This window comes from Camelus ferus, chromosome 10 (assembly GCF_009834535.1).
Source record: "Camelus ferus isolate YT-003-E chromosome 10, BCGSAC_Cfer_1.0, whole genome shotgun sequence".
NCBI lineage: Eukaryota > Metazoa > Chordata > Mammalia > Artiodactyla > Camelidae > Camelus > Camelus ferus.
The window spans coordinates 52,613,710-52,670,337 of NC_045705.1; the positions used below are offsets into that span (position 1 = coordinate 52,613,710).

Genomic DNA, 56,628 nt, shown 5'->3' on the forward strand with positions numbered 1-56,628 from the left:
CACCTGTAGCCTGTAGACTATTTCAAGTTACCTGGGTCCTTCATCCCCTCTTTCAAGAGTTCATTACCTAAACTCCAGTATGGCCCCGGAAGCTCCAGGCTGCATGTTCTGAGAGGAAATCTAAGGAAATGAATACAACCACGGGGACACAGGAGAGCAGATTCCCTTGGGCTGGGCTTCCAGCGGCTCCACCAGATCTGAGACCTAGTTCCTTTAATTAAACTCAAAACTTCCTCGAAGCAGAGCCTCAAACCTGCCCTGCTGGTCAATGCCTTCGGTTGGCCAGGGCAGTAAATCAATGCAAGAACACACCTTCTGGAAATTATTTCTCACCCTGCTCCTCACCCACTGTGAAAAAAGCTAGAACTGACCTACCTATGACTGCAACGAACAAGCAAAGTTCTCCCAAGTCTTCTAAAGTTTGGCCTAGGGATTAACACAATTCTGGGGAATGCTTTGAATTTTAGACTCATTCGGTTATTCCACAGTCATTTACTGAGGACATTCTATTTTCTGTGTGCTGAGTGAGAGAAGTGGTAAAATGCTTTAAATATGTCCGAGCCACAGACCCTGCTCTCTAGTTGCTCAGGATGCAGTAGGGGAGATTAAGCATGAACTCGATAACAGTAATAGAAGGGAGAAAGTGCTGCGTGCCATAAGAGAGAGAGCCAAGGACTAGTCATCACTTGTACTTGAATGGGGCTTTCTGAAGTCAGTTTCCCTAGATGATCTCATTTGATGCTCGGCAAACCTGCGGAGGACAGATGCCGTTTTTCTCATTCAGCATCCTTTCTCCCTTCTGGCAAAGGGACCCTGACTTCTCAGTGAAGAACCTGCACCCACCCACTCTTCCCGTGTGCTGCTGCCAGGGTTGCACCCCTGGGTCTGAGGCAGAACAAGTCTCCTGGGCCCCAGGCAATCCAAGCACCAGGTTCTCCTAGCCATAGTGACCACCTTGGGGATGGGAATGTGACCCACTGAGAGCAATGCGAATTTAGCTGGGACTTCTGAGAAAGGGGTTCTCAAGTTTGTCTGCTGGACTTGAAGCACAAAGGCTGTGGGTTCTGGGACTGCTGCCAGCCATCTTGCCACTCTGAACCTGAGCCTGAAGGTGACAGAGCAAAAGGCAGAGCTGAGAGAAGGAGAGATACAGACTCTTGACCAGATCGTCTGAGCTTTGAATTCACCCATGCCTGAAGCCATCTCTGTCCCTAGACTTTTCACCTACATAAACCAATCAATGCTCTTTTGTCAGAAGCCAATTTGGTTTGGGTTTTTCTGTCACTCAAAACAAAAACAGTCCAAAAAAAAAGTGGAATCATGAAAAGCAGTCACACTGGTATGTATAAAATAGATCAACACAGCACAGCACAGGGAAATATATTCGATATCTTGTAGTAGCTTATGGTGAAAAAGAATATGAAAACGAATATATGTATATTCATATATGACCGAAGCATTGTGCTGTACACCAGAAATTGACACATCATAAACTGATTATACTTCAATAAAAAATAATGCAAAAGGAAAAAAAAGCAGTCACAAATGAGGTTTGAAATAATAAATAGATGTTGCTGTAAACTGCTAAGTATATGGTCATTTAATAAGCACTGTATGAAACTAATAAAGCATTCCATTCATTCATTAACTACTTGGGGAAAAAAAACCAAAATAGTCATAAACAACATGGTCCTACTGTATAGCACAGGGAACTATATTCAATGGCTTGTCATAACCTATAATTAAAAAGAATATGAAAAAGAGTAGATTTATATATATAGTATAACTAACTATATAACTGTGCTGTACACCAAAAACTAACACAACATTGTAAATCAATTATACTTCAATTTTAAAAAGTCATAAAAGAAACTTTAACTCTATGGGATAGATATTTGATCTCTGCTTTATATATGAAAAATTGAAGTTCAGGCAGGTTAAAAAAACGATAGCTAAGGAGTAGCAGAACTAGGTTCTCATATCAATTCAAAAATTTAGTCCTTTGCATCACAGCTGCCTCCCTTAGTAACAGAAAACCAGAGGAAGCACAGAAAACTTTAGACCAGGAAGATTAGCCAGGCTTCACAGGAGCACCGGTTGAGCTGGACTTTGGGAGACAGGCTGGATTTGGCCTGCAGTGATGGCAAAAGAATTATGGGTAAAGGGCTCATCACAGGCAAGGTCATGGAGGTGAGAAAGCTCAGGGGTAAATGGAGAACCACAAACACTCTGGTTTGTCAAAAGCACGGGCTACATAAGAAGGGTAACAGGAAATAGAGTTAGGAACATAGGGTCAGAATGTTCGGGGAACTTGAACTTTATCCTGAAGGTCAGAAATTCCCAAGCCCCACTGTATTGAAGACTGGCTTCAACTGACTGGAGCTCAGTTTGGCTAGCTTAGTTATACTAAATCTTGGGGATGAGGTTTATTAACACAAAAAAAAGAGGATTTAAAAGGCCCAGTGAGGAGAAAGAGTCAAATTCTTGGCTTTGAGTTCCAAAATAGTGTCTTGAAACCAAGGCAAGCTGACGGAACTGAAGCAGGACTCACCACTCGCACGAAGAGGAATGCTGGATAGTTTTTTCTTAAGATGTACCTGAGACTGAGGAAGGGAAATTCCCAGGTGCCAGAAATCAAAAGGGAACCCAAAGTCAGCATGGTAAGCAGAATGCAAAGCTGAGAAAAAATAGGCCTTAGGGATTACGGCTGGGTTTAGGGGGTTTTTGTTTAGTATTGGGTTTGTTTTTGTTTTTGGGGGGTTTTTTAAGTAATGGGATTTTAATGGGGCCGTGGCAACAGAAAATGAGGCCTTGAGCCCTGACAAGACCTGGAGTTGAAGCAAAAGTCCTACCTTCTCCCTACAGAAGGACAGAAGAACTCTGCTTACCAGCCTGGAGAAGGAGCAGGGAAGTTTGCCACTAGCCTGGGCCACAGGCAGAAAAAGAATCATCGATGACAAACTGGAACCCAGGCCTGTTTCTGCACTGGTTTGGGACCTGAACACACATTACCCATCAGGTGTGGGTCACATAATATTGAGAAAAATACAAACAAATTCATACCTAGACATCATGGTTTAAAAAAAATCAAATATAAGAAACAAAAATCTTAAAAGCAAACTGTGGAAAAAGACAAGTAACTACAAAAAGACTAACAGACTTTAGCAAGTCAATCATCAGCAACAGTAAATGCTGGAAGACAAAGGAATGTCTTAAGATTGCTGATCTATTGAGCTGCAGAGGACAAGGAGAATGAGAATCAGGAGAATGCTGGGTAGCCAAGCAAACAGTGATGTTTTAAGAACGAAACAGTTATATCAGAAGCTGCCAATGGCTAAGTACAATTAGGACAGGGAAATATCCACTGGGTTTGGCAGCCTGGGGGTCATCAGTGCCTTTGACTTAGCAGTTTCAGATGAGGGCTGGAGGATAGAAAGCAGGTGTGAGGAGATTGAAGTCAACACAAGGAAGTGAGTTTTTATATCCAAAAGATCCCTTTAATTGAAAAATACATAGCCTGCCATGACATTAACAAAAATGATTTTTAAAAGGTATAGATGGACCCTTACATATATCCACAAGCCAGAAATAAAATAGAATCACAGTAAGATCAGTGGGGCTGATGTCTCAGGCTCGTGGGGCTCTAAGTCTAGAAGCTGGACATTGGCAGCTGGGTGAGCGTTCAGCTCTGAAACTCACAGCTTGATACCAGAGGCTGCTGTGGGCACCACTGCTTGTGAAAACAAGTTGAAGAAAACAGCTGTCAATCTGTGGACTCTGGCTTTGTTAGAGCCTGGGAAGGTGAGGACACCTTGCTGGCAGAAATTGTCAGGTTGTCTACTGGCCCTTGACTAGATCCACCATATTCCTAATATCTGGGGATGGAGGATTGTGACCCAAAGCCCTGGCTCCAGGTGGAGGCCAGAGGGTTGTATCCTGAGAAGGGATGAGAGGAAAGTCAGAAAGAGAGAAATCAAACAAAAACAAATCTTTTCTCATACAAAAAGAGCCTGCAAACCGTAATTCCAATTCATATGAGAGAACCTCCTTGGTGAGAAAGATAGCCCTTGAAATTAACCATCAGATCAGAAATTTTCTCAAATTTCCACTGGAAAGTTGAGAAATTTTCCACTGGAAATTTATAAAAGCATATAAAAAGACTTTACAATAAATGTTGAAAATGTTCAGAGATGAATGCATGCCTTCCATTTCAAAAGGAAATTATTAAGCGAAAATAAACTGAAATGAAGCAATATGAACAATAACCAATTAGAAATCCTTGAAATGAAAAATACCCTAATTGACATCTAAAAGGCCATAACGGGAGAAACTCTAGATTTGAAAATGCTCAAAGAGTAAATTAGAGAATTCGAAGAGAGAACTGAGGGACTCAGCCACAAAACAGAATGAGATAAACAGAAACAAACAGTATTAACAACATGGAGAACAGATTTCAAGGTTTAAATATCTATATAATAGGAGTTCCAGAGAAAGAGAATCAAAAGAAATGGCGGGAAGAGCAATATTTGAAAAGAAAAATTCTGTTGTTGTTTTTTTTCCAGAATTGAACAAAAAGCTTTAGGAATGAAAGAAATTTAGATTCAGTCAAATTATTATCCAAGGGTATTAGGGGAGGTGAATCTCAGCATATAAAAACAGAAATCCTTACCATTCACAGGTGAAGGACCTACTTCTGGATTTTGACTCTAACATGTACATTTGATTACATTTTAACATCTCTGAAATCATGATGCATGTTACAATCAACTGGCAATTTTTAGTTTTAGTTTTGTTTTCCCTTTTAAAATAAAAGTAGATCTTTATTTGCTTAGTTTCTATGTCCTTATCCGAATGTATCTTCAAATGTTCCATCAGCTATGTAAATCTCCTCTTAAGTGCACTTATTACCTTTAAGCATGCTATCTATCCCATCTACTTAAAATCTCTCTGGAACTTTCTGACTTGTTCCAGTATGAGCTTGTTGTCCTCCAAGCCTGCACCATCATCGTCATCTTGGATTCTCCACTCACCATCCGTTTTGGGATTTCTTTTACCTCTCTTGTGATGAAGACTTGAGCTCCTAGTTCCCATTCTTCCTCCCTTTTGGTTTATCCTCTTGTTTTAGTGGAGCAAATTCTCCTGTTGTGTCCCCAAAGTGCACTGGAAGTGACATTTTGGGAGACTTTGCACGTCTGAAAAATCTTTTTTCTACCCTTACTTGATAGCTTGGTAGGGTTAGAATTCAAAGTTGAAAATAATTTTTTCCTTAATATTTTGAAGGCATTTTTCAATTGCCTCCTAGCTTTCCATAAGAAAGGTGAGAATTCAGATGTCTTCTGTTCTGTGAGGCTTTGTAGAAAACTGTTTTCTCTTTGAAAGATTTTAGGAACATCCCCTTGTCCACACTGTTCTGAAATTTCTCCACGGAGTACTGGTTTTATTCACTCTGCCAGACTTTTAGTGGACTCTTTCAAACTTTATGATGGGACCTTCATTCCAACTCCAAGTCTTTCCAAGTCCAAAGCCTCATCTCCTATTGCCATAATATTAAAAACTCGTCCCTTATGCTGTACACCAGAAATTGACACAACATTGTAAGCTGACTATATGTCAATAAATATATATATCAAAAAAAAAAAAATCCTTAGCACCTGAGACCTATCCTGTCCCAGCTTCAAATTCTGATCACCATACTAGCTTTGGTCTCCTTTTTTGGTTTCTGCCACCTAGAATTTCCCTTTCTTGCTTTTAAGCCACCTTGGTTATATCATCTTGTCCCCAAGCCTTAAATACGACCTGAACATGACAACTTGAAAACTATATTATATATCCAAACAGACTGCTCCAAACCTGCATATTCAACTGCTCCTTGATATCTAATTTGTATATAGCCAATAGAAATCTCGAACTTAAAATTCCAAATCAGAACTCCTGACAATCCCCCTAGCCCTGCCCCTCCCTCAGTCCTCTGCTCAGTAAAGGGCATTCTTCCAGATGCTCAGTCTGAAAACCTCAGAGTTATCCTTGACTCTTCTCTGTCTTACTCCTGCATACAATGCCATCAGCAAATCCTCTCAACTCTACCTGCAAAACATATCCAGAAACCAGGAAATACTTACCATCTCCATTGCTAATCCCTTGGTCCAAACCTCCATCATGTCTTGCCTCAATTCTTAAAATAGCTTTTAATTCAGTGGTGTTGGTCTACCACTTTGGTACCCCTGCCCCCTAGGGAACTCCAGCTACTGTATTCATGTCCTTGAATGGTTCCTCCCCTCAAATCTGAGTTGGCGCTGTTCCCGCTTTAAGTAAGAGGATGTGCAGCACTGGTACTTGCCAGCGATGAGCCTAAGCCTTTAAAGAAGGCCTGGAAGCCTTTACTTCTACACTTTTGGAAGCCCTGTGCTACCATGTAAGAACTCTGGCTCCCCTGTTGGAGGGCCCACATGAAGAGGGAGAGGCTATAAGACCACCTAGAGGTGAACCAAGTCATCCAGCCAACAGCAAGGGCCAAGCTGCCAGACCCATGACCCCAGTGTTGCTGTTGCAGCCAGACCCCGCCTGTCTGTGAACACATGTGAGTGAAGGAGCCCTATGGGACGTTCTAAGCCCAGCAGAAATTGCTAGCCCTGCTGTGCTTTGTCCGAATTCCTGACCCACAGAACCAAGAATAATAATAAAAGTTTGTTGTTTAAGCCTCTAAGTTGGATAGTTTATTTTGCCCCATATATAATCTAAACTCTAGCGTCCCTGCCTCCCACTTCACACACCACCCCTTCAGCCTATTCTCCACACAACAGCCGGGAGATCCTTTTAAAATCTAGGAGAGATCATGTCACTCCTCTGCTCAGAATCCTCCAGGGCCTCTCATCTCACTCAGAGTGAAAACAAAATCTTTACAATGGCCTACAAGGTCTCAGAGGATGGCAAACTAAGGCCAGTGGGTGAAATCCTTATACTGCAGAGGAAAGAAGACTTCACACTTTTTAAAAATTGAAGTATAGTCAGTTACATGTCAATTTCTGGTGTTCCGCATAATGTTTCAGTCATACATATACATACATACATATATTCATTTTCATATTTTTTCACTATAGATTACTACAAGATAATGAATATAGTTCCCTGTGCTATATAGAAGTAATTTGGTTTTTTTAAGCTATTTTATATATAGTAGTTAATATTTGCAAATCTCCAACTCCCAATTTATCCCTTCCCACTCCCTTTCCCTCCAGTAACCATGTTTGTTTATTATGTCTAAGTCTATTTCTGTTTTGTAGATAAGTTCATTAGTGTCTTCTTTTTATTTTTCTTTTGGATTCCACATATGAGTGATAAAGGCTGTTTAAAAATTAAGAAGAAAAGGAAGACATGTGACAGAGACTTTGTGTGACCTGCAAAGCTTCAAATATTTACTGTCTGGCTCTTTACAGAGAAGTTTGCCAAACTCCGCCCTACACAGTCTGGTCCCTTGGTGATCCTTAGTCATTCCCTTTGCTCACCAAGCACCAGGCCAACTGGCCTTCTGGTCATTCCTTGCAGTTTCCTGCAGTTACTCCACCAGCCAGGCATGCTCACGCCCTGAGGCTCCTGCTCCTGCTCTTTTCTCTGCCTGGAATGTTCTTCCCTCCAGATATTTGCCCCACTAACTCCTCTTCATCTGTCAGGTCTTTACTCCAATAACCTTCTCAGTGGGGTCTTATCTAGACCACATTACTTAAAATTACAACCCTCCTGTATACATTCCCTAACTGTCTCGGCTTTTTCTTTTTTTTTTTTTAACTTTTTTTTTGAAGTGCAGTCAGTTTTATTTTTTCATATACCACATATTGCTAATAAACATTTTTTACATTTTGTTGCTGTTGTTTATTCTCTATATTCTCCAACTAGAATGTAAACTCCACATGGAAGGGAACCTTTGCTTTTTCACTGATGTATTCTCAGTGCCTAACACTATTCCAGGTGCATTGTAGGTGCTCAGAATGTCCTTATGAGTCATGAAAACCATCACTTTCCTCTGTTTTCTGCACAGCACTTGTCACTAGCTCTAGATGCCATATTGAGGGGTTTGTCCTTAAACTCATGAGATTGGGGACCACAGAACAACACTCAACAGATAAGCATCCAATGTAATATTTAGTCAGTAAACAGACACTGGCCACTGATCCTTTAAAAGAGTGAATGGGAAGTGAGGAGGTGGAAACACAGGAAGTTGACAACTTTCTCAAGAATTTTTGCTGTGAATGAGAGTGAAGAAATGGGATGGGGGCCGGGAGAGCACATAAGATTGAGGAGGGTTAAAAATGGGGATACAGGAATAAGCAGGTTGACTCAAACATAGCACAGGAGAAAGGAGGGGATAAAGGAGCAGAGTTCTCCAAGAGGTGAGAGCAATGGGAGGCAGAGCATAGAAGGAGAGGCTGGCTAGTGATGGGCAGAGATCTCTCTTTCTACAGAACAGAAGGGAAGAAAGAACCACCCCCGGCAGAGTTAGAACCTCATTAGTGGGAAGATGAGGAAGTTCCAATCTTCTGGTTTCTACTTCCTCAGTGAAGTGTGGGAGGTGAGGTTATCTGCTAGAACTAAGGGGTGAGCAGGATATTGGAGGTTTGAGAAGAGAGGACAGACAAGGTGTGGGGCAAGTCAGAGACCCTACAAGGGAAATGCAAAAGGACCACCAGGCAGTAGTGGAGGGCCCACTTGGAGTCTAATCAAAATTTAAATAAAACCAGTCAGCCCAGGCAGTGACTTCTCTTGAGCAACATCCAGTTACTTGGTTTCAGGGGCAGAAGACAGAGTTGAGTTGGATCAGGGTGACTGTCGCAAAGCAGTGGTTCTCAGTATGTGGTCCCCAGACTAGTAGCACCAGAATCACTGAAAACTGGGAAGAAATGTCAAGTCTCAGGCCTCACTGCAGACCTCCTGAATCAGAAAGTCTGCGGGTAGGGCCCAGCAGTCTGTGTTTTAACAAGCCCTGCGGGGGGCCTGATGCTGTGCCCAGTCAAGTTTGAGCAGCGCTGCAATAAAGGGAAAGAGCAGGAGCTGGGAATAACTGTATCGGCAGACTAGAGAGTCTAAACTGGAAAACAGAGGAAGTAAAGGCACAAGGGACTGACCGATAGTGATAAATTGGCGGGTAGGGGGGTCAATGTCTTAGAATATTATGTAAAGAACTATAGCATGGCGTATTCATTTTCATGGCTGCTGTAACAAAGCACCACAAACTAAGTGGCTGGAAACAACACTCACTGACTATCTCATAGTTCTGTAGGTCAGAAGTACAAGGTACAATGTGGCTCAACTGGGTCCTCTGTTCAGGGTTTCATAAAGGCTGAAATCAGTGTGTTGGGTGGACTGAATTCCTTTCGGGAGAGTCTAGGGATAAATCCCCTGAGATGATTCAGGTTGTTAACCAAAGTTCCTGGAGGTAGAAGGTATGGATGGCGAAGTAGAAAAACCTGAGCTCACCTCCTCCCACAGGCACACAACTATCTACAAGAACAACCTGAAGACTAGCAGAAAAGAGCCTGCATAGTTAAAGACAAAAGAAGGAACTACAATGACATGGGTAGGAGGGATGGAAACATAGTATAGTCAAGACACATTCCCCCAGGGAGGTGACCCACAAACAAGGGGACCATCACAACCGCAGGAGTTCTCCCTAAGGAGTGAGGGGTCTGAGCCATGCATCATCCCAGAGGTGCTGCACCAGGAAGATAAGCCCCTAGAATATCTGGCCTTGAAGGCCATTAGGGCTTGCGTTCAGAGAGCCAGAGGGCTGTAGGAAAGAGACTCCACTTTTAAAGAGCATGTGCAAAATCTCACACGCTTTAATTCCCAGGGCAGAGGCTGTAATTTTAAAGGATTCTGGGTCAGACACACTTGCCGATCTTGGAGGGCCTCCTGGAAAGGCAGGAGGCAATTCAGATCCCCTAGGGACATAGATGCTAGAAGCAACCTATTTTGGGAACTTGTTCTACCACCAGGACACTGATGCAAGTGACATTTTGGAGTACTCCCTCTAGCTTATTAGCTATGGGGGCTTACTCACCCACCAGCTGGTCAGCACCAGTCCTGGGACCTCCAGACCTCACAGCCTGCCCCACCAGGACCTGGTCTTCCAATCAGCAGGCCAGCACCATCCTCAGGCTTCCCAGGCTATCCAACCATCCGCACAAGGACCCATTCCCTCCCACCAGTGGGCTGACACAGCCCACACAGGGGGCACCCCTGGAGCATATAGCTCTGGTGACCACAGAGGCGTATGCTGCTGGGCCCCATAAGCCATCTCCTACATAAGGCTACTTCTCCAAGATCAGGAAAGTAACCATCCTACCGAATACATAGAAATAAACACAGAGAATTAGGCCAAATGAGGAGACAGGAATATGTTCCAAATGAAGGAACATGACAAATTCTCAGAAAAAGATCTAAGTGATGTGGAGATAAGCAATCTGGGTAGAAAAAGAATTCAAGGTAATGATCATAAAGATGCTCAGGAGAAGGGATGACATGATGAGAAATTAAAAAAGAGTTAGAAAATATAAAAAAGAAACAAACAGAACTGAAGAATACAATAACTGAAGTAAAAAATACACTAGAAGGGCGAGGGCGGAGGCGGCCCCGGCGGCCCCGGCAGGCGCTAGGGGAGCGGGGCGGGCGGCCGGGCGGCCTCGGCCCCCCGGTAATCGCATCTCTTCCCGGCGTCTCATCCGCAGAGGGAGCAGTATGTCCGCGGAAGTCCCCGAAGGAGCCTCCGCGGAGGAGCAGAAGGAAATGGAAGATAAAGTGACTAGTCCAGAGAAAGCTGAAGAAGCAAAATTAAAAGCAAGATATCCTCATCTGGGGCAAAAGCCTGGAGGTTCAGATTTTTTAAGGAAACGGTTGCAGAAAGGGCAAAAATATTTTGATTCTGGGGATTACAACATGGCTAAAGCAAAAATGAAGAACAAGCAGCTTCCTACTGCAGCCCCGGATAAGACAGAGGTCACTGGTGACCACATTCCCACTCCACAGGACCTTCCTCAGCGGAAACCATCTCTTGTTACTAGCAAGCTGGCTGGCTGATTAAAAGAGCTGAACTGCATGAATCTTCTAATTCCTGTTATTTCTCCTTACTATGTTACTTCTCTGCTTTTTATTTCCTTTCATTCACTAAGTCATTTGAGACTGACGGCTTTGCAGGTAGCGGTAGTGTGTGCTGCTATTGTAAAGTAATACACATGTGTAGGGTTTTTCATTAGTTTAACAGTGCACTGATGAAAAGAACATGTTAGAGCAACATAAAGTAATCAATCTACTTGAAAGTAATTGTATATATTACCTAACTCCTAGTGTAGGGCTGGTTCCAACAAGTAACAAGCAAGTTTTACAATTTTAATGTTTTGGCTTTCTTTAATTCATCTTAATTACAGCTTTGTATGTTACTCTTATTTAATATAACCTCTATTGTATTGATTTCTTCTGTATTTTTCCTTTGGATTTTGTAAAACAGAAGTTTAAGACCACAAGTTAGAAGAAAGGTCACATATTTCAAACACATAGATGGGGCTCCGAAAGATTTGTATCCTGTGCTTGAACTTGAATGGCCTTAAATCTGTTTCAGCTTTAACAATAGAATTTTACTTGGGCAATATTTGCCCATTCTGGTGTAACTATGTGACTCTCGTGCTTAACAGCTGCCGTTGAAGCTAACATTCTTATTCAGCTCTGTAGTGTTAGGATACCTTTTGTTGTTGAAGATGTGAATGAAGTGTGCATGTGCATTGACTGTTGAATTCACTTTTGTGCCATTTTTGTAAATGTAATAGTTTTGCACAACCTCTCACAAATGTCTCTATTAATTTCACATATTAAAAAGTAGATGATGTGCCAACCAGAAGCACAAGAGTTCCTACACAAAACTCTGTATCTCATTAGAGCTTTTGTATAGAAAGTAGTTTACAGTCATGGGGTCATAGAATACCAAACTGAAATCTCTGCTCAGTCTGCCGCAGACGTAAGCTTTTCCATGCGTCACTAATAATCCATGACATCCAGTGGCCTTGTGTAAATACGACATGTTGCTTAGGCATATCTTTTGTCCTATGCAGAACACTTCATTTTGACTTCTATGAAAATTATAATTCATGTAATTTATATAAACTTTTTTAATATAGAAACTTTTTACTTCCACAGTCAATTTTGGGGACACTAGAATAAAATACTTTGCCTCCTGTGGCCCCTTCCTCCTTTTTTTCCTGGCTTCTTTGACTCACATTGTGTTGGGCTGTGCTGTTCGGTCTATTCAGAAGCATACACTGTCTGTTATCTTTACTCTTGAAGCCTGCTCTGCTGAATGCTGTATTTTCTACAACAGTAATGATATTTTCCTTAATAATTTCCCAGTTGTTAATTAACTACTCTTAATCCTGAATTATTACTAATATTTGACAATTGTTTAAATAAAAGGAACTTTATAATGAAACAAATACTTGAGAAGACTGGCCCAGGAACCTATGTCAGGATGAGCTGGATTTTAAGTAATTATAATGAGCTAAGTGAATTAGGCTTGTGACAATTAGAGTAATTTACATGATAGGTGGAACATATGATAAATATTTAGGTGTTTTGCTTCTACAGATGTCAGTTTAATAAAATGTAATTTTAATTTTATTTGTAAAGAACTTGTGGTAACTCTAGTTAGTAAGAACTTTAACTAACAGACTTTACTGGGACAAATTTACTGTTCTTTTAGGAGTAGTGCATCATACATACTGCAGCATGATGATAAGAATCCACAGCCTGAGATGATAGTATTTTTTCTTCATCTTTAACTTGGGCAGGGCCCCCCCCTCCTATTTTGGATCCAGGCATCTTTTCTGGATCTTTGCTCCATTTGTACACCTGCTTTCCTGTGACCCCAAATCGCCGTAGATGATGCCTTGCGCGTACATAGCGCCTGCACTTCCAGGCTGCCTGGTGCTCTGTGGAGCTTGCTGATTATCTTCCTGCTCCATCAGCTTAAAAGACAGAAAACAACAAAATCAGTAATATGCTAATTTGTTACAAGGATTGGTTATAAATAGATTTGTAATGGGAGTAGGGATATTCCAAAGTATGTTTAATCATTGTAGGACTGATTTTAAGAATTACAAAATACCCCAAAGTAGAATTTCTGTAATGTTTAGTGGGTTTTTTTGTTTTTTTGTTTGTTTTTTTAATGACTTTGCAAGCTATCACCATTAAATTCACATACACACCGAAGAAGATTAATCTGAAAGATGAGACCATGTTATTCTTGATTATGGTAGGATTCCTGCTGTGTTTCATGACAAGTGCTGTAATCTCTGCCCTTGTTTTAGTTTGTAAAATACAATGCTAATATTTAACCTACCTCAAAATTTGTTGAGGATCTGTGAAATACTGAGTAAGTGCCCAAAATAAAATACTGTCACTGTCTTTTTATTAAAAAAAAAAAAATACACTAGAAGGAATCAATAGTAGATGAGATGATACAGAGAAATGAATCAGCCAACTGGAAGAGTAGTAGAAATCACCCAAGCTGAACAGAAAAAAGAATTTTTAAAACTGAGGATAGTTTAAGAGATCTCTGAGACAATATCTAGTGGACTAGCATTTGCATTTAGGGGTCCTGGAAGGAGAAGAGAGAAAGAAAGGCGCAGAGAACTTATTTGAAGAAACAATAGCTGAAAATTTTCCTACCCTAGGGAAGAAAACAGACATCCAAGTCCAGGAGGCACAAACAGTCCCACACAAGATGAACCCAAAGAGGTCCACACCAAGACACATTATAACTAAAATGGCAAAAATTAAAGATCAAGGGAGAATCTTAAAAGCAGCAAGAGAAAAGCGACTAGTTACATACAAAAGCACTCCCATAAGCCTGTAATAACCTATTATGAAAAAGAATATTTTCATCACCAAATCACTATGTTGTGCCCCCAGAAACTTACAGAACATTGTAAATCAACTATACTTCAATTTTCTAAAATTTAATTTAATTTAATTTTTAAAAAGAAATCCCAGGCTGACTTTTCAGAAGAAACTGCAGGCCAGAAGGTTGCTGCCTGACATATTCAAAGTGGTGAGAAGCAGAAACTACAACCAAGAATACTCTACCCGGCAGGGCCATCATTCAGATTTGAAGGCGGGATAAAGAGTTTTACAGGCAAGTAAAAGCTAAGAGTTAAGTACCACTAAACTGGCTTTACAAGAAATGTAAAAGGGATTTTGCTAAGTGGAAAAGAAAAGACCACAACCGGAATTATGAAAATTATGAAAGGAAAAATCCCATTGGTAAAGGCAAACACACAACAAAGGCAGTAGATCAACCACTTATAAAGCAAGTAGGAAGGTTAAAAGACAAAAGTAGTAAAACCACCTATATCCACAATAAGTAATGAAAGGATACACAAAACAAAAAGACTGTAAAATATGATGTCAAAAACATTAAACAATGGGAGGGGGCTGGGGCTGGTGCCGGGCTGTTAGAATGTGTTCAAACTTAGATTATCCATTCAAAATAATCATAGATTGTTATCTATAAACCTCATGGAAACCACAAACCAAAAACCTTTAATAGATACACACACACACACACAAGAGAAAGGAATTGAAATATAACACTAAAGATAGTCATCTAATCACAAGGGAAGAGAGTGAGAGAAGAAAGGAATAAAAAGAAACCACAAAAAGAATCAGAAAACAATTAACAAAATGACAATAGGGACATACTTGTCAATAATTACTTTAAATGTAAATGGGCTATAAGCTCCAATCAAAAGACACAGAGTGGATGAATGGATAAAAACACAAGATCCATATATATACTGCCTACAAGAGACTCACTTTGGCTATAAAGACAGACACAAACTGAAAGTGAGGTGAGTGAGGTTTCAAACTATACTACAAAGCTATAGTCTTCAAAACAGTGTGGTACTGGCACAAAAAACAGACACAGAGATCAATGGAACAGAATAGAGAGCCAGAGATGAACCTACACTGATGTGGGCAATTAACCTATGACAAAGGAGGCAAAGAGTATACAGTGGGGGAAAACAGCCTTTTTAGTAAGTGGTGCTGAGAAAACTGGACAGCTACATGCAAAAGTATCAAACTGGACTACTCTCTCACACCATGCACAAAAACAGATTCAAAATGAATTAAAGATTAAAATGTAAGAACTGAAACTTTCATAAAACTCTGAGAGGAAAGCATAGCCAATACATTCTTTCATATAAATGATAGCAGTATTTTTCAATATATCTCTCCAGGCAAGGGAAACAAAAGCAAAAATAAACAAATGAGACTATATCAAACTAAAAAGCTTGTGCACAGTGAAGAAAACTATCAACAAAATGAAAAGACAAGCCTCCTGAATGGGAGAAGATATTTGCAAATGATATATCCTATAAGGGGTTAATATCCAAAATATACAAAGAACTCCCACAACTCAATATTTTTAAAAAACCCAATTAAAAAATGGGCAGAGTGGGGTGAGAGTAGAGCTCAACTGGTAGAGTGCATGCTTAGCATGTACAGGGTCCTGGGTTCAATTCCCAGTAATTCCTCTAAAAACAGATAAATAAGTAAACCTAATTACCTCCCCCTCAAAAAAAAAAAAAAAAAAAAAGATTAAAAAAAATGGGCAAAGGACCTGAGCAGACATTTTCCCAAAGAAGACATACAGATGGCCAAAAAACACATGTAAAGATGCTCAACATGACTGATCATGGAAATACAAGTCAAAACCACAATGGGGATGGGGTATGGGTATAGCTCAGTGGGTGAGCATGTGCGTAGCATGCACGAAGTCCTAGGTTCAATCCCCTGTACCTCCATAAAGCGCGTACACACACACACACACACACACACACACAATTAGATGTCACTTCATACCTGTCAGAATGGCCATTGTCAAAAAGACAACAAACAAGAAGTGTTGCTGAGGATATTGAGAAAAAAGAAACTTTGTACACTGGTGGTGGGAATAACAACTGGGGCAGCCCTCTGGAAAATAGTATGAAATTTCCTCAAAAAATTAAAAATAGAACTACCATACAATGTAGAAATTCCATTTCTGGGTATTTTTTCAAAGAAGACAAAAACACTAATTTGAAAAGATATATGCAACCCTATGTTCACTGCAGCATTATTTACAATAGGCAATATAATGGAACAACTTGAGTGCCCATTGATAGATAAGTGGATTAATAAGATGTGATAGATAGATAGATAGATAGATGATAGTCAACTTGGAGGTAGAATTCACATGAGATACGTTTGCCATAGGGAAACACAACATGCTTATTGAAATTGAAATATGAAGACTGGACGATTAATTTGATAATATGCTGGGTTTGCCAATATTTTTATGGGGTAGACATTTCTCTTAAATCGAACGAGTCAAATCTCCAGCTCCAAGGTTTTAACAAATTATACTTCAAGCCCATGAGAAAAAAAAAGAATTTTATTTTTAAATTATATTGTTAACCCCTGAACAATGTGGGGTTTAGAGGCACCAACCCCCACCCACATAGTCAAAAATCGCATATAATTTTAATTCCCCCAAAACTTAACTACTCATAGCCTACTGTTGAAAGAGCCTTACCTATAACATAAATGGCTGATTAACACATATTGTGTATGTTATATGAATTATATGTTGTATTCTTACAATAAAGTAAGCTAGAGAAAAGAACGTGTTATTTGAAAGATCATAAGGAAGAGAAAACACATTTACAGTACTGTACTGTATTTATCCATATCATAAATTGACATTCCCTGTTAACAGATGAATCATCTGTCAGTACTTTCATCAGTATTGTCTTATATGATACAAAACACTGTAGATGTTGTATTACTAGCACCAGACATGAAAAATGAAAAGATCATGTGAAAATCACATTTATTTACAAGTATGACAATTCATGCACTGATAACAAAGAAACAGCAGTATGACTGCTTTACAGTAGCCAGTGTAATTGATACAATTGCTTCACAATAGCCCAGCCTATACACTAATGAATGAATCATTATAAAATTTTTATGGTATATAGTATTACAGTCATTCATAACATAGTATTGGAAGCATTGCTACATTTAAAAAAAAAAAACACTTATCCAGAATGATAGGCTGATACCCAGTTTCTCCAATTATGAGAGAGAGATATACTGTATAGCAATGCAATTCTTGGAAAGCAAAATTATAAAACAGTAAGAAAACTAACACATTATTAACTTTATGTTAAATATCACTCGCTTGATGCTGGTGGAAGGAGAGGCTATCCTCTTCAATACCAGTCTTGCACACGATGTTCTACACGATGACTACGCAGGGGATGATGATGATGACACAAAAACATCTCATACGGTTCTTGCAGTGCAGTTGCTCAATTTTCATACAAAGACGCTCGCACACATACACAACAGATAAGTTTATTAATTGTACAGCATGATGATTAGTTACTATTCATTAAGTGGAAGTGGACCATCATAAAGGCTTTCATTCTCGTCATCTTTACTCTGAGTAGGCTGAGGAGGAGGAGGAAGAAGAGAGGTTGGTCTTGCTGTCTCAGGGGTGGCAGAGGAGGAAGAGGTAGAGGAGGTGGAAGGGAGGCAGGAGAGGCAGGCACACTCCGTGTTACTTTAGGACAATACAACGTAATTCTGTCTGATGTTTTTGCTTTTTCATGTCTCTAAAAATGTTTCTATATGGTACTAATCCTTCTTTCAGCATCCGCTTTAGTTTCAGTGCCCATGTCATACATAGAAGGGTCTATGGCATAAAAGAAGCCAAAAGCAGTCTAATTCATCGGAACACTTCTGCCAGATTCCCTAGTGTCAGTTTGTTTCGGCACTGCTGCTTCTTCCTCACCATCTGACACTGGTTCAGAAGCATGCATCTCCATCAAATCATCTTCTGTTCATTCCTCTCATGTGGTGTCTTGAATTCCTTGAATTTCTCCCAGATTCATATCTTGAAACCCTTCCCTCTCCCTCCTTTTTTGTCATATCCACAATCTCTTTCATGATTTCCTGGTTTGGCTCTGTCATAAATCCTGTGAAGTCATGTACAACATCTGGACACAGTTTTCTCCAGCCAGAACTTATTTGTCTGGGACTTGATGGCCACAGCATTTTTTTAGAACAATGATGGCCTCTTCAATGGTATAACCTTTCCAGACTTTCATGATGTTCTCTCTGTTGGGGTTCTCTTCCATAGCACTGACAATTCTTTCCAGAGTACCATGTGTAAAGAGACTTAAGGGTCCATATGACCCCTTGATCTAGAGGCTGAATGAGAGACATTGTATTTGGGGGCAAGGAGGCCACTTGGATGCCTTCGGTGTTGAAGTCATGGGGTTCTGGGTGGCCAGGGGCAGTGTCCAATATCAAAAGAACTTTAAGGCAATCCCTTACTGGCAAGATACTTCTTCACTTCAGAGACAAAGCAACAAAGGAACCAATCCAGAAAAAGGGTTCTCGTTCAGACCTTCTTGTTGTACAACCAAAAGACTGACAGCTGGTGTTTATGTTTTCCCTTCAAGGCTCAGGGGTTAGCAGTGCTATAGATAAGGATGGTCCTGGTCATAAACCCCACTGCATTTGTGCAAAACAGGAGAGTTAGCCTAGCCCTTCCTGCCTTAAATTCTGGTGCTCACTTCCTTCCTTACTAATAAATGTCCTTTGTGGCTTTTTTTTTCCAGAATAGGGCACTTTTGTCTGCACTAAAACCTATTCAGGTGGCTATGCTTTCTCCTCAATGATTTTCTTTATAGCATCTGGGAACTTGTCTCCTGCCTCTGGTTGACAGAAGCTACTTCTCCTGTTGTTAAATTTTTTAAGCCAAACTTCTTTCTAAAATTATCCAACCATTCTTTACTGGCATAAATTCTTTAGCCGTGGATCCTTCATATTCCTTTTGCTTTAAGTTGTCATGTAACGCCACATTTTCTTGAATCTTATCTGAGTTTATAGGTATGCCTTTTTTAAAAATTGAGATATAGTCAGTTTACAATGTTGTGTCAATTTCTGGTGTATAGCACAATGCTTCAGTCATACATGGATATACATATATTCAGTTTCATATTCTTTTTCACTGTAAGCTACTACAAGATATTGAATATATTTCCCTGTGCTATATAGTATAAACTTGTTTATCTCTTTTATATATACCAGTCACTATCTGCAAATCTCAAACTCCCAGTTTATCCCTTCCTGCCCCTCTCCCTCTGGCAACCACAAGTCTGTATTCTATGTCTATGAGTCTCTTTCTGTTTTATATATATGTTCATTTGTCTTCTTTTTTTTTTTAAGATTCCACACATGAGTAATATCATATGGTATTTTTCTTTCTCTTTCTGGCTTACTTCACTTAGAATGACATTCTCCAGGGATACCCATGTTGCTGCAAATGGCATTATTTTATCGTTTTTTATGGCTGAGTAGTATTCCATTGTAAAAATATACCATAACTTCTTTATATAGTCATCTGTTGATGGACATTTAGGTTGTTTCCATGTCTTGGCTATTGTAAATAGTGCTGCTATGAACACTGGGGTGCAGGTGTCTTTCTGAATTAAGGTTCCCTTGGGATATATGCTCAGAAGTGGGACTGCTGGGTCATATGGTAAGTCTATTTTCAGTCTTTTGAGGAATCTCCATACTGTTTTCCACAATGGCTGCACCAAACTGCATTCCCACCAACAATGCCGGAGGGTTCCCTTTTCTCCACACCCTCTCCAGCATTTATCATTTGTGGACTTTTGAATGATGGCCAGGTATGCCTTTCTTACAGCAATTCTGGACCCATTTAAAAGCTGCACTTTCAGTACAAGATAAAAAGGAATTTCACAAAAAGTGCAAGGTTTTCGCTTCTGCTGGAGTAGCTGCAGCGATGGGCTTCACAAATTTCCTTTTCTTTTTTTTTTTTAAACAACTGTCCTTATGCTGAGTTCATTTGTCTTTAAATCATGGGCAACCACAGCTGCAGATCTCAATCTACAGTACACATCAAGCAATTCAGCTTTTTCTTGTAATGTCATGATTTTTCTCTGCTTCTTGGGAGCATTTCCGGCATCACTAATGGCACTTCGTATGGGTCCTATGAGGTTACTCAAGGTTTATAGCGTTGCACTAAATGTGATGAAAAATATGTGAGAACCATAAGAGATGACATTTTACTGAGATATGTTATTTACTGGAGCGACGAACTGCTCATGGGGAGATGATTAGCTTCACACGGCATTTTAAGCAAGTATAACACGTGAGCTCACTGCAGTCACAACAGGATGTGGCTACAAAATTATTACAGTAGTATAGTATTACTACAGTTAATTTTATGCAGTTATGATTTAATACTGCATCTTTACATTTATTCACATTTCTTTGCACTGTGAATGGTGTCATGTATGGCCTGCATTTCTGCACCTAAATTCTGAGAAGTTTTAACTTTTTATAACAGATTTGTGTAAATTTTATGGTGGTATATGATAAAACAGACTAGAGTCTACATATATTTTATGCATTCATGACAAACCTAACTTTTAAAAAATATTTCAATATTTCTAGGCTGTGTGGTTTGAGAATTTTTTCAAATTGTTGCAAATCTCCAAAAATTTTTCCAATGTATTTATTGAAAAAATCTGCAATTTTCAGTTCAAACCCATGTTGTTCAAAGGTCAGCTGTATTTGCAAGGCATATTAAAATTAATATTTTTATGTTCCCAATTCTTTCTGAGTTTATTGGGTTAAATAGGGTGCCTCTGTTGAAAAAATAAAAGATATAAGTAATATTAATTTGTTATGTTTTAGAAAAGCTTTGCTTGGTATGCTTCCCAGAAATTGAAAAGTGAACAATTCTAACTGGGTAACAACGCTTTTGAAAGTTAGGTAATTTCCAACTCTTCTGCTTTCAACAAAACTGAAAATTAAGTTGTCAGGTGACAGATTAAAAAAAATTTTTATAATAGATTGTTATGTGATTTTTGGCATTTAATTCTGAAGGGGCTCAAATAATAGGGATAGTCTGCAATATCAAAACTCCTTCCATTCTCATGTTCTTATTTATGTGAGCAAGGTAATATTTAACCATCAATACATGGACTAAGAAAAACATAGGCCCACCCATCTCATTAAGAAAGACATTTTTCCTCTCCTCTTGCCCAGATCACATTCCCATTAGGTCCCTCTATTGCCCGGCCCCACTTTCCTCAAGTGGGATGGAGTCCCGGGCAAAAGGCGTTCCCTATACCAGACTGGGCTAGCCAGGAGTGGGAAATAGCTGTAAAGAGGGCCGGACCTGGGAGGGAGCTCCAAGGGCCAGAGGTCTGAGCTCCCAGCGTTTCCCAGAATAGAGCTGCAACCCTACCAGTGGGAGGTGATTATCCCTGCCCTGGAAGGCAAGAATATCATCATACAGCTGCCCACGGGCGCCAGGAAGACCGGGGCGGCTGCTTATGTGGCCAAGAGGCATCTAGAGAAAAAAAATTAAGAAAAAAAGATGTTTCTTGTAGTAACCTATAATGAAAACGAATATGAAAACAAATATATGTATGTATATGTATCACCGAGGCATTATGCTGTACACCAGAAATTGACACAACACTGTAAACTGACGATATTTCAATAAAAAAAAAGAATGCAAAAAAAAGAAAAAAGACATTTTTACTAAAAAAACTTTTTCACTAAAAAAACTTTTTCATGTTTAATAATTATTTATAATTTATAACACATTTATATTGCTCTGCTCAATTTTAGGTACTACTAATAATTATAATGCTAATTCAGTTCAGAAGAAATTTAACATCTATAATCTGAAGATCGCAGGAAATATTTTTAAAATTTCAATTCATATATATTTTTTGTTGCAGAAAAGAATAATAAGGTAATCAATAAAATACTTTCAAGGCTAAAAATATGTTATATCAGGATAAAATTCCATGGGGAGAAGCCCAATGGATTTTACAAGTTCAAGGAGAAGAAGATGAAAGATAAAATTCCAACTTTAAAGAAGATCTTAGGGAGGATATAGCTCAATGGTAGAGCGCATGCTTTATATGCACGAAGTCCTAGGTTCAATTCCCAGCACTTCCATTAAAAAAAATAATACTACTAATAATAAAGATCTTAGAATGAAATAATGCCAGAAGAAATAATGCCATTTGCAGCAACATGGATGGACCTGGAGATTATTATCATACTAAGTGAAGTCAGTCAGACAGAGAAAGACAAATACCATATAACATCACATATGTGGCATCTAAAAAAATGACACAAATTAACTTATTTACAAACAGAAACAGACTCACAGACATAGAAAAGAAACTTATGGTTACCATGGGGGAAAGGAGATGGAGAGATAAATTGGGAGAGAGAAATTCTCACGGAGAAAGTGAGCTGAGCAAAATCTTAGGAACGTGAGGGAATGAGACAAGGAGGGCAGCTGAGAGAAGTGCATTCTAAGTACAGGGAACTGAGGCAGGAGTGTGTCTGGCATGTTTGAGGACCAACACGGAGACCTGTGTTGCTGGAGCAAAGTGAACCATGAAGAGAACAGTAGGAGACAGAGCTGCACTCCTCTGGGTCAGATCACACGGGGCCTTGCGGGTTATTGTAAAGACTTTTGCTGGAGGGTTTTGAGCAGAGGAGGGACTTGCTCCGACATGTTTTAAAAGAATCCCTCTGGCTCCTGTGTTCAGAAGAGACTTCTGGACCTGAGGGTGGGTGTAGAAGCAGAGGAAATTACAGGAGGCTAATGCAGTAACCCAGGCAAGAAATAAGTAAGAGTGGCTCTGACCAGGAGGGGAGCAGTGCAGGTGGTGAGAAGTGTTTGGATTAGATTCTGGATATATTCTGAAGGCAGAGCCAACAGGAATTCCTGACAGATTGGATGTGCAAGAGGAGAGAAAAAGTAAAGTATGACTCCCAGGCTTTAGTCTGAGCAATGGAAGAATGGTACCCTCATCAGCTGAGACAGGGGAGGCTGGGTGGAGCAGTTTAGGGGGTAAGATCAGATGTTTGGGTGTGGACACGTTGACTCTGGGTTGTCTTTAATTTTTACTTTTTTGTTTTTCTCTTTTTGCAATATTTTTTATTGTGTATAGTTGATTTACAATGTTATATTAGTTTCTGGTGTAGGTTGTCTTTTAGACTTTTAAGTGGAGATGTCAAGTAGACAGCTGGATAAATGACTGGGGAGAGAGGTCTGGGCTGGAGCTGATGCCTTCTCATGCTCCAGATATCATGAGCTCACAAACAGCTCCAAAATCATCTCTGACTTCCTCCCTAAGCTGCAAGCTCTGATATTTAACTGCGTACTTGACTTGATCATTTAGCTTTCTAACAGACAATTCAAATTTAATATGTCCAAAACTAAGTTCCTAATTCCTGTCTCCCTCTACAAAACACAAACAAATGAACAAACAAAACTCCAAAAAATGGCCATTCCATTCTTCCTAAAATATTAGGTCATCACTGACTCTTCCTTTCAAACTTCACATTCAAACCATCATCAGATCCTGCTGGATGCATCCTCAGGCTCTCTGTACCACCTTTACCACTGTACCCTGTTCCAAAGCACCATATCATCTCTTATCTGGATTATTGTAACAGTCTCTGAACTCTGACAGTGTTCTGCACAACAACCAAATTGAGTCTTTTAAAAGGTAAATAAGAGCATCTCATTCCTCTGGCCAAAACCCTCTAACAGCTCCGTATCACAGGACAGGGTACAATCCAGTTCTCTAATCACATCCCCTTTCATCCTTCCCACTCACTCCACTGCCATCACACTGGCGTCCTCCAACATGCCAAGCACACTGCTCTGCCGTGGGGCCTTTACACGTTTGTTTCTTCTGCCTAGGAAATCCTTTCCCTAGATCTGCAAAAGGACTGCCCCTTCACCTACTTCATACCTCTGTTCAAATGTTACCAACAAAGTGTGCCCTGACTACTCTACAAAAAAGAGTACACCCCATCTCCCTCACCTGGCTTCATTTCTCTCTGTTGCACTTAGCATTATCTGACAATATAATATATAATACTTAATATATATGTTTATTGTCTGTCTCCCCTAACTAGAATGTGAGCTCCATAGTGACACAGACTTTGTTTTGTTCACTTCTCTATCCTCAGTGCTTGGCTGGCATGTAGTAGACATTCAGTAAATATTTGCTGGAAAAAGGAAGGAAGGAAAGAAGGATGAAAGGAAGGAAGGAAGGCTTCTCTGGAGCATTAAGGGTTCATCATAATACCAGAAACTGGCTGGAGAAAAAAGACTCCAGCATGAACCCTCTGACCACAAGTTCATGGCATAACAATACACCCATACATATCAATAACCTGAAACCCACTCAAATGTACAACAAAGGGAGAGGATGACATGTATCTTGTGGGGTGGAGAAGTATACAGCCATCAAAAACACTAATTATGAAGACAGTAAAATGTTTATGATATGTTAAGGAAAAGTAGATTGTGAAACAGAACAGCTTGTATAATTACCATACTGCTATAATCACAGCAATGCAAAGTGTGTGCACCTAGGAGAGCTGATATTTAAAGCAAAGTTAAATTATTGTGTTAGCCTGTTAGTGGGATTAGGGGTGGTTTTGTAATCTTTTTTTTTTTTCTTCACGATAAAAAAAAAAAAAAAAATCTTGTATTCTTTTTTCCTTAAAAGGAACACGTTTTAACTCCCTGGGCACACTGCTGAGGAAAATCCCAGCCCAGTGAAGTCAGCACCCAAGTTCCCCTGAGACTCCTCATGCGCGGCAGAGAGGTCCTGGGCCAGGCCTGTGCCCAGGGCTGCCCCAGAAGCTGAAAACCAGTTGTAAGTGAGGCATAGACCGTTTGCATGACTAACCTGGGGAAAAAACCTACCAGAGAGTTATTTCTATTTAAGTGCAGAGAAATGCAGAAGTAAATCTACTTGACCCTAATTTGGCTTTAAAACGAAACCAACTGTGCCCCTGGAGGTTTTGGGGTGGGGGGTTCTGTAAAGAGAGAGAGTTTAAGTCCAGCCTCTTATGACCTTCATTCGAGAACCAAACCCTTCCACGTGCGTCCAGATTCTTGAGCATCGCGTCACGTGAGGTGGCGCAGGGTGGGAGGGAGGGGGCGGTGTTCGGTGTTAGTGCCAAGGGTTCTGAATCTAGAAACCCATGAATGTTAACTTTGGACCAGCTTTTCTTAAACAAAGGTTATGAACATTGGTAATTCTAAAAGCTACGTAACTTCTTACCAGAAAAAAGGCACATCAGCACCCAAATTGGAAACAATTTCAGTGTTGTCATGGACCCTAAATCTTAGACAATTCTGCTTGGCCCTGTACTCCCAGATTAAGAACCCCCAGATTAAAAACAGTATTTTACATACAGCGTATACAACGTAAACGCTGTTTTTCATCTATTGATAGGTTTGTTATGAATAAATATGAATTAACTTAAAACAAACACTGAATTCAGAGACTTAGTATATTCTTCAAACAGTAAACGCCCGTGCAGGAGCACGTTAAAAGGCGTCCCCTATCCCCGCAGCAAGGCTGTCTCCCCAGTGTCTCTTCCAAGAGACTGGGTCCTGCTGCCTGTCGCCGCCCCAGGGCCCAGGCGTTGGAGGGAGCGGAGCTCCAGACTGGGGAGCCGGCTCTGGCTTTTTCGGGTTTTTTTCACGGAAATGATGCAGCCGCTGTTGACTCACCTATGTTCAAGTTTTATTCTCCAATTATCACTGGGTTTTCCGGACGTGGACTGTCAGCCCATGTCTAAAGAGTAACCAGCGCGGGACCGAGCGCGTGGCGCAGCCCCCGACGTCGCTCCGGGTGAGCGGCCCTGGGTGGAGCCCTGAGGGGCCCGGGTGCAAGCGGCCCTCAACGACGCCGCGAGCGGCGGAATGTCCTGCCCGCGAGCGCCCCCGCCTGGGCACGCCGAGCGGTCTGGCTTGGAGTGCGGAGCGCACCGCCTTCCTGCCCCAGGGGCGTGCCGTGCGCCGTGGCGGCGGCGGCGGCGGCGGCGGCCTCCCCGTGGGGCTTCCGCTCCCGACAAGCCTCGGACTGGGCTGCTCTAGGCCCGAGGCCGTGCGGTCAACAGTGAGCTCCTTGTTAGGAGTAGCTACAGTCAGTGATGTGCTCTGAAGGACTGGGGGGGGGGGGGGGGGGGAACCGGCCGGGGAAGTGGGGGTAAATACGCTGACCTAGCGAGCAGCTTCTGAGTGATCTGGAAAGTCAGCGCTCAGAACTTATTCCTAGGGCAGCGCCAGGGTGCTGCGGAATTCCTTGCAGACGGCCAGAACCACGGGGCATGAGCCCTGGGGTCAGAGAATTGGAAAGAAAGACACTAAAGAGAGCCCAAAGAGGACAGTCCCCACTCGACGGCTGGGTACAAGCCCAGCCCTACCAGGCACTAGAGACGTGGAGCCGGGGAAGCCCGAGGCCCCAGGAGGCCTGTACAGAAGGGGGCCGGTAAAAAAAAAAAAAAAAAAAAAAAAAAGCCCCAAACCCTCTTGCAGGGACAGAGACACATCCACCCGAAATCGGAGGGCAGATACCAGGGAGCAGTGCCCCTATGGCCCTGCCCTAGGCTTCCCCGGTCCTGCGGGACAATTGCAGCCTGCAGGGGGCGAAATGTTCCTTTCTACTGCTGGGCTGCGGCTGAGACCCGAGCCAAAATTAGAAGCTGAGATCAACTGAAAGGAATGAGACTGAACAAGCAAACGTGTGTGTCTAAAAACAACCAATAAACCAATAACTAAATAGACAAAGAAGAGAAGTATAAAATTCACGAGGAGAAATAAAATTAAAACACAAGGGCACGGGGAAATGTTTACTGTTCCTGCTCATCAAACATTTTAAGCTTAAAACAATCTTGAAAAATATTGAATCACTGTATCGTACACACAAAACCAATATAGTATTGTAAATCAACTATAATTTTTTTAAAACCCTGACATAGCACCTTATATCTACTAAAGTTGCAAAATCGTTTTAATTGCAACTCACAGTGTTTGCAAAGCAGTAAAATGATAGTCACCATAGCTTCATACAACTTTTTCTTTTCTTTTTTTCAAATGCATACAACTGTTCTGAATGGCAATATTATGATCTGCTCTCCTTCCACAAATCGCTATTGAGGAGTTCATTGTAATGGAGAAAAGCAGACAGCAAAGACAAATATACATGGTAGAAGGAAGTGATAGTGCTAAGAGGAAAAGTAGAACAGCAAGTGATGAGATGTGCTATTTAAATTTAGTTGGGGTAGGCCTCTCATGTTCAGACAACATCTGTTCAGACAACATCTGAACAGAGAGACATGAACAAATCTTGTTTGTATCTGTGAGAGACAGCTCCACGTTAGAGGGAACAGAAAGTACAATGACCCTGAGGCGAGAGGATGTGACCAGAGGAACGCCATCTGATTCCTCTTCAGCCATACTTGCCATGATACTTTGAATATTTTAAAAATTGATTTATTTTATATGCATATTCAGTGATAAATTCATTAACCTGAAGTGATATAGTTAAATATCTGGGGGTTTTTTTTAGGGAGGAAAGTATATAGGTTTATTTATTTATTTATTTATTTATTTGATGGAAGTACTGGGGCTTGAACCCAGAACCTTGTGCACGCAAAGCATGTACTCTGCCACTGAGCTATACCCTCCCCCTAAAATGTCTGTAATTTTATCTACACTAAACTAACAAAACCTTAACCTCAGTGGAAGGTGACATTGCAAAAAGATTACTTCATCCCATTCTCCTCCCAGAGCTGGAGTTAGCCAGACATAAAATACCACTTCTTCATTTTCAGTATACTCAATCCGTTTCAAAATAAAGTATCTAAAGATATGAATTAATGTACTGCTGCAGTTTAGGGAAGGGGTCTTTAAAGGAAAAGTAAAAAAATGACTTGAGTGAGTTTATCCAGTGTTGTGGTTTTTACATACCATCCCTATCCTAATGATTCTCAAACAAATCCTTAACCTGAACTTCTGCCCTGAACTCCAGACTCAAACATTTGGCTGTCTACCTGAGCTCTCCAAATGAATGTCAAATATAAACGTCCAAACCGAGCCCCTGTTCTCCATCCTTCCTCCCCCAAACACACACACACACACAAAACACACAAAGTAGTTTCTCTAACCGTTTCATCTCAGTTAATAACAAGTCAATTTAAGATTTGCAGATACTAACTACTATATATAAAATAGATACACAACAAGTTTATCCTGTGCACAGGAAACTATATTCAATATCTAATGAAAAAGAATGTGAAAACGAATATATGTATGTGTACGTATGACTGAAACATTACGCTGTACACCAGAAATTGAAACAACATTGTAAACTGACTATAGTTCGATTTAAAAAAAAAAAAAAAGAATGCTTAGAGCAAAACAAACCAAAAAAAGGTCAGTTCTTTCTTTTGCTCAGGCTCCATACTTGGAGTCATCCTTGAGTCTTCTCTTTCCTTTAAAAACTGAGGCAGATCATGTCAGTTCTCTACTTAAAAACTACTCCTTCTTGTAATGAGCTGTAATGGAAAAGAATCTGAAATATATATGTACACACACACATATATATGTATCTAGATGTGTAACTGAATTGTCTTGCTATACACAGGAAACTAATATTGTAAATAGACTACACTTCAATAAAAAATAAGAACTAAAAAAAATTTTTTTAGACCCTACCCTTGTCTCTCATCTACCATCAGCTGTAAAAGCTGAAGTGTTCATTGTCCCTACAGGTCCCACCACCTCTCTGACCCTTCCTCCTACTCCTCTCCCCTTCCATCACTCCTCTCCGTCACACTGGCCTCCTTGCTGTTCCTCCAGCACACCAAGCACATGCTCACCTGAAGGACCTGTTTCCTCGGCCAGGAAGGCTTCCCGCCCCTCCCATACTCACTCGTGGTACACGCCTCACTTCCTTCAGGTCTTCACTCAAAAGCCAAAACAACTTTCTCAGTGAGGCAAACACACAAAAGAACTCTCTCATTTTTTGAATTTTCTACTTTAGCACTACCTAGAGATACATATTTCTTTCACTTGTGTATTTTGTTTCTTATCTGTACTTCCTTAGAATATAAGCCTCTAAGGGCAGAGGTAGTTGTCTGTTTTGTTCACTGGCACATCCTCACTGCCCAGAACAGTGCCTGCCATATGGTGGATAAATATTCGCTGAAAAAATGGAGGGCTGGGGGAGGAAAGCAGACAATACAATGCGATAAAGATCAGGGACAGGAGGAAACATTCTCATTCACAGAAAACTAGCCTAGGGAGATTATTAAGAATACAGGTATGATAGTGAAAAATGTTCTACAAAATATAAACAGGTGTCTGGGTCACCAAGACAGAGACTGGGGGCCAAATAATTCTCCGACAACAAAGACTTGCTCCCTCCCTGGTTCGTAGTCTACATCGGGCTCCATCCTCAGAACCATGGTCCCCGGAAGGGCCAGAATCTGCAACAGGCCCTGCCCCACAGACACACCTGGACCCAGGAAGGTGGCATGGAGGAGCTGATGGGGCAAAGGGATGCCTAAGATAAGGTTTCTCTCAGTTGGGCTGCTCTCAGGTCGGGTAAGGTAACAGAAAACCCAACTCAAACTGGTTAAATGATGAAAGGCTTTTATGGTCTCAGACACAATGAGGATTTGACCAGTGGTTTGATCCAGGAAGTCCCAGGCTTCAGTCTGTTTAGGCCAAGGTCTGCCGTGTTCCCCACAAAAGCAACCAGAAAAAAAAGCCAGAGGAGAGCAGAGCTGGCTCAGGCCCTTCCCTGAGCCAGACTCTGGGCCAGGAGGGTGGGCTTTCTCTGACTGGTTGAGGACATACCACTGGGCCTGGAAGTGAAGCCAAATCTATCTAAAGAGCATGGCTTCCCCACAGAGAAGAGAGAGTGGCATGGATTGGAGGGCCAGCCACAGGATCCATGGCAAAGGCATATCCACTGAGGGCTGTGGTGCAGGAGACCATTGTCCTCTTCCATTCTGATGCAGGTCTAATTACCCATCCCTTCACCAGGGCCAGGGCCTGCAGAGGCTCCCAAACAACGTCATCAAATTTCTGTTGCAAAGCCCTAAATTGCATGTTGGGTCGTCTAGGGCCTTGGTCTGCACATCAGGCCACTTCAGTCATGGTCTCTGCTCGTCCTGGTCAATCAGTCCCCCTGTGCCTCCCTCCCTCCCTGTCATCCCAGGCTAACTCCCAAAGTGCAAGGCAGCCCAGTTACCTGGCCCCTCCTGTATTCTTGGTTGGTGCTGCCCGCTGTCCCTGTCACTACACTCAGCCTCCTGACCCTGTATCACCTGCAACATTTGTTCACCTATAGAAAGGAGTTCCCTCCCCTTTCTGCCTTACCTGAAATCTGACTGAGAACATGGCTTCCCTGGCTGATCTCTTAAGAGGTGCCAACTCATTCCATTGCCCACCCATGGGACAGGGAAGTGGGTGGTCAGCATCTTTCTGCCTCCCACTGCCTCTTTTGGACCATCAGTCTGTTTTGAGTCTCCGTTCTTTGGCACTGCCCCCTGCCCACCTCCCAACGTTCACTGAGGACTTGGGTCCCTGACTCACAGGCTTCCCAGGGGAAAACCGTCAGCATCTGGGATGACTCAGTATCTCTGGGGATAACACTTTCTACATCTTTAAGGCTCTGACTCCCTGGTCTCCAATGGCCTTTTGCCTTCTTGCCACTTGGGCCACTCATCCCCTTGGCCACACTCAGAGCCTTGTCATCACCTAGAAGTGCTACACGGTTGGACAAAATCTCATTCCCCAAACACAGCCATGCTTGTCCTTCTCCTTTCCTTCCCTCAACACTCCTTTGTCCCCTTATCCTTCCATCTTCTTGTCAACACATACTGCTAAGCAGTGGCGGGGAAAATTCCATTCCCCTGTGGATGGGTCCTAGGTCTCCAGTTTCAGACCCCTGCCATCTGGATTCCCTTCTGCACCTCTGAAGCTGCTCTGTCCAATGTCACTAGAGATTTCTGTGTTGCTAAAGTAGAGGGATTCTTGGTCCTTATCTGATTAGACTCCTCTCTACCTTAACCACTTCCTCATTCTTGAAATTCTCTTCCCCTGGGGCTACTGAGACACCAGTCACCCCTCATTTCTTCTGTCTCCTGGGATGCTCTTTCTCCAACTTTCTCACTAATTCCTTTCCCCCATCAATCCCATAAACATTGTCATTCCCTGGGCTTACATCTCCTTTCATTTTACAAATTCTTCCCAGATGATCTCTCTCAGGTCCAAGGTTTCAAGGACGATTCAAATGCAAAACTTGGACGTGGATATATAGCTGATCACCCACTGGATACTGTCACCAGTGTGCCCCTCAGGGACCTTAAAATTGACATGTCTAAAATTGAACTTGCTATTCAGTAACCTGAACTCCCCTTTCTCTTCGCTAAAACATTACACTCTGTGTGAAATGACAGAGTCTAAATTAAGACCAGCAGATGCTGCCTCTCCCCTGGATAGAAAAGGAAACTTGAATAGTACTCATTATCACCCATTTAAGACACATTATAATGTCTCAAACAATCCTTTTATTCAGCAAGTAGGTGAATATAAAAACATTTATAATCCTATTTTCCTCTTAAAATCCTGAGTTGCTCAACTGTGAATTCTTTTCCCACAGATGATTTCAGGGGGAAATACCAGTTGCTTTGGTCAGTTGCCCATCTTGGGTTGGCAGTTGACATGTTGCAGATCTTGGAGCAGGGTCTAGGTGAGCGGGGACAGTGCATTTGTCTGCATGGTTAGAAATGAGTTTTGCTTTATTGCAGATATTAAGCTTTCTCTGAGACGAGGCCAGGTCACATGTAAAGCTAAAAATAGATGTCCCCACAGGAAACTGCTGGCAAGTACCTGGGTTTCTGGATCTCCTATTGTCTCCTGAACTGTGGGCTCTCAGAGGCAGGTCCAGGTCTTACATGACTGGACTGAGAGCTTCCTAGAAAGGCAGATACAAGGTCTGGCAATAGAGCTTTCGAAACTGGCTGGGAGCAAAACAGCCCCTATGGACACAGCTACTCTTGGGTACCACTGTGATCAAGAGATGCAGAGTCATCTGAGATCTGAGGATGAAGAAAGCTTTGGATAAGATTAATGTAACCTACTCAGTCGGTCATCTGCATAAGAGAGAACTCTTGGTGTGTGATGCAAGAAACCAAAACGAACCAACTACTTTAAGAAAGAAAAACAGGAGATGGGGCTTATTGGAAGGAGAATTGATTATTTCAAGCAGCAATGAAACTAGGGGAATGGGAGGGAAACCCTGAGTTTGGGCCTCGGTCAGATATAACTAACTAGAACCAAGGATTCAACGTCCGGATCTCTCTGCATGTTAGCTTCCACTTTCCCCACTACAGACCAGGTCCTCAGTGTAGCTGAGTGCCAGTAGCTCCCTGGCCTTGTTCACATCCTGCCTGCCCCCTGCAAGAGGGATTAGCTCATTCTCTCTCTGCTCTGAGAAGGGACCCTGGCCTGTCTTGGGTTGGGGACTGACCGCCATACTGAAACCAAGCAGACCCATGTAGGGGCCTTCCCAGTGACAGACCCCTCTGTGTCCCCACTTATTGCTGACTGGGAAAAGAGGCTATGGACATATGACCTCCTGGGCCCTCCGTGTGGAACAAAGAACAGGTCCCAGCACTTAATGTTTGGGGAAGTGAAGAATGCAAAAACAAAGATAGGACAGTCAGGCAGGAGAGTAGCCACCACTCAAACAATGAATCAGTCACGAGGACCCCCCAGTTCTCTCTCAAAGGTAGAGATAAGTCTGACACACATTCCTAAGCTGTTTTGCAGATACTAAAACCCCCACCAGGTGGAGGACGCTGTCTGTTTGCTGACCACCAGCACATGGCCCCCAGACTGGTTGGACCCAGAGAGTTGATGATGTTGACTCCCTAAGTACTACCCCATTACCTCATCACCCACCAATCAGAAAGATGTCCACCAGTTGGTCACTCATCATGCAACCCTCTCCCTCACTCTGTTTTGAAAAGCCTTCCCTAAAAGCCATCCAGGAGTTTAGTTCTTTGAGCATGAACTGCCCCTTCTCCTTGCTTAGCACCTGCAGTAAAGTCCAGACTTTCCTTCACCATACCCCAGTGTCAGGAGATTGGCTTTGCTACATGGAGTTTGGTCCAGTGACGATACCATCAATGGCTGGGCTGTGAAGATATCCGAGAACTCTCCTGAGTCAAGTGTCTCCACAGGACCAATCAGCTATGCCAAGGAGACAGAGTCCCAAAGTACAGACCCACCCACTGGGTACCCACCCCTTGTAACAAGGACACATCCCAGAGCAGAAGGGAGTGTTAGAATATCACAATTACAACGACAGTACTATAACTGGAATATAGGCAGCCACCCCCAGCAAGGATTACTGTGTCATTGCTAAGTGTTTTTCAATCCTCACCGGAAACACAGTCAGAGAGGCTCAACACATCACCCATGCTAAGCTCGAGGGTTATAGCACATGGGGACATGGCTGAACCCTCTCTCCTTGCTGTGCCGCCCGCCTCAGGCCCATCAGCTGCCCTCCCTCTGCTGCACTTCCAAGGTCTCAGCCACTCTCATCTCTCCCAAGATGCCTGTGTAAGCTGCCATCCATATTTCCCTCCCTCGCACCATCTTACTTCTCAGTTTCTCTCTTTTTATTATGCCTAAAGGGAGAGCTTTGAAGTCAACTCCCTGAGGAGGGAGAATGCAAACAGATGTAAATCTGCATGTGCTCCAGTTTCACAGAAGGAGCCTGGTGGTTAAGCAAGAGTTTCCTTCCAAGACCAAGTGCAGGGGAAGGGTGAGGGGAAGGAGCAGTTGGGTCGCAGACTCCCCACGTGGGTCTGGGTCTCTCCCTGGGCAAAGCCAGGGGTCTCTGGCCCCTAGATGTGTGAGCCAGTGTGTATGAGCTCATGGAGCCAGTGTGATACAGTAACCACACACAGCCAACAACCAGCGATGCAGCAAATGGGGACAGTGCAAGCTCCTTGTCACTCCTCCTGATCTGAGGCAGGATCCAAGCCTTCTGCCTCTGGCTGGCAGTTGAAGTTGGTTTTCTACACTGGCCCTTGTTGCACGCTAAGATTTTAGATCTTATTCACCCTCTCGCCACTTTGGTTAGGATCTCTCCCTCTAATTTCAGCTTTTACATAGAAACCCAAAACCCAGCCTGCTTGGCAAGCACTCCAGCCAAGATCGTAACAGCAACATCGTGGGGGCTCAACAGCAGATATGCATCCAACTTTAGATGGGGAGGCAGCTGGGCCCTTCCTGGTACTCTCTGGGCATCAAAAAGTGGGAAAGGAAGAGAAGCAGCTGCCCCTGCCAACAGGGAACAGATGCTTAGCTCCAAAGTACAGCCTTGTACCTCCACCACGTGCCCCAGTCTTTGCCAACATATCAATTGGAGCATCTACAAGTTTCCAGGAAAAACTCCATTTGGCCCAACCCAGATCATGTAGGTGCCCCTGTATTCAAGGGAATGGTTTCATTACCAAAAACCTTGGGGCACGCAGGTGTGACCACTTTATAAGTCACTGAACGCCAGCTGTCTCGCCCAATTTGTACTGACTGCAGGTGTTAATAACTTCAAGTATTTTTAAAGTGTATTTTTTTCTGATTACAAAATAAAGGCTCATTGTTTAAAATATAGAAGATTCAGAAAGGAAAAAGGAGTGGGAAATATCCCATAATCTCACTACTCAAATGACAGCCATTGTTAGCCCTCCATTCTTTTGTTTAACGCTTTAAAAAAAAAGTCCTTTATATACAATTTTGCCTCCTGATTTTTTCACATTAACATTTTAACGCATACATTTCCCTAAGTCATAAAAAAATCCTTGAAGGGGTAGGGTATAGCTTAGTTGTAGAGTGCATGCTTAGCATGCCCAAGGTCCTGGGTTCAATCCCCAGTCCCTCCATTAAAACAACAAAAATAGAACAGGCTGTTCAATCAAGAAAATACATTATATATATATGAGCTCCTTGAAACCTTGCTTTAAATAGTTATACAGTATACTCTCTATTTCCCCTGTTGGGAAGGAAAGAATGCAGTGGTGTGAGAAGGGACTCCTCTCACATGTGTGCATCTGTCCATAGGCATTTACAGTTCCCAGGACTGGACAAGAGGCCTCAGCCTGGAATTCCCCTGCCCCATGTCCTGCATTCCCCTAAACTCTTCCAAACGTGTCTCATCACATTCACTCTACCTCTGCTCCAGGCTCAAAGGACTTGCTATCAATTCAGCTAATGGTTTGGCCAAATGCTTTAGGTTTGAAGGCTGAAGCTTTGTAGCTACGTCATCTGGGAAATTTGTTTTACCTCTTTAATATGAGTAAAATGAGGATTTTGTGTAGAGTTCTTATGAAGATTGACATTATGTATATAAAACACTGAGCACATAATAGGTGATCAATAAACAGCAGTATCACAAGACCCAAAGATTCCTCTCTAACTGTATGGCCCTCTCCACCCTCGCCCTGCTTTGTCAGGTGTGTTTCTCAAAATTAATTGTTTGCGGTCTCTCTTGCTCCCATTTACACCCAACTCACTGTAATCTGGCTTCTGTTCCCTCTCTACTGACACTGCTTGCCAAAGATCTAGTAAATTTCAGATGCATTCATGGAGCTTTGGGTCATTTCTTAATCTTTTCTATATACAGTCTCAGTTAACCAATTCTTCCTTCAAACTTCTCTCTTGGTCTCCGTACCACCAGAATCTTCCCAGTTTTCCTAATTCTTAGACTGCCCCTTTAATTAGTATTGTCCTCTACTTTCATGTGTCTGGAAGAAGCATGATTTTTTGCTGTGAGATCTCAGCTGGAATTCTGGTTCTCCTACTTGCCAAATTGAGTTCCTCGGTTTCTTAACTCACCTGAGCCTCCATCCTCTAATCTGTGGAAAGGTGACTCTGCTCCTGGTTAATAATCCTAAATGGAGTGAATGTACACTGAGCCTGTGTTTCCCATTGGTGTAATGGATTAGTAAGGCATAAACTGGAATTTCAGGCCTGGAAAGCCATTTCATACATTAAGAATGTCAAAACTCAAAACAAAGAATATGCTCTTCAAAATATTTATTAACCATATAAAACTAAACAATGTGAACTATGATGTAAATGTTCTTTTGAGGCATTTTTCTTCATGGGCTGGACTGGCTGAGGTTTCTTAGACTCTTAGTTTAATGAAGTTTGGACAGAACATGCCATCTTTTCCTGGTAACTCTTCCTAGAGCATACATAGGTATTTTTCCTTACTCCAGAGACCTTTGAACTGCACTGAAAATTAGGGCCATCTGCCACAAAGAAAAAAACAAGTTCAATGATGTTCAGATGAATGCCTCTCAAGGTTTTTGAAAGCTAAATGTTGGGAGAGGGACAGTTTCAATGTCTTACTCTTCCATTTTTATAAAAAATCTACTTTGCTGAGCTTCTGAGAAATGTCTAACAAAACAACCAAGTTTGCAGGAGAAATTTCTAGATCCACTCACTCCGCAGTCAGTTTCAGTGATGCTTTTTACAGTTATACAAACGCCTTCAAAATACTGAGGCAGTTTCCTCCAAAATCCTAGTTCCAGGCTTCACTTAAAATTTTCACAATATCCAAAACACTTCCAAAATTCTTTTTGATCCATCCTCCTTGTTGATTGCTTTAATTGGCCTTTAAAAATTTCATAAAGAAAAATACCTTAAGGATGCAACAACTTACTTGATCTGTTGGCTGAAGTCAGTGATGCTTTGTGGAGACTGAATAGGGGAGGAAGAACTACTCTAATATCAGGATGCTGCTGCTTAAGAATTAGGAAACAGCCTAAAGCCATGTTATTATCAATTTTTTTTTCGTTATCAATACCCAAACCCAGCTGTTACCAATTTTTTAAATGCCCTTATTTCTTGCCCTCTGGGACAAAGCAGAGTCAAAATCAAAGCTTGAGAACTGTCTTTTCAAAAGACATTAGTTCATTAGTTTAAGGGGGCTGCCTTGGATTCCTGGCAAGATAAAGGTAAGGCAACAGTTTCGATTTGTAGTTTACTGCAGTATCTTATTCCTCCTACCCAACTGCAAAGTCAATATTTCAAAATTTTCTTCTTTACTAAAGTTAGCTTTCTAAAAAAGTTGTTTTATCAATGCCAAAAACCTGACTCAAACAAAATAGGCCCCTGCATTTTAATAAATGTTTCTGGGAAATTCTTCAATGCTTCTGTATTAGCGCTTGTAGCTTTATATCCTGACGTTATACTAACAAGTTCTCACTCTGTTATAAAACAAAAACTGTAGTTCAACGTGCAGTGTTCCCATCTAACGAAATCCTAGCCCCTTGTTTCCATCCATAGGTGTCCTAGTTCAGGCCCTCCTTAGTCTTACCATGACTCAATACTACAATGGCTTTGAAACTAATCTAAACGTAATTCCCAGGATCCATTCTCTTATCTGCCACCAGCACCTTTCCAAGGTATGTAATTGTCCTTTGAGCCATCCCTCCAACATAGGACTTTACCACATTTTATTGTCATTCTGTTTATGAGTCTCCTCTATTTTATCCCAGGTCCCTAGTGGGCAAAGACTTATTTCTTCTGTCTACCAGGTGGCATATAAAAGGCACTTAACATAAGCATCCTATGTTGAATAAGAGCCCGACTCTCGTATCAGCTTTCAGATAGCTTAAGAATGTCCTTTGAAAATTAGACTTTTTCTACTTAATTTACTATTCTTAAACAGTATGCAAAGAATTTACTGCAAATCTTGATGAAAACCAACACTTGATTTTTTTCTTTGAAGCTAGTGCACTAGGAAAAATGCACCTTAATGACTTAATGAGTGATGCTACTAAACACCTATTTTATTTTTTAGCTTTGTCCTCAGTGGCTGAAATATATTCTGTTCCAGCCTATACAGCCTTTTTAAAGGTTTTCTGCCTCCCACACTTATCAGCTTTTATATCTAATTTATCTGTCTGCACCAATTCCTCTCACACTTCTGAACTGAGCTTTTTAACATTCCATGTTAAAAGCTAAAATAATCAAACTTGTTAGAAGTGTTTATAGAATAGATCCTAATCAAGAGATATGACCTACCTATGATCAAAAAGCACAAGGATCTTGTAACATCCATTTTTATCTGCTAGAAGGCCTTCAGTGCTTATCTCTCTGGTTCTAATCTATGTCAGAAAAAGACATCACACAGAATTAACATTGCCAATCACTTAAATTTGCACTCAATTCTAAAACTCAGCCCAATTTAGTGAGTTAAAAACTCCCCACTTCAAAGCTCTCTCCTGTGACTCAGTTCAAATTACAAAGTTATGAATCATATCCATTATATTCACTTAACAATATAAAGCTATTTTAAACTGCATTATACATTTCTGACAGATCGAATGTATAATATGCAACGTGATGTAAAAATATTAAATCCTTATGCCAAAAAAAAAACTCAAGGATGATGGGTAAATTTTTCTTAAATCCCCAAACGTACACTATTGTGGACTTAAGCTCATCATTAAATAATCAATGTTTCATAGTCTATCAAAAATGTGCTCTGTTTTGGGGACTTTATATACTTTATACTCTACATTTTAAAATGTAGTGATAATGGAGATAAAATAGAAAATAGGCACCACAAAGATTTAGACAATTAACGTAAGCTCAGAGTGACTTTTAATATGCCAATCAATGTTAATAAAACACAAGTCAAACAGACAAGTGCAAACATGTTTTAAACCAAAATTAATAGGAAAACAAATACACAAATTCCTTTTTTTTTTTTTTGCAACATCTGTTAGCCAGCATGGTTAGTCAAATGGCTAATCACAGATAAAATGTATTTTGTGAAAAGCTTGGAATAGTCAGAAGTCATTCTGGCATTTTAAACAGCTATGTACAGTATCATCAAGATTAGTTTATGTACACAATATTGAAGAGAAACCGGGCAAAACATTTAAAAACAGACTAACAATACAATCAAGTACAAAACTTGGGTGGAGGGAGGAAACATTTTTTAAAAAGAGGGTAGGGCAGTATCAGGAAAAATTACAAAACCAGTAATAATTATACTACATTAATACAGCATTCCAAAGAGGGGAAAAGGTGCATTTCTCCAATGCACTAGCTTCAAAGTTCAAAGGAAAAATAAGGGCAAATAACTGCTTTTCATCAAGAGCAGCTATATATTTCACATAATTGTTTTAAAAAGAAAGCCTATTAACAACAATGATTGTTTAATGCTACAATTTTACAGCAAAGACAAAACTAAAATAGCAGCAAATTCACAAGGCAATACTTCCACAGAATTATCATTCCATGGTTCATGCAATGCCTACAAAGTGCTCCCAGTTGGATATACAAGTATAATTCACAATTAAAAAAAAAAAAAGAAAGAAAAGGTTGACACACAGGTACACGGAAGGCTGAGGAGTACTGAGTCTCTTAGCATTTCCCTTTTCAAAGGGAAAATATGTTTGTAATAAAGCCCTTGAGTCCTTTTTACAGGTCACTACAGGGAAAGATACCTTTTATTACAATGCAACAGCAAACTATAAGCAGCACACCACCACAGTGGTTAACCTTGGAAAGGTTGGTGTAACATCCAACAGTGACTGACATCCTACAGAAGACAGACTTGTAAGACTAGACAAAAGCCTAATATAGCACTGGTCAAAATACAGTTTTCAACTGTAATTCACAAATAAAAGTCCTAAAAGGTATTTCAGTAAAACTACTGATACCGACTGAGAAAGTAATTGCAAACTGGATTCTAGCAGTGATTTCAACCTAGCTTCCTCTTGTCACAGTTTTCTGGGGGGAGGTGGGAAATGAGTAGTTCAGTATATAGTAAGGCTGACAGAGCGGTTCATTTTCTTTCCAATAAGTCGAGATGTTCTATTACTCTGGGTGGTGGACCTAGTGGCCATCCGGTCAGTGAAGAGTGCTCTTTCCTCAGCAGCAGCTTTTGCCATCTGGGCTTTCTTGAGTTCTCTAAGAACATAAAAATAGGAAACAAGACTTTTCACTGACTTTATTAATCTTAGTAAGGGATTCTAAGAGGCCAAATACAAACTACACTATCAGATCTTTGAATGCCATCATTATTCTAAGATGCAATTGAGGAAAGAAAATACACAATATGAAACTTTAGCTTCTGCTCAAACAACTTAAATTCATGAAATACTTTTACTTTGTGCTTTCAGAATTAAAATATTATATACATTTGGATGCTAGTAACGTTAGCAATGCTAGTAATGACTTTAGGTCTTAAAAAATAATTTCAAATAGAACTCTAATTCATATTGTGAAAGTATCTTTACATAATAGAGGCAAAAGGAAAATTCTACTTTCTCTTTATATAAACTGATAGCTATCAAACTAATGGCAAATAAACCATTAAATATTTCAAGTCAGTTTTATTAGGTTAGAATCAAAATGGTAGCAATAAAGCAAATGAATTAGCATTATCATTCCAACCAGTTTTCCAAAAATGTCAAAGCTTATTCAGATCAAATCATCTACTAACCTAATCAACATTAATTTCATCCTTTCATAAAAATAAGTAGAACAGAATGTTTCAAGAAAAACGTTAATTTATGAGGAGAGTTTAGAGGGAAACCGGTACCTGCTCATTTTAGTTTTTTGCTACAATCTGGGGCTTGGGATTATCACCACTTGCAAATATATGCTAGTCTTAAAATTTTTTAAGTCCATAGTTTCAGTTTAGAAACAATCTAAATTTATAGGTCAAATACTAATTTAAGGCAGAAGTCCCCAAACTTTAACCGTACAACATGCCAAGCCACCATATTCTTCATTGTCATAAAGCCTAAATCATCTCTTGTTAAAATTTGAGAATAAAAATGAGAAAGTAAAACCAAAAAACCCCTCACTTACTTCTGCAAAAGCGAATTTTTGAACTTTTCAGCATTCAATTCTATTCGTAATTGTTCTGCACTCTTCCTAGAAGCAGACAGCAATACTGAATGCTTTACCAGTGCCATTGCTGAAGGTCTTCTTTCTGGATCTGGATGAATCATCACCTTAAAAACAGAAGTAAAATTAAGGTAAAGATATGCAATTTATTAAATATTGAATTGTGTCAATTAAGTGCTTCATATATAAAATACGCACTTTAAGCAACTCTGTAAATTCTTGGGAAAGCACTTGTGGAATCCGAGGTAATCTACCCTGTCTGATTTCATGCCATTGGTCTCCATTTCTTGGAAGAGGCTCAGCACCAGCAGCACATACCACCGTGAGGGCAAGGGCAAAAATATCTGCCTTTGGTAGATGAGTATAGTTCTGTAAAATTAAAAAGAAAATTTTAAGGGAATATAAAATGGACCTAATAAAGTAAGATTACTCAATGATGATTTAGGAAGAAGTAAGACTACATTAAAATGTCCAATGCCACTTAAATGAGTTTAGGACCTTTTCAGAGAACAAGCTAAATTTGGAGAGATTATTATTTTTTTTAAATTACAAAGTAATACACATTCTGGGGTAGGACGATCAATACATTTCTAAAAGTATTCAGGCATTTCCGAAAGGCCTCCTCTTTATCAATAGCCCAATTCAACTCTCGGAAGAAACTCCTATCCCCTAGGGGCATACATATGAAAATACAAAACATACATACATCAACAAGTTAGAAATATGCATATACATAAAAGACACAAATTTATACATATAACAAGAACAATGGGATCATACAACTCATTTGCTCTACTTGTTCTGTTTTCATTTAAAACTCTTATCAAGGGGTGGGGAAGGAAATAGCTCAGTGGTAGAGCATATGCTTAGCATGCACAAGGTCCTGGGATCAATCCCCAGTACCTCCATTAAAAAATAGTAATAATTTAAAATAATTAATTAATTAGACTCTTATCAAGAAATGTTTTGTTACTTTTGAAACAGTATTGTCAACTATGTGCCATAATTTAATCATTCTCTTATTGCTAAATATCTCTCTACATTATTCTCAATTTATTTGTATATGAATATTTCTGTTGGAGAGACTCCCAGAAATGGAAATTCTGGGTCAGAGGGTACATGATTTTAAAATGTTGAAAGATACTAACACTCCAAAAAGGCAATGACATTTTAAAGTTCCACCAGTAATGTATGGAAACTTCTTTTACCACAACTCCACCACTGTTGAACATTATAAATCTTTGCCTTTACTGACTTTCGCTAGATTAAATAACCCCACAAGCTAACAGTTAAGACTTTTCATTTTGTATTACCTTTCTACTACTCATTAGCTTAAAATTTAGTACATCTGCATTTATAATCTTCTATCAACAGATAAGTATTACAAAGCAAACGGCTTAAAGGAGACACACTACCTCCTGCAAAACTTCATTTGCAAGAAAACGGCTATCACCCTCTTCAACTTGTGGACTGGAGATCCTTGTTACATGCCCAAGGTCACCTAGAAGTATTGAAAAAAATAGTCAAAAGTTAAAATAGCCTCTCCTCCTTTATTTTAACAAATAATCTGGTTATCTTTTTTTCTTACCTATTTTAAACATAACTTTGTTGGATGCCCAGTCATCTTCATCTCCTTCTTCAGAGGCAGCATTTGGGATTGAAGTTCGAGATATGAAAATATTACCTGTCGAACAGTTATTTAGGTAAGCCACACTAACAATTAATAGTAGAACCAAAGTTCACAAACAAGGTCAGACAACAGAATCATGCTGGTAGCTTTTACATATATAGATTCTCATGAGTTCTACCCCAAACCCAGTGAGAATGAGAATGTTAGGTGATAAGCACTGGGGCTATACTTTCTACGAATGTATTTTCTGGCCTAGCACTAGTCCTTTAACACTTGGAAATCACATTAGACCCTTGTCACCTACACATTAATCTACAGCAGTTTTAATTATTTAGAAATAATACAAAAGGCAATTAACATACTAATTTATGATGCTTTAACTTAATGTTACAAGGCTAGTGTGAAAAGAACAAGTCATGTAGCTCTTGAGTTTGGCTGATCATACAGAATCTACATCCCAATGTGGTTTCGTGGTTCACCATTTCTGCTTTACCCATACTTTTTTCCTTCAAATTCAGGTAATCTCATGATTCACATAAGTTTTAGTGGCAGATTTTATTTTAATAGTTTTATCAATATAGTATTGAATTTATAAATGTTACATTCACTGGAGTCATCTTTCCAATTCTGCTTTATTTACAGGACAACTTATTTTACGGTGCTATTTGTAAATGAAAATTTAAAACTTCACATGTCTTAATATTTTTAACTTTTGTGCTTGTAATATAAGGGGTCTACTATGTTTGTCTGACATTTAATATATGATATGAATGAATATGGGCAAACCTTACTGATCCATATTTACTGCCATCAGTTCAAATGTATTTTTTCTTTTTGAAAATACACATTTTAGTAAGTTAACGTACAGAAAAGAAATTCTTCACATAGTTCATATAATTGTATAAAATGATTTAAATTCCCATGAATCATATACATTTCCATAGATTAAAAAACTTACTAAATTCAACTTAAAAACACTTAGCCTAAAATGTTTAACTTGAATCCATCAACCTTTTAGTTGTAGCTTCTAATTTATAGGATAGAGAAAGGAATAAGCTATATGATGCAAGGAAGCAACCAGTCAAATCCAGAAGAAAGTGTATCTTGCAAGACAAAGTCTTTATTATTACTTTTTTAAAGTAGGGGAATGGTAAAACCTGAAAAAGAAAAATGGTTTTAACCAGATATACTGTACATCCTGAAACAGATACTAGTTTGAACAAATCAACTTGGGTCAGCTAGGAAAAATTTTAATATAATCTGGCTACTATATGAGATGAAAATCTACTGAAATGGAAAGGTACAGACAGTTGACTTAAAGTTATAAAACAGTATGTACTCTATGATGTTATTTTTGATAAATTGAGAAGAATTTTTACAAAAATGTTAGTGTAGGACTACTTGCATCCTTTTATTAATGCAAGATAATCAAAATGCATGTATCATTTTGTTTTCTGAATAGTCACATTTTCATGGTATTTTTATAGCCTAGAAATACTACCATGCTTGTATAGCACATAAGTTTTCAAAGCATTTTTACACCTCAGTTTGTCCTAATAACCCTGTTAGCAGCACTGACATTATTTTATAACTGTAGTTCCAAAGATTAATAGAAAAGTGGGGATTTAGTCTGGCTTGTCTATATTTTAAGATATTTCTACAGTATACTAATCACTGCTTCTGTAATAAAATTTTGTTTCAATTTAAGTTAAAATTATGTAGGCCTACACCTTGATTCATACCACTTTTCCTTCAGTTTGAAATCTCAAAAGCCTTTGAAAGAATACTATGAGGTTGTTCTGAGCCATAGTATGGTTGATCTATTAGAGCCATTTATATATAAAAATCAATTTTTTAGCTGAAAAGTGATCTAACACTAAAGAAAAAAATAAAACCACTATGTTCCTATACTTTCCAACCCCGATTTATATGCAACCTTTTTAATGCAGTTATAATCATAATACATGTGTCATTTTGTTTTCTGGGTCATATGATAACAATGTATTACTCCCATTACATACTAGACATACCTCCAGATTTGCATAGCACCTAGGTTTTCAAAACATATTCACATTTTTCATTCTATTGTAATAACCCCATTAGCACCACTAGCATTAATTTATAATTATGGTTCAATAGCCTAGTACAAGAAAGGGGCTTTAAACACAGGATCTTAGTCTCCCCATCAGAGTCCCACTCCAAGACTATGTGGTTCCCGTAAGATGCAGCAAGTTTTTCCCAGCTTTTATTAAAAATTAATTTATTATTTCAAAACTTTTGGGGTAACAAGGGAAGAGGTGATGGGAAATAAAACACTACTACTAAGTGGGTCAAAAGTCTTTTAAAACTAACAATGAAAAAACATATCAAGATGTATATGTTTTCATGAAATCATTTATTCTCTACAACTCTAAAGAACACAGTTCAGAGGATCTATGATACTTACTAGGCTTTATATCCATGTGAACCAAAGACATTGAATGAATATACCTCAAGCCACGGCCAACTTGCAAAAGGAGATCCTTTAACTCTGCTTCTGTAAAGTAACTCATGCTTCTATAGTTTTCACTTATGGCATCAGCTAAACTTCCACCTAACAAACACAAGAAAAATTAGCATTTTCTTCTTTCTGAAATATTATTTTTCTTCCTTCCCTCTTACTGTATAACCACACTCAACCAAGAAAGTGACATTTTACAGGACCTATTCCCTTCAACCTGCTTGTGAAATCAAAATTTTACATATTTTTTTAATAGGGTACTCACATGGGCACAAAATATAATGTAAAGTTGCTGTCTTATTAAAATATACCCCAGTAACCCACCTGGTTCTCTTTCCCAGAGAAAATCAACATTATCACAGTTTCTTATGTATTCTCTCAACTCCTTTTTTACACAAGCAGTAACATATTTGCATTATCTTGAAGATCGTTCTTTACCAATAAACAAAGACTGCTCCCTCTTTCTTGTGTCTATAGAAATCCATTGTATAACTGAATGGTAATGTACTAACCAATCCCCTAATGGATAGACATTTAAAAATAATTTCCAAGCCTTTAATACTATATACTATGGTCTCGGGAATAAATTTGTACATCGGTCATTATACACATACTTAGTATATTTACCAGAAATAAACTGCTGGGTCAAAGGGAATGTACAATGTAATATATATGCATAGTGTGTCTGTATGATACTAATTTATTACATATAGAATAAATTTCTGTAGCTAAGCAGTCCATTTCTCTTTATCCTTCTCGAAAAGAGCTTAGGGATGGTATTCATATCATCAGTGCCAAGACTTGATTGCCTCTGAAAAACTCACATAAAATAACAGTGTACTCGGACATTGATTTCAAAATGGCTACCACTTAAACTCTGCTAGTATATGTCTATGTAAATCTGGAGCTTTGGAAGACAAATCTGGAGCTATTACACACACAAACACACACATAGGCAGGCAGACAGGCAGGCAGGCAGGCACACAGTCCCCCTCAGAGAAGGTGTATCAATTCATAATCCCATCATTAATTTATGCAAATACATGTATTCCCACACCCTTGACAACAGAGTCTATACATTTTATAAGTAAAAACCAGTATCCTGGATGCAGCTCAGTGGTAGAGCATGTGCTTAGCATACACGAGGTCCTGGGATCAATCTGAAGTACTTCCATTAAAAAACAAAACAAATTTGTTTAAAGCTTAGTTGGGAATAATAAAATCAGAGCCAAGATAATAAAATCAAGGTCAATGATATACTAGTCAGAAAAGACGGTCCTACAATTTGAACAAGACTGAATTTAAAAATGTCAAATGTGTTTTAAAAATAAAAATAAATCACACACCTGGGTATCTTAAGCTTAAGTATGTTCTCTGTACTTAGCTTGTAGAAATCTTGAACTTTGGGGGAAAGAGAGGGCTCTATAAGGGAGCAGGTCAATAAGTCTGTCAGACAGGTGACCCTGAAGTCCTAGATCAAGCTTATCAAGAAATAAGGTGCATTTTAGTGGGTTTAGCAACTATAGCTGGGCTAGTTCCCCTATCTATTTTTAGAGGTGAGAAGAACAAACCACTCATCAGATATTTCAGGTTTTCCTCTTCTATCCATCGACATTTTTCACACTTGTTTATCAAGAGTAGAAATTCAGTCTATCACCAAAGATAAAAGGCTCAAAATGCAAATGATTGCTTGAGATAGTAAGAAAACTCAGTTAAGATAAAGTATATCAGTTAATCAACACTACAAATAAATGATAACAGAATCTTTTTCCTGTGAAACTGTAGAAAAGGATCTAAAGATCAGGCCAATTAGGACATTCAACGGTTTAAGTGGAGAGAAGAATGGTGGAAAAGGGAAACAAAAGAAAAGAAGAGCTAACAAATGTTATCTAGATAGCCTCATTTTCTTTTATCTAAGCAAAATAAACAATCATACAAAGAGGCAGCCAGTTCTGTTTATTTTTTAAAGATGTATATTCCTTAAGAGTTTTATACTGCTCCAAAATAATAAACTGTTTCAAAAGATTATTTTATAATCTAACTTTATTACAGGACAAGGTCTTTGTAATCTGAGAGGGTAGCAAGACCACCAATTCCTCCCCAACCCCCAAGGCCCGAGTTTTCTCAAAGTCATCTGATGACACAACCATGTACAGGTAGGTTGTTACAAATCTGTGATCCTTGGACTGTGGATGAATTACTTGTTAAGAGAGCCAGCCACATCAACAAGGTGAGAGGTAGAAAGAAACTAAAAGGATGGCATCTAGCAAATATGAAGGGAAGAAGGTATTATAGTCAAGCTGTACTATATTAAATGCAGTTAACTAAAAAATAGAGGTTAAGAAACAGAATGGTCCACAAAGCAGATAGCTACATAAATATTTTGATGGTATGAACAGAAACATTTCAAGAGATGTGTGAAACAAACTAGCAGCAATGCTGTATACTGTGCACTTATATTCTTTTAAGTTATTCAAGGAAATAAAATACAGCTCAATGAGAAGTTGGGTATGAGAAATGGCTCTTTTACTTCTGTTTTGTTCATTGTTTTCAAATACAGAAAACTTGAATCTACTACCTATACCACATATTTATTCACAAGCTATGAAACGGCTGGTCTTGTCTTAAGAAAACAATGAGAAACAACAAAAAGAAAATCTTTGCTACTCATGTGTTCTGTAAATTCTAAACTCTCTAGTGTTCACAGAAGATATAAAGAAGTAGAAATCCATCACATATAAAGATTTGGGTATTTAATAACAGATGTCTGTAAGAATCATAATCGAGACCAGGACTTTGGTAAAGCTTTAATGAAAAAGGAAGGACCCATGTTGGCTGCTGAAGCACTTGCTGAAATTCAAAGCTATACAAAGGTCCAAAGTTAAACCTCTACAGATGCTTGATGGGGAAGGGGGGGATGAGGGGGAGGGAGGCATGGCTAGGGAGCTAAAAGAACGTAACTCTTTACAGAAAAGTCTTAGTGAATTCTAGTAATAAACTAGGTTGGATAGATGGGAGTGGGAGCAAGACTGGACAAATGACTGAATTTATATCAATGGAGAGTCACCGTCTGTTTATGAGCAATCACTATCAGTTTTAGCAGCACAAAATGAAATGGGAAGGGAAGGCCAGATGCAGGGAGCCTGGGTTATTATCCACTCTATTCCACACACACTATGCCAAGTGCCAGGGATACCGAAATATACACGGCAAGGGCCTGAGTAATCTGAGCAACAGGCACATAAATAATATGCATAGTTCTACTACCCAGGTAGAAGGAACAAGGTTTTCAGTCTTAACTTCCAGGTAAGAATTACTTGCACTTGAAATTCATGTTGGGCTTCTGATCTTCGATAAAGATATACAGAATTAGAGCAAGATTATGGATAAAAATATATTATTTCCTTGGTGTTCATTTTCTTGAGCTTACAAATTTTTACAGGGGAACCATGACATTACTCACCATTACAATATTCATTCTGTATAAGCATATGATCATCTTCTGCCCATGCAGAGAAATACCGAACTACATGAGAATGTTGTCCAAGCACTGCATGAGCATATACTTCTCTCAAAGCGTTCTGCCTAGGAGAAATTTTTGAGATTAACAGATTGGTAAATCATTTTTATTCAAGCCTAAACTGAACTAACTTATCTGAAAGTTCGTAAGAGAATCCTGACTTCTGTATCTATCATTATGCTGAAGAACAACTTGCTTCAAGAGAGAGTGGGTTAAGACTCTGTACCAGATTTTTTCATTAAAGAATGTTAGAAGGAACCTTACTGGCCCTAGTATTCAGGAAAGATGAACTCCACATTAGTATGAATTCAAGGATGCTAGTAGAAACAAGAAATTTAAGTTAGACTCCAAAATCAGACTCCTTATATTATTCTACCAAGTCTAATAGGAACTAATGGCATAAAATGAAATGCATCTGATTAAATCATTATAATTTCTCAAATATTAGAGAATTAATTAAATTCAGTACTTAACCACCTAAAGCCTTAACATCTATAACACCATACTGAAAAAAAGAGCAAAAGACAAAATCTTTAATACATACTCATCAACAGAGCCAGCCAATGGCTTTTTTGATCGCTTAATGGCATAAATACATCCATCCAGCCTCTTCACACATTTAAACACAGAACCAAATTCTCCAGAGCCAATCTTCTCTAGCTCATGAAATTCTGTTGTATACCGTGACTTCATATTGCTTTCAGTAATTGTAATTCTCTGTAATAAAAAGTGTATCCATATACATAATACAAAGGTATGAAAATGATTTTTTACTATAGTGAAAGTATTACGTGTGAAACTTAAAAATCATTATATCTTATGTTTTAACATTTATTTAACATGTACATATGGCAGCTTGTTAAGAAGTAGAAAATCATTTCAAAAACAATAAAAAGCTGTTTACTTTAGCAGGTCTTGTTTCATCTTCAAACTCATAATCACTGGCTTCCATGTCTTCACCACAGGAACTGAAAAATATTATTTTTTCCATCAACATATCTGACAGATGTATCAATTAGAGATTCAAAAGTTTATTTGATAGGTGTACAGTAAAATGAAAATTTAATGAATGAAAAGAGAAAAGAAAGCATTTAATTGTGTAACCACAAAATACAGCTGAGCTGATGAAAATGCTGTTCCTGTTGAGATATGCCAACATCACCACACATATCAAAATTAAAGCCTTTCTATGTCAACTGTCTCTGCCTGCCTCATTTTTGACACCAGCAGATTTCCTAGAATCCATCTAGGCCTTTTATTCCTTCCTTTCCCATGCCACTCTTTTTCCACAGCTGATTACTTCCCACCATTCTCTCCTGAAAATTACTAACAATGGGGAAAAATTTCAGTGTATAAACTTCCATGTCATTCAGTTGAAATTAAATTTTGATGAGTATACCAAATCAATCTTGGGTAGCTGAGGAACCAAACTGTTGAATAATAAATAACTTACTCATTCCAATATGTCCTCTTTCTTCTACGACACTGTCCTGAGGAATGAAGTAACACAGAATCTGGAGTAAAAGGATTAATATTCACTTGAGGAGTCTGTCGCACGTCAAATTCCCTTTTTCCTGATTTTTCTGTATCCATGAATAGAGAACCACCTCGGAGTTTAACAGAGCTGGAATCAATTCCTCGAGCTTTGGAGAGCAAACTCTAGGAGAGGGGAAAAAATGTTCATGATCCAAGGGCTATAGAACTGCCTTCTCAACCTAACTTTCAACAAGCTTTTCACGTGGCTGAATGTGTAGGCCAAAGCAACACACAAGTCTTTGTTATCTTTCATGCAAAATAAACAATGGTTAACTTAGGAGTCTGAAGCTGTATACTAACCACCTTTTCTGAAAAGGCCAAGGAAAATAGGTCTCTAACCCTAAAAAGACTATGAATGCAGACTAAAATTAAGCTCGTTCTAGAGGCTAAAAGTTAACAAACTCTTTTAATCCATCTAAAAATGGAAAGCAGTCAGGGAGCCCCATAAAAGTTCCCCTCCCCCATCTGAGAAGAGCTTTGAAAGCCACCTCCCTAGGACTCCTCCCCTCACTTCCAGAGGGATTTCGCCTTGGGCAAGTGGGCTAATAAACAGCAAGGCACCAAAGCACACGTCTTCCTGAAGTTTAATGACTCTCGGTACTGAACCTGACTCACTTAAAAAGGTAAATTTTCCACATAAATCTTATAAATGCGATACTTGTCTTAATTTCAGGAAGTGTTCGTTTTAAAATCTGTTACACCTAAAGTTCTGGGGTGGTAATCTGCATACTCACTGGCCTCTCAACAAACAGGTGCCGAATACCTACTTCTTTAAGATACATTATCTACAGCACAAAAGCACAAAGGTCCAGGCAATAATACCAAAGCTGGTTTTTAACAGTTGGATGTTCCTTATCTTAGGCTTAGGAATTTAGGCTGACCAAACTTGGGCACCGCAAACCCAAGGGTGTAAACAAACGCTTACCCAATAAATATTCTGTCCGGAAAGAGGTTTAAACGCTACTCTGAGTTATTTACGAGTCCTTAAGACTGTAAATGCTTGAAGGCCAGCCTTTTCTCCCAAGTCGAAGCGTAGTCTCCCTCGGTATCTCAGACTTTCCCCCCATAAGGCCACCTGATACGAAATGATAAGCGCGTGAATTTTTTTTTTTAACCGAACTCTTGCGTGAGCCGCCCAAATTACAGGACCGATCACTGCGTTTAAAAGGCACCAGATGGCTGCGGCGCTCGGGAGTGTCAGGTGGCCAGGCCAGCACCACTCGAGCATCCTTCCAAACCACGTTATCGGTGCCACACTCCCGCTGCCACGCTCGGGGCGGCACCGACTCGGCGGGCGTTAAATCGTCAGCCACCTGGACGGCGCCGATCAGCCTCTTTGAAAGATGAAGAAGTTCCAGACGAGGCCCATTGTTCAGTTACATAATCTTAACGGACAACTTCTGGGCTGGGCCCCAAAAAGGGGCTGCCAACTTTTTGTTACGGCGCAGGAGAGCGAGCGGGGGTGCGGCCGGACGGTTATGTAACCGAACCCGGGCAGCGCCGCGCTCGACTCCCGGCGCCGCGGCCTTTTTAAAAGGCTGGGCCGGCGCGGGCTCGGGGCGCCCCGGCAGCAGCGTCCTCTCACCTTGGGGGTGTGCGGCGTGTCGAAAAGCCGCAGCTTTCGGAAGGTCTTGTGCGGCGGGGTGCCTGGGTGGTCAGGCAGCGGCGAGCAGGCGCCCTCGCCCGCTCTGCGCGCCCCGCAGCCGCGCGGGGACGCGTCCCCTGGGCCGCCGCAGCGCACGGGCGAGAACGAGCTGCCTAGAAAGTAGGCGGCCGCCGGCGACTTGACTGGCGACGAGGAGCCGAAGCCCTCCTCCTCCCACGAGTCGCCCTCGGCCCCGCCGCCCGCCGCGTCCGCGCCCGGGCAGGCGCCCCGCAGCAGCATGTCTTCCTCCAGCTCCCCGGGGCTACCGGGGGCTTGGCCGGGCGAGCGGCGGCGCTCGGGCCCGGGCTCTGAGGGGCTCCGCGCGGGCGGCAGCGGAGAGTCGGGCTCCTGAAAGGCCGAGTCTTCCCCGGTGCTGTGGCCGCTGCCTTCCTCCTCCTCTTCCTCCTCCTCCTCCTCACAGTCGCTGCAAGGCGAGAAGATAAGCTTCTGCCGCAAGGTGCAGGCCCCGGCGCGGCGGGGCGGCGGCGGCTGCTGCCGGCTCAGGAAGCTCATCTCGCCCCTGGGGCCGGGGCGGAGAACCGGAGAACCTGGGCCCGCGGAGTCCAGCACTCGGCCGGCCCAGGGGGCGGGTCCGCCACGTGCGACTGGGCGCGCCCGCTGGTCGCGGCGGCGGGCCTTCGCGGAGGCGGCGGACTGAAGCTCCGGGACGCTCGGGGCGGCGGGCGGCGGGGGCGGCGGCGGCGCGGACTGTCTGGCAGAGGCGGGGCGGCCCGGGCGCCGAGGCTGGGGTCTCCGCAGGTCCAGCCGCAGGTTCGGGCTCCGCGGCTTCCCGCGACCGTTAACCACGTGAGTGCGCAGTCCACCAATCCCCACCCATCTCGGGGTTTGAAAAAAAAGGAGGGCGCGACGTAGCCCGCGGGGGTGGGGCCGGCTACGCGATTTTGGCGCGAACCTGCTAGCTCCGCCCCACCGTTCGTCGCCGGGCCAGGCCTGGGCGGGTGCGGCTCCGCGGGCCAATGAACGAGCCAGATGGCTGGGAGCGGGTCCGGCGCTGCCCAGACGGGGTCGGCCTGGGGAGCCGAGGCGGCCCTCTGGGAGGGGCGAAGGCTGCGGGCTCGACTAGGCCGAGCCGAGTGTCGCGGCCTCTTCGCCGCCCCTCTGCCTCCCCGGAGTCCGAAGCCGGACAGAGGGCGGGGGAGCGCCTGGGGTGTCTGCGGGTCTGGGCTGGCCGGCACCGCCGTGGCCCTCGGGCGCTGCCCCGGGAGACACGCCTCCCGTCCGGCGTCCCTTTGGCGCCCGCCCCTGGGGCGCTGTGGGCGTGGCTGTGAGGAGTCACATTCCCGGGTCGAGGTCTGAGCCGGAAACGGTGACTGTGGCCTCAGGACCCGTCAGAGCTGTGTGAGCGGATGGGTTAGGCCGACACCCAAGTCAGCAAGAAGACGGACTCGCGTGTTCTCCAGGCGAGGTCACCGGCAATGGGGCGACCTCTGAGCCGCAGTTTCCCCCTAGAGAGGCTGCTTGGGTTCGGTGTGTCCGCAGCGTTGTGAGGGCCCCAGGCCGTGGTCCCCTTTGCTGTCCGGCTCCCCACCCCCACTCGTCCACAGTAAAGAGGAGCAGCACCGCACTCGGCCCTCAGCACAAAACCAGGTGCCCACTGCGTTAGTATTTGATAGCCAGCACGTGGGCAAGTGTGGCAAAACAGATTGGCCCAGCTCGCTGCACACTTAAAAGCACCTTGAGAAAAAATTTCTCTAGTACTGCGTCAAATTGTGGTTTAATACGTCCCTTATTGTCGCACAAGTTTCTGACAGTTTTTCAGTTGTAAATAACCCCGTGATGAATAGTCTTTCTTCTCGTGTTTCCCCCACACCCCTCTTAGGACAGGATACATTCAAAGAAGTGAGAATTATTGGTTCAAAGGTAAACTGCCAAACTGCCCTGCAGAAAAAAAAATTCACTTTCTCGCTGGCAATGAATTAGAGTCCACTCTTCTGAATTCTGGACATCAGTGTGTATTTAATGTTTTTTAATGTAGTTTTGTTCTTTTGATTAATAATCACTGGACAGTTTTCATGTGCTTATGGCCATTTGCATTTATATTTATATATCGCGTTTGTCCTTTTTTTTTTTTACTGTGGCACTTTGCCATCTATGTGTTGTTCTGACACGTTTCAAAGGTTGAACTCAAGCTAGATTTTTAATAATAGAAACACATCTTAGTACTTATCACATGGAGAATTCCTTGAGGTCTCATAACTGAAGATGCATTAAAGGGTAAACAGCTGTCTTCTCCAAATATTTGCTAACTGATGTATAAATGTGTCTTTTTTGTGTGTTAATCCAAACTTAATTTCAAGCACTTGGAAGACAAGAACTCTCCCTTTTTGTATGTTTGGAGGAGAGGCATTCTCTGATCCATGATGGCCAAAGCCAAGGAGTGGTTTTTAACACCCTGCCTCCAACACTTCTTCTCTCCTAATAATAAATATAAATTATGTCATATGGATAGTTGACATTTTCTCAATTTCATGTGAAGTATAAATAAAAATAATTTTAGATAACTTCTACTCTTTACCGATCTGTAACATGAATTGTATGGAAAAATAGTGTGATTCCTAGGTAGATGGGAACTTAGTACAGTAAACACCTCTCCCCAACTAGATTTTTGCTCTTGAGTCTCTCCTGTATAGAAATTCTGTATCCCTGTTGCTATCCATGAAAGCACACGCTGTCCCCAACCCCCTTCACTCCTTCACAACATCCTGCATATTCCTTAGCAAGTTTATATCTATTTCAAAGTATGTTGATTGTTTGTTTACAACTATTCTCTTTTAGAAAATGAGGTCCTTGAGTATAGGGACCTTTTCTCTTGTTTATTGCAGTATTCTGATGTGGCTTAGGTGCTCAATATCTTCTGAGTGATAAAATAGAGCCCTTACTGAAATATTTAATTGCCTTTTTTCCCCTCTCAATATTATTAATTCAGATGGTACAGAAGTCTCCTACTTACCCCTGCAACCCCCAGCCTAAGTCCCCTTCCTGGAGGTAAACATTCTTTTTTTGTTTTTTCTCAGCTCTTAACTTTGCTATCTACACCTATCTGCTTCCCTAAACTGAGAGGTCCTTGAAGTTGGCGGGGGCAAAAGGGCCTGGGTTCCAGATGGGAAGGGAAGAGCTCATGATTCACACCCAAGTCCTCACACGGAATGGGAGAAGTAAATTCCCAACAAATGTACAGAATTACTGGGAGAAAGAAAATTTTTTTTTAAGTTGAAAACAATACTCATCGGGAAAACAATTTGACTTTCTCCACTTCCATGTAAAATAGATACTTCCTGCTCCAGACTTTCCACCACACCAGCACCCAGGCACGGACTATGTAACACTCTTTGTTTGTTTGTCTGGCTTCTCTCCCACTCAGGGCTGAGATCAAGTTTTATTTGTCTTTAGAGTTCCAGTAATCAGCAATGTGCCTTGGCCCCACAGAAGGTGCTTCATAAATGTTTCCAGAATAAATTGAAATGTAGTGTTCTTTAAAACAAAATACCAAAATGAGTAAGAAACACAGGCCCTGCCTCCTCCCTTCCAGCTGAGAACATGGCACAAGGTTATGGTTTAAATACATCAGTGTCCTAACTGAAATTCTAAATGATTTTTCCGATTTTTTAAATTTCATGCTCCTTGGAGTACAGCACTCACTGTACTAGGAGATGGGGTTACGCCCACCTGCCCCAGGGCATATCTAATTCAAATTTCCTGTTCTTTCCCTATCCTGTGTTGTTTCTAACTGTAATGTTGCTAGGCAACTTTTGCAGAATCCACAGGCTTTTGGTAATATAATAACTGAGTAAAAGTCTTGCCTCTAGGTATTGAGAGAACAAACTTAACCTGTTTTTCCCCTTCAGACTGGTGATTTCCCAAGTAAAAGGCTTTAATTCCACTGTTGTCTGCCCATGCACCTTCCTTAGCAGCAAAATAAGCAAGATTCCTGCCCTGAAGATTTATAATTGGGATTCCTAAATCACCTTCTCAAATACTTTTAATATATACAGCACATAAATATATGTACATATTCTCATTAACATAAGCTGTGCACTTTTGAGTGAAAGGTCCTTCAGAACCAGGAACTAATTTTTCACACTCTGGGAATGTTTCTTAAGACTAGCCAGATTTTACCCAAAGCTGAATCCTTTCTGGTTTATGCTTGTGATTCTGGAGAAATAATAACTATTTCTAAATAAGAGCCTACTCTAATAGATTTCTAATTTAAAAAAAAAAGCCGTATTGGCCAAATCTGTTTTTCACTTAAAAACCAAATAATATGCTTAAAAAATTCCACTGTCTTTCTTCATCTTCCTTGTTATCTTATCCCCTTCTGCTGGTTCTCTCAGCAAACCTTACCTCACTTCAGCCAAGCTCTAACTGTTACCAACTGCCAGTTGGCCCTGAGAATCCAGTTCTCAGGCTAGAATGTAGTAACTCCTCCTGCTGCTCCTGGTTGACTTCTCAAGTATAGATTGGATTTCTCTACTTTGGCACTTGCCTCTGATGAAGGACATTGACCATTTCACCACATGTTCATCAGTTTACCCTGTGAATACAAAATAATCAAATGCAGTTCCTCCTTAAGTTGTTCAATGGATTAAATGTGAGACTAGCATTGTCTCTGACAAATAGTGTTTAGTAAGTGTTATGTATGCTTTTAATTGTAGCAGTGTTATTCAAGAATGACCATACTTGTTAATGGGTTTATAGTCAGTAAATGCAACGTGTGATTCTTGGTGTCCCCCAAATAAGTTTGCTTATTGTGGATAAACAGTTAGGTTTGTGTACAACCCGCAAGGATAATCAAATCAGAACATAGTATTGATATAAAGAGAACTTGAAAAGTGTAGCTAGCGAAGAG

General features: G+C 40.8%; 2 protein-coding genes and 1 long non-coding RNA gene across 4 annotated transcripts; 1 reads left to right on the top strand and 2 right to left on the bottom strand.

Annotated features, from left to right (window-relative positions):
• The first annotated feature begins 10,615 nt into the window (after positions 1-10,615).
• Positions 10,616-11,831, top strand: LOC102509655 (cAMP-regulated phosphoprotein 19). Its single transcript, XM_032489041.1, has one exon. It carries the CDS (start codon positions 10,729-10,731, stop codon positions 11,065-11,067), a length of 339 nt encoding a protein of 112 aa, XP_032344932.1. The 5' UTR covers positions 10,616-10,728; the 3' UTR covers positions 11,068-11,831.
• Positions 11,832-12,681: 850 nt separating this feature from the next.
• Positions 12,682-25,984, bottom strand: LOC116666447. The gene is made up of 2 exons (XR_004323299.1): positions 25,700-25,984; positions 12,682-13,001 (listed from the first exon to the last, which is right to left on the bottom strand). It is a non-coding gene; the product is annotated as an uncharacterized LOC116666447 (long non-coding RNA).
• A 12,781-nt stretch (positions 25,985-38,765) lies between these two features.
• Positions 38,766-52,554, bottom strand: WEE1 (WEE1 G2 checkpoint kinase). 2 transcript variants are annotated; one of them, XM_032489044.1, is made up of 11 exons: positions 51,702-52,554; positions 50,034-50,239; positions 49,485-49,548; positions 49,125-49,297; positions 48,524-48,645; positions 45,007-45,153; positions 42,519-42,614; positions 42,346-42,431; positions 41,129-41,299; positions 40,892-41,037; positions 38,766-39,985 (listed from the first exon to the last, which is right to left on the bottom strand). In XM_032489044.1, the coding sequence occupies exons 1-11, from the start codon at positions 52,272-52,274 to the stop codon at positions 39,832-39,834; spliced, it is 1,938 nt and encodes a 645-aa protein (XP_032344935.1). In that variant the 5' UTR covers positions 52,275-52,554; the 3' UTR covers positions 38,766-39,831. The 2 variants fall into 2 exon arrangements, with proteins under 2 accessions (XP_032344935.1, XP_032344936.1); XM_032489045.1 differs by lacking the exon at positions 51,702-52,554 and adding an exon at positions 51,042-51,574.
• Between the last annotated feature and the right edge of the window lie 4,074 nt (positions 52,555-56,628).

Bases quoted from the DNA above. Each gene is read 5' to 3' on its own strand.
- LOC102509655 (XM_032489041.1), top strand. From the start codon at position 10,729: ATGTCCGCGGAAGTCCCCGAAGGAGCCTCCGCGGAGGAGCAGAAGGAA.
- WEE1 (XM_032489044.1), bottom strand. From the start codon at position 52,274: ATGAGCTTCCTGAGCCGGCAGCAGCCGCCGCCGCCCCGCCGCGCCGGG. The intron at 45,154-48,523 runs GTGAGTAATGTC...TGTGTTTGTTAG, and splicing joins ACAGAATGAATATTGTAATG to GTGGAAGTTTAGCTGATGCC. The intron at 39,986-40,891 runs GTAAGTGAGGGG...TTATGTTCTTAG, and splicing joins AAAAATTCGCTTTTGCAGAA to AGAACTCAAGAAAGCCCAGA.